We start from the raw sequence: 62,878 nt of genomic DNA on the forward strand, positions 1-62,878 counted from the left end.
GGCTATCTATTTACTTGTGGAGGTACAACTATTTCATGGCGTTCAATAAAACAAACTTTAGCTGCTACATCTTCTAATCATGCAGAGATAATAGATATTCATGAAGCTAGTCGAAAATATGTATGGTTGAGATCAGTGACTCAACATATTCAACGACTGTGTGGTCTTTCTTTAAAGACAAAGATTCCAACAATATTGTATGAAAATAATGCTGCTTACATAGCTCAACCAAAAAGTAGGATATATCAAAGGAGACACACAAAACACATTTCACCAAAGTTCTTTTTCACGCATGATCTTCAACAAAATAGTGAGATAGATGTTCAACAAATTCGCTCAAGTGATAATCTGGCAGATTTATTCACCAATGCATTGCCAACAACAACATTTGAGAAGCTGAGGCATAAGATTAAAATGCACCGTCTTCGAGATATCAAATAAAGTTTTCATCAGGAGGAGTATAATACGCGATGTACTCTTTTTTCCTTAACCAAGGTTTTATCCCAATTGGGTTTTCCTGGTAAGGTTTTTAATGAGGCATCACTCAATGCGTATTACAAGATGTGTGTACACTTTTTCCTTTACTAGGCATTTTTTCACTGAATTTTTTCTAGTAAGGTTTTAACGAAGCACATTATCTTTTAGATAGACATCCAAGGGGGGTGTTATGAATATATTAAAGTGGATGTCCATTGATTACTCCATACATCCCTATTCCATGAACCATTTGAGTTCATGTATTTAGTTAATTCATCACTTAATATTTGTAACATTTAGGTGTATTCTTGTAACCTTTCATGTATCATATATCCTATAAATAGGGTATACTTTATCTTAAGAAGGACACACAAGAAACACACTTGAATAAGATAACTTCTGCATTCTCCTCCTATACATCTTGTCTCTATTACTATATTGTTCTATTTTACTCTCATTCCTTAACACGACCGACTTCGGTCGAAATTTGCGATTTTAAATTTTAAAAATTTTAATAATACCGTCCGATTTCGGTTGGAAATGAATAACTTTAAAAAATATGAATAATTAAGATGCCGACCGTCTGCGGTCGCCTCGCATTAGCGATCATTGTAATTTCGATGAATTAAAATTGGTAGAAAATCGGTTGATTTTTATTGGATTCCGACCAATTTCGGTCGGTTATTCTGGATGTTTTTTGACAGTTTTCTAATAGTGTTAGTGAAGATATATTCATCAATGGTGCAATAAGCAAAATCTCACTGATTTTACATAAATTCGTATAATATTTGCTATACTTTTTTCGAATTACTATCCCTATAAATTTCTTTAAATTTGTTCTTTAATGATGAAATAAAGAAAAAAGCGCTTAGGAGTAGAAGTATATATGAGAAAAGATGAGTTGACTCATTTAGAGAGAGGAAGTTGAAGTCGTGAACTAAGTTTTCTTGAAGGACACGACAATGATTCATTCAGAGAAAATGGATGTAAATATGATAGATTCTGTTTGGGACTTCATATACAGTACCAAAGTCGGGAGAGCAGGTTGTGGCGGTGCTAGGCTTCCTTTTCACCGTCAACATCATCTTTGTTGATGGAGGTGGAGTTATCAACGACAAAGCTCATTATTTTGTAGCAAATAGATAGTTGGTAATTATTTTGTAGGTGTAATTGTGCAATTAATTAGTAGTCACGGGCCGGTAATAGTATTGTACTATCTAGATAGTTTTGAATTTTTCCTAAAATAACATAAACAATGATTTTTTGACGAAATGTATTCAAATAATCACCCTTTAACTACTGTAGCTTTATTCTTGTTGCATATAACTTTCAATTTAAGTTGACACTTGTTTCAGGGCTGAAATGAAATAATACTAAAATTTATAATAAATTAAAGATAGATAAAATAATATGGTATAAAACTTCGTTGTTTTTATTTTTCTTCCTTTCTAGGCTATGCTCAACTCTTTGCTTTTCAATATAACTTCGTCTTACTTCCTTTCTAGGCTATTCTAAAAAGAAGTCACTTTGTGCCCTGCAATGATTTTGTTAATTACTTTTGAAAATTGGAACCTTCCAAATTTTAGTTTTGTTTAATGAATGTATAAGTTTTATGCATCGATAATATTTAAAAACAAAAGTTACATCAGCGGGTAATTTAAAACGTAACTACTGTTAATTTTCAATACAAACATCAGTTGTTAGCCCTAAAAATGGAAAATCAATCTTCTATTGTTGTCCGCACGTAAATCCTTGTTAAGAGGACCCAATACCCAATCGCATAACTGGTGACTTTTTTAAACTAAAGAAGAAAAGAAAAAGGCTAAAAGTGAACAAATACAACTTCAACTTTCAAAAATTATTTTTCAACACAATTTCAAAAATCTATTTTTCAAATTTCAATTAAATCTATGTCTAAATACTAGCTTAGTTTTATGGGTATTTAACCACTCTTTTAACGATTAAAGATATGATGTTGAATAGCACATGATATATGCTTTGAAGCTGATTGAAAGAAGACCATTGGATAGTTGTCAGCCGCTGCTTTGGAGAGAGAGAGATAATTGACTTCTTCGAAGGAATTAGGAATAGTTTAGGCCACTCCTCTAAGTTCACCATCATACAGTGCACGACTTTTTGCTTTATTCCCACATTTCAATTTATGTGGCAAAGCTTAACTATGCATAAAATTTAAGAAATAAATACAAACCTTTTGAAATTTGCAGTTATGTTATAATATTTGTACGGTTAAAAAGCTTTTGAAATTTGTGACGTTAAATATTACATAATAGTTTGTGGTTATTGTAGGGGCATAAAATACCATGTTATATGTGGACCAAGTCGACATAAAGGAAGACTTTGGAGGCTGCCACGTGTCGCCAATAAGTTACTATGACCTGGCTTAATGTCACGATCCCAATTTTTCTCCGCAGGATGTCGTGACCGCACCTAGTCTCTAAGACGAGGTAAGCCTAACATTTATGCAGAGATAACAAAAATAATAACAAAAGGCTCAAAATCCAACAACTAGCATAAGCAAAATCTCCACAACTCAGTATATATACATTTGCCCAAAACCCGACGAAATAAAAGCCACAAGCTCTATGCCAATATCAAAGCCATCCATATACAATTGTATCTAGTAAAGAAGAAAAATATAGAAATGGAAAGAAGGTGACTCCGAGGCCTGCTGACGCGGGCAGGTGTACCTTAAAGTCCCCAAATGCGAACTCAGCTCAATGGTGCCGGGACTGATAGGAATTATCTGGATCTGCAAAAAAAGATGTGCAGAAGCGTAGCATGAGTACACCATAACGGTACCAAGTAAGTCCCAAGCCTAACATCGATAGAGTAGTGACAAGGTTAGGTCAAGGCCCTACTGAAAATAATAAGAAACATGACGAAAGATTTAACAATATAATAATAATGACAAGGAAATGAAACAGTAAGGAGTAACCAAGAGTTAGCTACAGAATCAAGGCAAATAATACATCACGGAAGGAAACAAAACAACCAAAGACAAGTACAACAAATAGAGAAAGATCAAGAAGGGTCACTACCGAGGTACCGCCTCATAAACTTTACTTATATCACCAGGGGAGCCTTTACATTTAGTTTTGAAAATTATTTTCCTGAAATAGCAACCCGCATTTTAGCCCACCTTATCACACCGCATGACTTCTAGTAGTTTCCCTACTAGCCACACGTATCAAATCCACCTTATCTCACCACATGCATTTTAACCCCAAAACCTTATACCACCACATGCGTATCAATATCACAACATATCACAAATCGCACCTCAAGTGCCCAATATCACAACTTGCCAGAGAAACCAAACAAATACAGTATTTTCAAAGTAAAGAGCCCATGGCTCAACCACAATGTACACAAGAGTCTCAACAATAGCAACCGGAATGAACAACTTAATATAATGGTATTTCACAACTTAACACTTTGCCTCAATGTGAATCACGACCTTTATATCTCAATACCAATTTCAACAATAAGATATTCCATGATTTAAAAATTTTAAATAAAGAGTTCAACGATCAAATAGTGAAAATAGAATAAAGGAAACGAACTTCAATTAAACATGTAAGGCAATTAGCATGTAAGAGAATAAGACAAGTAGACATGTGAAAATAGACTAGAGATGATGACTATAACATGTTAAGGTAACTCAATTACGGCATGAAAGGAATCTACATAGCTAATACCGGTAATTTTCACAATTAGCCTGTGTACACACTCGTCACCTTGCGTACACGGCTTTCACATATCACAATTATCACAACCAACACAAATCCTAAGGGGTAATTCTCCCACATAAGGTTAGGCAAGTCACTTACCTCAAATCATGCTAAATCAATCCACTAGTAGGCCTTTTCCTCGATTATCTAACTCCGAACGGCACGAATCTAGCCAAAACAACTTCATACTATAAATATAAACTATAGGAAACTAATTCAATCAATGAAATTACGATCTTTGCAAAGAAATAAAAAGTCAACCCAAAAAGTCAAATCGGGCCCATGCCTCGGAACCCGACCAAAATTATAAAATCCGAACACCCATTCGATAACGAATCCAACCATACAAGAATTACTCAAATCCAACCTCAAATCGCCTTTCAAATCCTCAAATTTTAGCCTAAGAAATTTCTACTATTTTCCCCCAATTTTTCAACTCCAAGCACTAATTAAATGATAAAATTATCAATAGATTCACGTAAATTAACCAAAACCGAGTTAGGATTCCTTACCCCAAAGTTTTCCTTGAAGAACCCTCGAAACATTACCTCCCACCGAGCTCTCTAAGTCCAATAATGGACTATGAAACAAACCCTCGAATATTTCCCTTTTCTACCCAGCGAATTCGCACATGCGAAACCATCTGCCGCATCTGCAGCTCCGCACCTGTGGAATTTCCATCTCAGGTGCGGTCATGACTTAGCCCAACAACCTCCGCTTCTGCGAGAACCAGGAAACATCTATGCATGCGCACCTGCGGTGAATAAGTTGCACCTGTGATCCAGCCCACGCCAGCGCTTCCCTCTATCGCAGAAGCGACCTCGCTTATGCGGAGACCATCCCGCTTCTGCGACAACAGCTGGGCAAGGCTAGCTTTTCTTCTGAGATTCACGGCTTGCTTTTGCGAGTCTGCACATGTGTCCAAATCCTCCGCAGGTGCGATGACACCAGAAGCTAGAAACTTCAGCAATTGTATAAGTCCAAAAATTGATCTGAATTCAATCTGTTTCACTCCCGGGGCCCCCGGGGTCCCGTCCAAATATACCAACAAGTTTCCAAACACATAACCGACCTACTCAAGGTCATAAATCATATAAAAAAAACATCGATTCTACGAATAGCAACCCAAATTCAAGCCTATGAACTATGAATTTCCGAATTCCGAAACCAATGCCGATTTATACCAAAACAACTCCGATTGACTTCAAATTTTGCACACAAGTCATAAACAACATTACGCACCTGATTCAACTTCCAAAATCGAGATCTGGCCCCGATATTAACAAAGTCAACTTCCGATCAAACTTTCCAAATCTTCCTAACTTTAATTTTTCTAACTTTCGCCAATTCACGTCGAAACGACCTACAGACCTCTAAATCAACATCCGGACACGCTCCTAAGTCTAAAATTTCCACACAGAGCTGTTGGAACCGTCAAAATTCTATTTCGCAGTCATATTCATAGAAGTCAAACTACGGTCAACTCTAACAACTTAAAGCTCCAACTTAGAGACTTTGTATCTCATTTCACTCCGAAATTCACTTGAAACTAAAACCAAACACCCCGAAAAGTCACATAATCACAATGTAGCAAAGAGGAGGCAATAAATAAGGGATAGGGGTTAAAACACTCAAAACGACCGACTGGGTCATTATATCCTCCCCATTACAATTAGCTTTTAGCCAGGAGCTAAATGTTTCCCATCTCAGAATATTTAGATGTGAGGTATACGTTCCAATTGCTCCACCACAACGCACAAAGATGGGTCCCCAAAGAAGATTGAGGATATACTGTAATAACCCAACCGATCGTTTTGAGGTCTAGTACGTCGTTTAGCAGTTTGAGGACATGAGCAACTTCACTTCAGGTATTATGACTGGTACGCGTGGTCGGAATTGAAATTTCAGAAGTTCAGAGTTGATTTGAAAAGAAAATTCTCATTTCGGAAGCTTTAAGTTGGAAGAATTGACTAAGGTGGGATTTTTTGAGTAAACGATCTTGTAATCGGGATTTGAAGGCTCCAACAGGTTCATATGATGAATTCGGACTTGGGCGTATGTTCGGATTGGGTTTTGGATGCCCCGGGAGCGTTTCGGCACCTATTGTGGAAGTTAGCATTTTGGAAAAATTCCATAAATTTGGGTTGAAGTGAATTTCAATGTTATCGATGTCCGTTTGAAATTCTGAGTTTGGAAATAGCTCCGTATGGTGATTCTGATATTGGGAGCACGTCCGGAAGTTGATTCGGAGTTCGGTAGGTCATTTTGCAGTCATTTGGCTAAAGCTAGAAATTTTAAGGTTTTTGAGAAATTTGACCAGAAGTGGACTTTTTGATATCGGGGTTGGAATCCGATTTCGGAAGTTAGAGTAGGTTCGTAATGTCAGATTTGACTATTGTGCAAAATTTGAGGACAATCGGACGTGATTTGACAGGTTTTTGCATCGATTGTAGAAGTTGAAGTTTCGAAGTTCATTAAGTTTGAATTAGGGTACGATTCATGATTTTGATGTTGTTTTATGTGATTTGAGGTATCAAGCAACTTCGTGTTATGTTATGGGACTGGTTGGTATGATTAGACGGGGTCCCGGGGGCCCCGGGTGGATTCCGGGTGGTTAAAGGATCGAATTTGGAATTTGAGGAAGAGCTGAAGCAACTGGGCATCTGGTGTAACTGCACCTGCGTGAAGAGGGCCATAGGTGCGAGCCCGTAGGTGCGGGAGATGACTCGCAGAAGAGGAAGGAGCCAAGGTTGCTGAGAACCGCAAAAGCGGAAGGATCCGCAGAAACGGCAAGGGCCGCAGGTTTGGATGGAGTTCCGCAGAAGCGGACGCGCAGAAGCGGCTTAAGAGCCCCAGGTGCAAAAATGTCGCTGGGTAGTGGGGTTTCTTTAAAACGGGACTTGGCCCATTTTTCTCCCATTTTCATTTGGTTTGGGCGATTTTAAGAGATTCAAGGGGAGATTTTCAGCAAGCAACTCAAGGTAAGTGATCCCCACTTATTATAAGTTAAATACATGGTTTGTATAAGAATTTAAACATGAAAATTAGTAGAAATTGTGAGGGTTTTGGTAGAAAAACTAGAATTTGGTATTTTAGATTTTGACCACGAATTTCGGTATGGAATGGGGAATAAATCATATACTTGAGTTCATAAGGTTATGGGTAATGATTATCTTCGAAATTTTTTGGAATCCGGGCACGTGGCCCCGAGGGTGATTTTATCGACTTTTCGATCGAGGTTAGAAATTGTTATAAATTGGATTATATTGAGTATTTGAGTATATATTAATGGGTTTGCATAATCATTGGCTAGTTTTGGAGCGACGGGCATCAATTTTAATTGTTGGAGCGGCCTTGGAGCCGGTTATGGAATTTCGGAGCAAGGTAAGTCTCCTTTCTAATCTTGTAAGAGGGAATTAACCCCATAGGTGAACGAAATTATTGTTTGCTTCTATTTGTGGGGGCTACATACGCACGAGGTGACGAGAGTCCGTACGTAGCTACTAGCTATGCCTATGTCTGGGTAGGTTTAGGCTCACATCATGCCTTGTTGATATTGTTATTGATTTATGTTTATTGTCTGCCTTGAGAGGGAGCGAGATTGAGTTTGCTTATTAAATGTTTTGAAAGGAGCTGAAATTGAAGAACTTAAGATTTAAAAGATTTCATTTGAACTTCGGAATTTCGAAAAGGATTGAGTAATGCTATAATAGCTTAAGAAATTTATGTGTAACCGCGTCGCACGTATTTTTCGCGAGCGTGGTAATTTCCTTAAAAAGTTTCAAGTTGAATTTCCCTTATTTTAAAAAGAATCAAGAAAGAGATATTATTTAAATGTTAAACTTATATTTGGCTGCGTCGCATGTATGATTCGCGAGCGGGGTATTTCCTTAAATTTATATTTGACCACGTCGCATGTATGATTTGCGAGCAGGGTATTTTCTTTAAAATTATATTTGACCGCATCGTATGTATTATTCGCGAGCGGGGACCGCGTCGCATGTATGATTCGCGAGCGGGGAAATTTATAGATGCATCTATGGTTCGCGTTGTTCGACCCTCGGCATTGCACAGTTTACTTTTATGTTGGATAAGGCCGTACGCCTCGGCATTTCCTATATATATTATCCTCATGGAATCGTGCATACTATTGGTAAGAAGCCGGTGTATCTGAGGTTTTTCCCTGATTTAAATTATGACCATCTCTTTGATGAAATCCACCATCTCTATATATGCTCCGGTTACAGAGGGAACTTGCTAATTGAGAGCTCGAGTAAAATTGTAAAGAGGGGAATTATGCCACGTATTTTATACATGCTATTTCATATATTTACTCGGTTTCATGTCTATTCACTTCTTTACTGTACCTGATATTAATTATAGCTCATACTTAGTGTCCGAATCGACCCCTCGTCACTACTTCTTCGAGGTTAGGCGGGATACTTATTGGGTACGTGTTGATTTACGGCATATGTGTACGTAGGTACACATATGTTTAGCGGCCTTGTGGGCGCAGAGGCGCGATTATGGCGGGGACTTAGGTGAGCTGCATTCTATACGACGATTCGCATCCAACAAAGTCTCCCTCAGAGTACTTATATTTTTCCTGTCCAATTTGTATTCCAGACAGCTGTTGTATTTTATTCTACATTCCTAGTTAAGGCTCATGCACTTGTGACACCGGATTTTGGGAGGATTATGGGTTGTGCTGTATTGGAAATTTTAAAGATATTATTATTTGTTTTTGTAAACTTCAACATTTACAATTTAAATTGAAGGAAAACATGATTTCAAAAGTAACAAAATGAGAACCCAATTAAGTATTTATTGTTAGCTTCCCTGACAGTGGAGTCCGGCGCCATCATGACCTTTATGGATTTTGGGTCGTGACAACATGGTATCAGAGCCCTAGGTTCACTTAGCTCTCATGAGTCATGAGCAAGTCTAGTAAAGTCTTGCGGATCGGTACGGAGATGTCTGTATTTATCTTCGAGAGACTACAGGGCTGTTGGGAGCACTTCCCTTCTTGATTCATCATCGTGCGATTTGATTCCTTGAGGCTTATGCCTTTGTTTCCTTCCTATTCAATCTAATGAGACGTGAAGCGCTTGTTATAAATCAAGAATTGAGGAATTGTAATGGTACTATAGATGCGGTGCGGGATGTTACTCCCTGCGTAGTTGATTGGGCTATCGTTGTCGCATTGCGGAAGGATATTCTGTCATTTCAGCTCAGTAGCTGTACTTCTGGGACCTTTAAGGCTATGCGCATGTTATTATGATGCTCAGGAGTTGTTGTCGCATGGTATTGATTTGATGGTAGGATCCTTGCCTATGTGTCGGGGCAGTGAATGACTTAGAAGGAGGTTTACTCAGTGCATGGTTCCGAGATTCAGTATCTTATTTTCGGCGGAGGAAAAACAATTGGCCTATGAATGTCCAAATTTGGGTTGATGGAGTAACGAGGCTTGGTATTTTCGAGCGTAGTAGAGTTCCCAAACTGTGATATGGTGTCATCGTCCTTGTTGAACGCGTTAAGGTTCGCTGATGTTATGTCCTTCTTTAATTTTCCTTTGGGGCAGGGTACTATGAAATGGTGTTTGAGATGCAGTTGTCAGAAATAACGGAGTGTAGCCATTTCAGAATCGAATTGGTGCTTCTAGTATTGATGGCTCAAGGAAGATGAACTTCGGAAAGGTTAAAGTCAGTAGAGATCGATGGATTCAAGTGCTACAGAGGTAGATTTTGATTTAAGGCAACAACTGGGCAGCGAAGGATGAGGAAGAACATGGGGGAAGTGTCTTGTCGTGGTTAAGTTTCTAGAAGGCCAAGTGTGAGAAGCAAAAATCGGGTAGTTGCTTAAAGGAGAGGGTTTGATCAAAGTGGGAGAGTGGCAGAGTAGCATATGGGTTACTGATTTCGTAGGAATTGTACCTAGTGCAGCGGTATTGGATGATGTCAACACGGAGTTTCCACAGGCGGGTTATCTCTTGTGAGCAGGTTAGCGGTCGCGTGGTGTTAATGAAGCTTCTACGAAGAATTTCTACTGACTATTCAGGAAGAGGTCAAATATGTGCATGTGGCTAGTGATTCAGAGTGGCTATGAAAAATTTAACATAAAGTTTTCGAGGAATTTGGTGGGTTAATTGTGCAAGATCATGTCAATGATGATGAAAGAATCTTGGCGGGTTCTAGAGTTATGCAATGGTAGCTTCAAGCTAAGTGGGAGAGTCCCACCGCCTACAGTTAGATTGCATGGTCGTCTATTTGTAAGATTTTTGGTTATCGGCATATTGATGGGTTATTACGACTAAGGAAAGGGAACATCAGGGGTAATTCGAGCAGAGAAATTGATCAATGTGTGCTATATTTGGCCTTATCAATTCATGTTCAGGCTTTATGAAGACTCAGAGTTTATATTTCGTGTAGATGTGATGTACAAGGAAAGTGATTCAGCTGGGTGCTTATTGAGAGAGTGTTCATGTGCTAGCGGAGCCTTGGAGTTGATTGTATTCGGGACTAGGTCGGAATGGGTGACTCTCAACAACGGTCCTAATGCATTCAAAGGTTAAAGTGGGGTGTCTATGGATTTCGAGTCTCTAGTATAGATAAGTATCCAACTGTTGTAGCGGATTATGAAAGGTGGCTTGGAGTGTTCTACATTATCTTCGGTCTGCGGTGTGGCATTTGAGGAATGGGAAGAGGTAACTTCGAATTCGCAAAAGGGCCATGCAGAATGGGGGTACTAGTTGGCGATGCTATTGTGCGCTTAAGGAGAACGTGAAATGGTTTGTGGGATTTGAGACAGCATGGTCTCGTGATTCAAGGCCACTCATGATGAATGCGGATTGAGTTCGTTATATGTTGACTGGAGTTAGTATTATTTCTAAGTCAAGTTAAGGATAAGTTATAAGAAGTCAAATCGGTTAGCCATGGTTGAATTGGTATGATGGTGGCAGTGATCAGTTCCTCCAGCGTGATTAGTTTATGCATGTGGTTTGTGGCGGGACGTGCGAGGCTTGACGGCTGCTATAATTGATTGTATTTGGATGTATTCGAGTATTATAACCTGTTATGTGTAGCCGGATCCCGAAAGGGTTATGGTGGTTTAGACGTTGGTATGGATGTGCAGACTTGTTATCTGGTGCGGAAAGTCGTGAGATCACGTCCCACAGGAAGATTGTATAAGTGTGACATGTAGTCACTTGATTGATCGAAGATTGGAACCAAGTATGGAGATTGTGGTACTATTGTTCAAGTAAGAATTTATGCCTGGAGGGCGCTCGGTTAATTTGGTTGTGGACTGTGGAAGTTTGTTCCAGTTATGATGGTTGTTCTTGTGTGTTATGGGAAAATGGGTTATTATGGATCCTTAAAAGGTTATTAGCCTAGTACGGTGCGATCAGAATTGGCTTGAGGTCTATCGATGGATTTGAATATGAATATGGGCTCTACATCATGTCGGATGTGTTCATTTCAGCATAGTGCTCCTTATGGAGGAGTATTTAGATGTTGGATGTCATTTCGTCGTCGGCTATTTCATGTAATACTATATTTGTGCCGTGTGAGTTGTGAAACGGCTTGGTAAATTTCTTATGTGTTGAAGTTCCGCATAGCGATGGTGTTATGTGAGCAGGATGGCTCTCGAGAATCAAATCATATATCGCACCTTAGTTGTGCTTGAGTTTTGTAGCGTATGGCGCTATCTGTCTCCCCAAGGATGGTATTATGCACTTAGCGTGCTTGTGACCGATATTCGGGTATTTTGTAGTAATGAGCATTCTAGCTCGGTAAGTATCTCTTTATGTAGATTTTATGTGTGGATCGGGTGGCATACAGCCACAGGTATGTTGTTTGGATCGAGTTGCACGCCGTAAAAGTGGGATGTTGATTACAGTCCCCTATATCTATTTTCATGTGTTTTGTTTTCCATTTTTTGGGGAAGGTTCATAACACCTTTTCGGTTGTCTAATTAGTTGTGTGGGTTGAGTAGTCCCTTCCAGAGATTCGTTTTCCTTATGTATCACGTTTGAGTTTGTAGCTTATTGGCGCATTGCGGCATCATATGAAATTTTTGATTGTGTCTGAGGTTGCTTATTGCCTGAGCAGCTTATACTGGGTGAAACAAGATTTTTGGATATAGGATCAGTGCGATCGGATTATATGAGGTATATTAAAGAGCTAATACCATTATTTGTTTCATAATGGGGTGATGATTCTAGTCAAAGGGAGAGATTCAATGATTTGTTGACTCTACAGTTGGTTATGAATTTTTACACATCTCTTCTATCGTGGCGATATCGCAAGAGTTAGAACAAAGTTAGAACAAGACTTATATATGTCATGAGGTGCATTGTGAGCATCAGATTCGTGGAATTTCGACTACTATTATCAGAGGACGTTATTATGGTCATGTGAGTTATGCAGTGCATAGTGTGAATTCAGCAAAGGTATGCAATCATGTATAGGTGCATCGTGTAGTGATTGATACGGCATTCGTATGTTGGAAACAGGCCTGGAAGAAGATTCCGGATGTTGGAATTTGGCTCTAAGGCTAATTTGACTAAACAAAAGGGGAATCTTCAGATTTACTCGAGCCAGTGTGCTCAACGGAGTTGTGGTAGCACGGGTAGGTGCACGAGGTGCTAAATAGTGATTTCAGACAACTCCAGCGCAGTTCTTAGCACGTTTGAGGATGAACTTGTGTTTAAGTGAGAGCGAATGTAATGACCCGACCGGTCGTTTTGAGCTCTAGCGCGTCGTTCAGCAGTTTGAGGCCATGAGCAACTTCACTTCAGGTATTATGACTGGTACGCGTGGTCGGAATTGAAATTTCGGAAGTTCAGAGTTGATTTGAAAAGAAAATTCTCATTTCGGAAGCTTTAAGTTAGAAGAATTGACTAAGGTGGGATTTTTTGAGTAAACAATCTCGGAATCGGGGTTTGAAGGTTCCAACAGGTTCGTATGATGAATTCGGACTGGGGCGTATGTCCGGATCGGGTTTTGGATGCCCCGGGAGCGTTTCGGCACATATTGTTGAAGTTAGCATTTTGGAAAAATTCCATAAATTTGGGTTGAAGTGTATTTCAATGTTATCGATGTCCGTTTGGAATTCCGAGTCTGGAAATAGCTCTGTATAATGATTCAGGTGTTGGGAGCGTGTCCGGAAGTAGATTCAGAGGTCAGTAGGTCATTTGGCTAAAGCTAGAAATTTGAAGGTTTTTGAGAAATTTGACCAGAAGTAGACTTTTTGATATCAGGGTCGGAATCCGATTACGAAAGTTAGAGTAGGTCCGTAATGTCAAATATGACTTGTGTGCAAAATTTGAGGACAATCGGACGTGATTTGATAGGTTTCGGTATCGATTGTAGAAGTTGAAGTTTTGAAGTTCATTAAGTTTGAATTGGGGTGCGATTCATGATTTCGATGTTGTTTGATGTGATTTGAGGTCTCGATCAAGTTTGTGTTATGTTATGGGACTGGTTGGTATGATTGGACGGGGTCCTGGGGGGGCCGGGTGGATTCCGGGTGGTTAACGGATCGAATTTGGAATTTGAGGAAGAGCTGAAGTAGCTGGGCATCTAGTGTAACCGCACCTGCGTGAAGAGGGCCGCAGGTGCGAGCCCGCAGGTTCGGGAGATGACTCGCAGAAGCGGAAGGAGCCAAGGCTGCTGAGAACCTCAAAAGCAGAAGGATTTGCGCACCTGCGATGGCGCAGGTGCGATGTCAGTAGTCGTAGAAGCGGCAAGGGCTGCAGGTGCAGATAGAGTTCCGCATAAGCGGAAGCGCAGAAGCGGCCTAAGAGCCGCAGGTGCAAAAATGTCGCTGGGCAGTGGGGTTTCTTGAAAACAGGACTTGGCCCATTTTTCTCCCATCTTCATTTGGTTTGGGCAATTTTGAAGAGTTTCAAGGGGAGATTTTCAGCAAGCAACTCAAGGTAAGTGATCCCCACTTATTATAAGTTAAATACATGATTTGTATAAGAATTTAAACGTGAAAATTAGTAGAAATTGTGGGGGGTTTGGTAGAAAACCTAGAATTTGGTATTTTGGATTTTATCCACGAATTTGGGTATGAATGGGGAATAAATTATATATTTGAGTTCATAAGGTTATGGGTAATGATTATCTTCAAAACGTTTTGGAATCCGGGCACTTGGTCCCGAGGGTGATTTTATCGACTTTTCGATCGGGGTTAGAAATTGTTATAAATTGGATTATATTGAGTATTTAAGTATATATTAATGGGTTTGCATAATCATTGGCTAGTTTTGGAGCGACAGGCATCAGTTTGAATTGTCGGAGCGGCTTTGGAGCTGGTTATTGAATTTCGGAGCAAGGTAAGTCTCCTTTCTAACCTTGTTAGAGGGAATTAACCCCATAGGTAAACTAAATTATTGTGTGCTTCTATTTGTGGGGGCTACGTACGCATGAGGTGACGAGAGACCGTACGTAGCTACTAGCTATGCCTATGTCCGGGAAGTTTTAGGCTCACAACATGCCTTGTTCATATTGTTATTGATTTATGTTTATTGTCTGCCTTGAGAGGGAGCGAGACTGAGTTTGCTTATTAAATGTTTTGAAAGGAGTTGAAATTGAAGAACTTAATATTTAAAAGGTTTCATTTGAACTTCGGAATTTCGAAAAGGATTGAGTAATGCTATAATAGCTTAAGAAATCTATGCGTAACCGCATCGCACGTATGTTTCGCGAGCGGGGTAATTTTCTTAAAAAGTTTCAAGTTGAATTTCCCTTATTTTAAAAAGAATCAAGAAAGAGATATGATTTAAATGTTAAACTTATATTTGGCCGCGTCGCAGGTATGATTCGCGAGCGAGGTATTTCCTTAAATTTATATTTCACCGCGTCGCATGTATGATTCGCAAGCGGGGTATTTTCCTTAAATTTATATTTGACCACGTCGCATGTATGATTCGCAAGCGGGGACCGCATCGTATTTATGATTCGCGAGTGGGGAAATTTATAGATACATCTATGGTTTGCGCCGTTCGACCCTCGATAGTGCACAGTTTACTTTTATGTTGGATTGGGCCGTACGCCTCGGCATTTCCTCTATATATTATCCTCATGGAATCGTGCATAATATTGGCAAGAAGCCGGTGTATCTGAGGTTTTGCCTGATTTAAATTATGACCATCTCTTTGATGAAATCCACCATCTCTATATATGCTCCGGTTACGGAGGGAACTTGCTAGTTAAGAGCTCGAGTAAAATTGTAAAGAGGGGAATTATGCCACGTATTTTATACATGTTATTTCATATATTTACTCGGTTTCATATCTATTCACTTCTTTATTGTACCTGATATTAATTATAGCACATAGTAAGTGTACGAGTCGACCCCTTGTCACTACTTCTTCGAGGTTAGGCGGGATACTTACTGGGTATGCATTGATTTACATACTCATACTACACTTGCTGTACATTTTTGTGTAGGTACACATATGTTTAGCGGCCTTGTGGGCGCAGAGGCGCGATTATGGCGGAGACTTAGGTGAGCTGCATTCTGTACGGCGATTCGCAGCCAACGGAGTCTCCCTCAGAGTACTTATATTTTTCTTGTCCAAATTGTATTCCAGACAGCTATTGTATTTTATTCTACATTCCTAGTTAAGGCTCATGCACTTGTGACACCGGATTTTGGGAGGATTATGGGTTGTGCTGTATTGGAAATTTTAAAGATATTATTATTTGTTTTTGTAAACTTTATCTTTTACGATTTAAATTGAATGAAAAACATGATTTCAAAAGTAACAAAATGAGAACCTAATTAAGTATTTATTGTTGGCTTGCCTGATAGTGGAGCCCGGCGCCATCACGACCTTTATGGATTTGGGGTCGTGACATATACGTTGGGTATAAATCTCCTTCTATTATAAAATATTTGGAACCTATGACTGGATATTTATTTACGGTAAGATTTACAATATTGCCATATTGATGAATCAGTATACCCAACATTAGGAGGAGAAAATAAATAGTTGGAAAAAGAGATAGATTGGAATGCATTATCACTATCTCATTTAGATCCTAAAATAAATCAATGTAAACACGAGGTTCAAAAGATAATTTATTTACAAAAAATTGTAAATCAACTACCAGATACATTCACTGACCTACCAAGGGTGACTAAATCACATATTTCAGCTGCAAATGAGTCTAAGCCACGCTTGAAACGTGGTAGACCAATTGGTCCAAAGATAAAAATCCCCAAAAGAGAAAAGGAGCAAATGATCTAGGGGATCTTTATATGGAGGTAATTACTCAAAATGAGTCATGTGACATAACAAATTATAAGACCTCAGAGGAGGTCCAGGTACCTTAAAATAATAAGAATGAAGATATCTCAATAAGTTATTCCTCTATGGGAAAAAGGTAGAACCGAAATAATATTATTGTCGACAATGTTTTTGCTTATAATGTTGATGTTGAAATAATGCAACAAGATGAGGATCTTGAACCAAGATCTGTCGATGAATGTAGACAGAAAAATGATTGGCCAAAATAGAAAGATGCTATCTAGGTAGAATTAACTTCACTTGAAAAACGTGAAGTATTCAAACGTATAGTTCGAACACCTGAAGGAATAAAGCCAGTGGGATGTAAATGGGTTTTTGTGCGAAAACGAAATGATAAAAATGAAGTCGTTAGATATAAAGCACGACTTGTGACACAAGAATTTTTGCAAAGGTCTGGCATTGATTATATAGAGACGTATTTTCATGTGGTAGATGCAATCACCGTCAGGTATTTTATAAATCTGGCAGTCCATGAAAAACTTGATATGCGTCTGATGGATGTTGTCACAACCTATTTATATGGCACATTAGACAACGAAATCTATATGAAAATTCTTGAAGGGTTTAAAGTGCTTGAAGCTTATAAAGGTTTACAGAAAACTTGTTCAATAAAGCTTCAAAAATCCTTATATGGATTGAAACAATCAGGGCGAATGTGGTATAATCGCTTGAGTGAGTACTTGCTGAAAAAAGGGTATAAGAACGATCCAATTTGTCCTTATGTCTTTATAAAAAGGTCTAGTTCTGAATTTGTTATAATCGTTGTGTATGTTGATGATCTAAATATCATTGGAACTCTCAGGGAGCTTCCAAAAGCAGTAAACTATTTGAAGAAAGAGTTTGAATTGAAAGATCTTGGAAAGACAAAATTTTATCTTGGTCTACAAATTGAGCATATGAAATATGGAATTTTTGTCCATCAATCAACTTATACCGAAAAGATCCTAAAGAGTTTTTATATGGATAAAGCACATCCATGGAGTACCCCGATAGTTGTAACATCACTTGATATAAATAAAGATCCATTTCGACCTCATGAAAATGATGGAGAACTTCTTGGTGATGAAACTCCATATCTTAGTGCAATTGGGGCTCTAATGTATCTTGCAAATAATACTCGACGAGATATAACTTTTGCAGTAAGTTTATTAGCAAGATTTAGTTCCTTTCCAACAACAAGACACTGGAATGGTGTTAAATATATTTTTAGATACCTCCGTTGGACTATTGATATGGGATTATTTTATTATTATGAATCTGATTCACAAATGATTGGTTATGCAGATGCAGGTTATTTGTCTTACCCACGTAAAGCCCGATCTTAAACATGCTATCTATTTACTTGTGGAGGTACAACTATTTCATGGCGTTCAACAAAACAAACTTTAGCTGCTACATCTTCCAATCATGCAGAGATAATAGCTATTCATGAATCTAGTCAAGAATGTGTATGGTTTAGATCAGTGACTCAACACATTCAACAACTGTGTGGTCTTTCTTTAAAGACGAGGATTCCAACAATATTGTATGAAGATAATGTTGCTTGCATAGCTCAACCAAAAAGGAGGATATATCAAAGGAGACAGAACGAAACACATTTCACCAAAGTTCTTTTTCACGCATGATCTTCAACAAAATGGTGAGATAGATGTTCAACAAATCCGCTCAAGTGATAATCTGGCAAATTTATTCACTAAGGCATTGACAACATCAACATTTGAGAAGCTTAGGCATAAGATTAGAATGCATCATCTTCGAGATATCAAATAAAGTTTTTATCAGGGGGAGTATAATACGCGTTGTACTCTTTTTTCCTTAACCAATGTTTTGTCCCAATTGGGTTTTCCTGGTAAGGTTTTTAATGAGGTAGCACTCAATGCGTATTACAAGATGTGTGTACTCTTTTTCCTTCACTAGACGTTTTTTCACTAAGTTTTTCCAAGTAAGATATTAATGAGGCACATTATCTTTTAGATAGACATCCAAGAGGGAGTGTTATGAATATATTAAAGTGGATGTCTATTGAATACTCCATACATCCCTATTCCATGAACCATTTGAGTTCATGTATTTAGTTAATTCATCACTTAATATTTGTAACCATTAGGTGTATTCTTGTAACCTTTCATGTATCCTATATCCTATAAATAGGGTATACTTTATCTTATGAAGGACAGACAAGAAACACACTTGAATAAGATAACTTCTACATTCTCCTCCTATACAACTTGTCTCTATTACTATATTGTTCTATTTTGCTCTCATTTCTTAACACGGCCGACTTTGGTAGGAATTTTTTATTTTAAATTTTAAATATTTTAATAATACCGTCCGATTTCGGTCGGAAATGAACAATTTTAAAATGAATAATTAAGTTGTAGACCGATATCTGTCGCTAATTTAAAAATAATTAAAAATTATTTTCAAGAATACCGACCGAATTCGGTCAGTAAATTTATTTTTATGTCAGATTATTTTGTCAGAGTGCGTTGAAAATTACCAACCGACTTCGGTCGGAAATATCGACAGTCTGCGGTCGTCTCGCATTAGCGATCATTGTTTTTTCGACGAATTGAAATCAATTGAAAATCGGTCGGTTTTTGTTGGATTCCGACCGAACTGGACGCTTTTGACAGTTTTCTAGAAGATATATTCATCAATGGTGCAATAAGCAAAATCTTACTGATTTTACATAAATTCGTATAATATTTGCTATACCTTTTTCGAATTACCATCCATATAAATTTCTTTATCTTTGTTCTTTAATGATGAAATAAAAAAAATGCTTAGGAGTAGAAGTATATATGAGAAAAATTAAGTTGACTCATTTAGAGAGAGAAAATCGAAGTCCTGAACTAAGTTTTCTTGAAGGACACGGCAATGATTCATTCAGAGAAAATGGATGTAAATATGATAGATTCTGTTTGGGACTTCATATACAGTACCAAAGTCGGGAGAGGAGGTTGTGGCGGTGCTAGGCTTCCTTTTCACCGTCAACATCATCTTTGTTGATGGAGGTGGAGTTATCAACGACAAAGCTCATTATTTTGTAGCAAATAGATAGTCGGTAATTATTTTGTAGGTGCAATTGTGCAATTAATTTTGAATTTTTCCTAAAATAATATAAACAATGATCTTTTGATGAAATGTATTCAAGTAATCACCCTTTAACTACTGTAGCTTTATTCTTGTTGCATATAACTTTCAATTTAAGTTGACACTTGTTTCAGGGCTGAAATAAAATAATACTAAAATTTATAATAAATTAAAGATAGATAAATTAATATGGTATATAACTTCGTTGTTTTTATTTTTCTTCCTTTCTAGGCTATGCTCAACTCTTTGCTTTTCAATATAACTTCGTCTTACTTCCTTTCTAGGCTATTCTAAAAAGAAGTCACTTTGTGCCCTGCAATGATTTTGTTAATTACTTTTGAAAATTGGAACCTTCCAAATTTTAGTTTTGTTTAGTGAATGTATAAGTTTTATGCATCGATAATATTTAAAATCAAAAGTTACATCAGCAGATGTAAAACGCAACTACTGTTACTTTTCAATACAAACATCAGTTGGTAGCCCTAAAAAATGGAAAATAAATCTTCTATTGTTATCCGCACGTAAGTCCTTGTTAAGAGGACCCAATACCCAATCGTATAACTGTTGACTTTTTTAAACCAAAGACGAAAAGAAAAAGGTAAAAAGTGAACAAATACATTTTGAACTTTCAAAAATTATTTTTCAACACAATTTTAAAATATTACTTTTCAAGTTTCAATCAAATCTACTCTTTTAACGATTAAAGATATGATGTTGAATAGCACATGATATATGCTTTGAAGCTGATTGAAAGAAGACCGTTGGATAGTTGTCAGCCGCTGCTCTGGAGAGAGAGAGAGAGATAACGACTTCTTTGAAGGAATTGGGAATAGTTTAGGCCACCTCCCCTAAGTTGACCATCATACACTGCACAACTTTTTGTTTTATTCCCACATTTCAATTTATGTGGCAGAGCTTAACTATGCATACAATTTAAGAAATAAATACAAACTTCTTGAAATTTGCAGTAGTTATGTTATAATATTTGTGTGATTATAAAGCTTTTGAAATTTGTGACGTTAAATATTACATAATAGTTTGTGATTATTGTAGGGGCAAAAAATACCATGTTATATGTGGACCAAGTCGAAATAAAGGAGGCCTCCGGAGGCTGCCACATGTCGTCGATAGAATATAATCACCCGGCTTTATGTCACAACCTCAATTTTTCTCCGTAGGATGTTGTGACGGCACCTAGTCTCTAAGACTAGGTAAGCCTAACATTTATGCAGAGATAACCAAAATAATAATAAAAGGCTCAAAATCCAACAACTAGCATAAGGAAGATCTCCACAACTCAGTATATACACATTTGCCCAAACCCCGGCGAAATACAAACCACAATCTTTATGCCAATATCAAAGTCATCCATATACAACTATATTTAGTAAAGAAGGAAAATATAGAAATGAATAGAAGGTGACTCCGAGGCCTTCGGGCGCGGACAGGTGTACCTTGAAGTCTCCAAATGTGAACTCAGATCACTGATGTCGGGACTGATAGGTACCTAGATCTGTACAAAAAGATGTACAGAATCGTAACATGAGTACACCACAACGATACCTAGTAAGTGTCAAGCCTAACCTCGGTAGAGTAGTGACGAGGTCAGGCCAAGGCCCTACCGAAAATAATAAGAAACATGACGAAAGATTTAAAAATATAATAATAATAATAATAATAATAATAATAATAATAATAATAATAATAATAATTATAATAATTATAATAATAATAACAAGGAAATGAAACAGTAAGGAGTAACCAAGAGTTAGCTACAGAATCAAGGCAAATAATACATCACGGAAGGAAACAAAACAACCAGAGACAAGTACAACAAATAGAGAATGATCAACAAGGGTCACTGGCGAGGTACCACCTCGTAGTCCCAAATGGAATAACTCACAATCTTTCCTTATATCACCGAGGGAGCCTTTACATTTAGTTTTCAAAATTATTTTTCCGAAATAGCATCTCGCGTTTTAGCCCGCCTTATCACACTGTATGAATTCTAGTAGTTCCCTTACTAGCTACACGTATCAAGTCCACCTTATCTCACCGCATGCATTTCAACCCAAAAACCTTATACCACCACAAGCGCATCAATATTACAACGTATCACAAATCGCACCTCAAGTGCCCAATATCACAACTTGCCAGAGAAACCAAACAAATATAATATTTTCACAGTAAAGAGCCCATGGCTCAACCACAATGTATAAAAGAGTCTCAAAAATAACAACCGTAATGAACAACTCAACAAAATGGTATTTCACAACTTAACACTTTGCCTCAATATGAATTACGGCCTTTATATCTCAATACCAATTTCAATAACAAGATATTCCATGATTTAAAAACTTCAAGTAAAGAGTTCAACGATCAAATAGTGAATACGGAATAAAGGAATTAAGAAATTCAATTAAACATGTAAGGCAATTAGCATGTAAGATAATAAGACAAGTAGACATGTGAAAATAGACTAGAGATGATGACTATAACATGTTAAGGTAACTCAATTACGACATGAATGGAATCTACATAGCTAAAACCGGTAATTTCCACATTTAGCCCGTGTACACACTTGTCACCTTGCGTACACAGCTTTCACATATCACAATTATCACAACCAACACAAATCCTAAGGAGTAATTCTCCCACACAAGGTTAGGCAAGTCACTTACCTCAAATCAATCCACTAGTAGGCCTTTCCTTCGATTATCTAACTTCGAACGGCTCGAATATAGCTAAAACAACTTCATACTATAAATATAAACTATAGGAAACTAATTCAAACAATGAAATTACGATCTTTGCAAGAAATTAAAAAGTCAACCCAAAAAGTCAAATCGGACCCACGCCTTGGAACCTGACCAAAATTACAAAATTCGAACACTCATTCAATAACGAGTCCAACCATGCAAGAATTATTCAAATCCAGCCTCAAATCGCCTTTCAAATCCTCAAATTTTAGCATAAGAAGTTTCTACCATTTTTCCCTAATTTTCCAACTCCAAACACTAATTAAATGATGAAATAATCAATAGATTCATGTAAATTAACCAAAACCGAGTTAGGATTCTTTACCCCCAAAGTTTTCCTTGAAGAAACCTCGAAACATCATCTCCCACCAAGCTCTCTAAGTCCAAAAATGGATTATGAAACAAACCCTTGAATTTTCCCCTTTTCTGCCCAACGAATTCGTACCTGCGAAACCATCTGCCGCATCTACGGCTTCGCGCCTGTGGAATTTCCATCGCAGGTGTGGTCAAGACTTAGTCCAGCAACCTATGCTTCTGTGAGAACCAGGCCACATCTGCGCATGCCCACCTGCAGCGAATAAGTTGCTCCTGTGATCCATCCCATGCATGCGCTTCCCTTTATCGCAGAAGCGACCTCGCTTCTGCGGAGACCATCCCGCTTCTGCGACCCAGCTGGGCAAGGCTAGCTTTGCTTCTGAGATCCACATCTCGCTTTTGCGAGTCCTCACCTACGGCCCGACCCTTTGCAGGTGCGATGACACCAGAAGATGGAAACTTCAGCAATTGCATAAGTCCAAAAATTGAACCGAATTCAATCCGTTTCACCCCTGGGTCCCCGGTACCCCGTCCGAATATACCAACATGTTCCAAAACACATAACGGACCTACTCTATGCCAAAAATCACATCAAACAACATCGATTATACGAATCACAACCCAAATTCAAGCCTATGCACCATGAACTTTCGAATTCCAAAACAAATGTTGATTCATACCAAAACAACTCTGATTGACTTCAAATTTGTACACAAGTTATAAACAACATTACGGACCTGTTTCAACTTCCAAAATCAGGATCCGACCCCGATATCAACAAAGTCAACTCCCGGTCAAACTTTTCAAATCTTCCAAACCTTAATTTTTCTAACTTTCGCCAATTCACGCTGAAATGACTTACGGACCTCCAAATCAACATCCGTACACATTCCTTAGTCCAAAATCACCATACTGAGCTTTTGGAACTGTCAAAACTCCATTTCGAAGTCGTCTTCACAAAAGTCAAACTACGGTCAACTCTAACAACTTAAAGCTCTAACTTAGGGACTATGTATCCCATTTCACTCTGAAACTCACCTGAAACCAAAACCAAACACCCCGGCAAGATACATAATCACAATGTAGCATAGAATAGGCAATAAATAGGGGATCAGGGCTAAAACACTCAAAACGACCGGCCGTATCAATACACTTCAAAGGGTCGACATCACGAGAAGACAACACATCGTCGACGAGATCGAAGTGACTCAACAGAGAATGAGGACTAGGACGAGCACTCCTTTTAGGAAAGCAGTAGCGTCTAGTTTTAGGATTACAATTCTTTAGAGAATATTCCAGTGAATATTCTTCCCAATTGTACTATCTAGGATTTTGTGGCCAATGTACCCTTATAAATAGATTGATATGTAGCTATGGGTGGGAATTGGACATTAATTGAAAAGAACAACATATTGACATTCTTTGAAGATTCTTTCTTTATCACATACATACAAAGGTCATATTTTTAGATCTTTATCTATTTTTTCCTCCTCGATCAAAGAAGGATCGGAATATTCAAAGGTTTATCATTGGCTATCATTGTCAGAGGAATTATTGGGGAATTTCACCTTTGTCGGGTGACCTCTATCCACTTATTTTCTTAAATGATATTTATTGTTAATAATTGCTCTCTTTCATATTCTTGAGTCATTCATTACACCATTACTGTCATTATTTATTGCTATCCAACATCACACGTGAGAAATCTTCCATAATACACTTGGTTCATTATTTGAATATTAATAATGACTAAGATTAACCTTTTTTCACATAAATCTAATTGTATAAACCAAGATCTAAATTTTGGGTCATACAGTTTGGTGCCGTTTGTGGGGATTTCTCAGTCAAGTTTTTAGTTTTCATTGGATCTATAACTCACGTGGCCTGCTAATCTAACAAACCACGAGAGATTATTTATTTTCTATGTGTATAAAAAAACACTCCATGGCAGGTAACCAAGAAAATGGAACGAAGGTGACACACAACGTCCCACTCAACCTCATGAGTGCCATCAACGAAGAGTATGACATCCAAAGATGAGGAGGTGACTCCAGCGGCCTCCCCCAGACGAGGGAAGTCTCCTACACCTTTTTGCAGCACAACCAAACCAACTGGGAAAGGATCCTCTACTTCCACAGGAGAAGGGGCACCACCCACTGTAAAAACACTTCTCAAAGTGTGGCTAACCGACATTCTAGTCAGCGTGATAAGTAAACAAGCCTTGTGTGCGACCATAGAAACCACGAGAGTCCATGCCGCACAGCACGGGAATAAACAGGATGACCAACCAAATCATCCAAATTCAGGTAACACTCAGACGATCACTGACAGTGCAGGTGATAGCGTCCTTGCCACCGTGCTGAAAAGAATGGAATAAATGAAAAATGAGAACAAGGCACTCAAGGAACAAATGTAAGAGAACCATGAACGGGTAGACAAAATACCAGGTGCATCTAAATTATTACCAAAACGAGACACTGGGAGGTTTGTGGAACATCTGTACAGCAAAGAAGTAGCCCCATATCTCAGAATCCACGACAGGACGACCAATCCCGAAGATCATCTAACTCACTGCGTTACCGCCGTGAAAGGCAATGACCTCACCAAAGAACGGGTGTCCTCCATCTTGATGAAAAATTTGGTGAAACTCTCACTGAAGGGGCGTTGACATGATATTCACAGTTTCCAGCTCATTTCATAGAAACATTAAAACAAATGGCCGATAAGTTCGTAACGGCGCATGCCGGGGCCAAGAAAGCTAAAAAAAAGGGTAAATGACATCTTCGCCATTAAGAAATCCCCAGAAGAGGGACTGAGGGACTTCCTTGCCCGATTCAACATAGTGAGGATGACCTTACCAAATGTCTCTGAAGGGATGGTCGTGGTAGCCTTTTAAAACGGGTTGAGTCGAGAGGGTTTGAGGGCGACCAGAAAGCTACTAAGTCGGTTAATGAAGTACCCGCTGGCCACTTGGGATAAAATCCACAATGCCTACTTTGCCGAGGTCAGAGCAGACGAAGACAACCTCAACGGGACAACTCAACAACTCACCTCGGTACAAATCAAGCCCAAAAAAGAATGCAGGGACAACATGAGGAAAGATCATCCAGTACCGCGACAAGGCAGGGAAAGACATCAACCCTATCTCAGGGCACCCGTCTATCCCTCCCATTATGAAGATGGTCCCTCTAGGCCTAGGTCAAGCACCCACAGGAAGGATCAAGGATGCCTCCCTGACTATCTTCTCATAACTTTTGTGTATCGCCAACAGAGGTGGTCTATGCTATTTAAAAGCTCAGAACTAAGGTAAAATGGCCACAAACGATGAGGTCTGATCCAAGCTCCAGGAAGTCTGACGCCCTCTGCAATTTCCACCAAGAACGTGGACACAAAACGGAAGATCGCATAGCTCTGAAACTAGAAGTTGCAAACTTGCTGCAGCAAGGACATCTCAAGGAATTACTCAGTGACAAAGGCAGGAACACTTTAGCAAAGGGTCGAGAATGCCCATGTCCACTAACGTTGCCTTTGCCAGCTCGCACCATCAATATGATTATTGGTGGCAGTGACGATGCCTCTATCAATCGCATCAAATTCTCTGCCACCCATAAACTCAAAAGATCAATCACCCACAAACGGTATGATGAACTCAAAGAAAGTATCATCTTCGAAGAGTTAGATGCCGACGGTTTGACTTTCCCTCACAATGATGCACTTGTCATTACTTTACGAAATTTAGATACTGATTTTAGGAGAATTGTGGTAGATGATGTAAGTGGGGTGTGCATCATCCATCCCCTAGTCTTTGCACAGATGAGACTTGAGGATAAGATTGTCGTGTTGCATTACACTAACCAGCTTTAATATTGCAGTTGAACGGACTTCGGGAGAGATTACACTCCTCGTCCTCGCCGGTGGGGTGACTCTTCAAATAACATTCCATATCATGTACCAGGACACTGCATACAACGCAATCATAGAACGACCATAGATACACCCTATGAGAGTCGCCCCCTCCAGCTTGTACCAAGTGATCAAATTCCCAACACCCTAGGGAATATTCAACATACGAGGGGAATAATGTACATCCCTGGAATACTATCGAATCACCATGGACAGTACGGAAACTCAACAAAAGAAAGAAAAGGAAAAAGAATTATAGCAATCAGTAGGGTTGTAGTCGCCACAGGTCGAGGCCAAAGAAGTCAGTATGGACCAAGAGATGGTCAAAGACGCATGATAAACCATAGAAGACCTTGATCCCATCTAGCTAAATCATAGCGACCGCAGCAAAAAGGCCAATATCAGTTGCAAACTCCGAAACCCATGTAAATTTATTTAATTCTTAATAACTAATGCGGATTTATTTTCCATAGCCATGCAGATATGCCATGCATCTCCAAGGAAATTGCCACGCACAGGCTGAACGTCGACCTCTACCACCCCAGTAAGGAAGGTCTGACGGAAGTTCAATCCCATGATCAACGAGGTCGTCCACAAAGAAGTAGAAAAGTAATTGGCTAACGGCTCTATAAGAGAATCAAAGTACCCTAAGTGGATCGCCAACATAGTAATGGTCAAAAATAAAAACGAAAAATGGAGAATATGTGTGGACTTCACCGACTTGAACAAAGAATGCCCAAAGGATTCATTCCCATTGCCACACATCGACAAACTCATCGACGCAATAACATGACATGAGTTGTTATGTTTTTTGGAGGCCTACTCATGATACAAATAAATACTCATGGAGGAAGAAGACTACGTTCATCACCCATAGAGGAACATATTGTTATAGGGCCGTTCCATTTGGGTTGAAGAACGCAGGGGCTATTTATCAAAAGCTGGTCAAGAAGATGTTCAAAGATCAGCTCGGCATAACCATGGAGGTATACATCGACGACATGTTGGTCAAGTCCGTGAAGGACGAGGATCATATCGACCACCTAAAGGAAGCATTCGACATACTGAGAAAGTACGAATGAAACTAAACCCCGAGAAATGCGCGTTTGGCGTAGCCTTAGGGAAATTTTTGGGCTTCTTGGAATCACAGCGAGGAATTGAGGTCAACCTAGATCAAATTAAGGCTATCAATGGGATAGCAGAACATTTGACTACTAGAAGCAAGTCCAGAGACTGACCTGTCAAATTTTTGCCATGTCCAGATTCATCTTGCTGTCGTCCGATAGGCGTCACAGGTTTTACAACGTACTCAAAAAGGTTAACGGCCTCGAGTGGATTCCTGAATACGTACGAGCATTGAAATAACATAAGAAATACCTATCGTCACTACCCTTTCTCTCAAAGCCCGAGCCCAAGGAGTTCCTCCTAGTTTATCTTGCCGTCTCTAAAGTAGAAGTAAGTATAGCCCGAGCCTGAATATGTACGAGCATTGAAATAACATAAGAAATACCTATCGTCACTACCCTTTTTCTCAAAGCCCGAGCCCAAGGATTTCCTCCTAGTTTATCTCACCGTCTCTGAAGTAGCAGTAAGTATAGTTCTGGTTCGAGAAGACAAAGGTACGTAATCTCCAATTTATTATATTAGTAAAAACTTTGTCGACACCAAGACGAGGTACCCTCACCTCGAGAAACTAGCCCCGGCCCTGGTCATAGCTTCACGAAAGCTTAGGCAATACTTTCAGTGCCACCCGATCTCGGTTGTCACCATGTTTCCTTTAAAAAGCATATTACACAAACTCGAGTTGTTGGGGAGGCTGGCCAAGTGGGCAATTGAATTAAATGAGCATGACATCACTTATCATCCTCGCACAACAATAAAGTCGCAAGTGCTCACCCACTTCGTCACAGACTTTAGCGCAAAAGTAATGGTTTAAGCCACTCAAGCTTCTCTCCAAACATAGGACATTTGGGTCCTTCACACTCATGGCACGTCCCATGCCTGCGGGCCTGAACTGGGACTCGTGATCGAGGTTCCCACCAGCAAAATAATTTGCCAATCCATAAGATGCCCAGATATGGCTAACAATGAGGCCGAGTATGAGGCCGTAATTGCAGGATTGAGACTTGCACTCGAGTATGGGGCGAAGTGATTGAAGCTACGCTGCGATTATTAGCTCGTAGTCAACAAAGTTACTGGGACTTTCTAAATGAAGGAGCAGAGATTGCAGAAGTATCAGACCGAGATCTGCTATTTGCTGCCCAATTTTGATGAATGCCAGCTCGACCAAATTTCACAAGCTCAGAACGTCGAAGCAGATGGCCTAGCCAAATTGGTTGCCGCCACCAAAAGTATAACTCCCGAGGATAAGAGCATAGCTCACATCCTCAGCTCAACATTAGACCACATCTAGGTAAAGTCCGTAAACTTAACTTGGGACTAGCGCAATTGTATTATAAATTATCTGCACGATGGCACCCTTCCAAACGACAAAAAGGAAGCCAAAAAACAAAGAATGCAAGTCGTTAGGTACAGCCTCCTTTACAACGACTTGTATAAGAGAACGTATGGTGGCCCCTTAGAAATATTCTTAGGCCCTAACCAAACCCAACACATTCTTAAGGAGATCCATGAAGGTCACTGCGGCAGTCACACCGGTGTGAGCGAGCACTTGTCAGATGCCTCAAACGGGCTGGATATTATTGGCCAACTATGAAGATAGACGCCCTAGAATTCGTGAAGAAATGCGAGTAGTGTCAAAAATATGCCCCAATAATTCACCAAGCATGCGAACACATGCACTCAGTCACTTCTCCATGGCCATTCATCAAATAGGGGATGGATATCGTGGGGCCACTTCTACCAAGACGAGGTAATGTAAAATTTCTTTTAGTTTTAACTGACTATTTCTCTAAGTAGGTGGAAAGAGGAGCTTTCGCCCAAGTTCACGAGCAAGAGGTAATCGCTTTCATATGGAAAACCATCATCAGCCGGTTCGGTATACCTAAAGAGATAAGTTGTGACAACAGGACCCAATTCACGGGAAGAAAAACCACAGAATTTCTCAAAAAAATGGCACATCAAAAAGATACTTTCAACTCCTTACCACCCAACCAGCAATGGGCAGGCTGAGTCCTCCAATAAATCTATCTTAAATATCATGAAGAAGAAACTCGAGGAGGCCAAGGGACTATGGCCAGAAATACTCACGGAAGTATTATGGGTGCACAGAACAACCCCAAAAATGAGCACAGGAGAAACACCTTACTCTCTAGTCTACGGGACAGAGGCAGTCATACCAGTCGAAGTCGTAGAACCCAGCCTAAGGTACTCCCATGAAAGCGGCACTGGCATTGATGAGAATAGGAGACAAGACCTTGACGAGTTCGAAGAGCGACGAGATATGGCATACATAAGAATAGTAGCATAGAAACATCAAGAAATGCTACTATAGCAGAAAGGCAAAGGTACAACTGCTCATGATCGAGGACTACATGCTCAAAGACAAGACCCAAGCAATCAGGGATCCACGAGAGGGCAAATTAGGAACCAACTAGGACAGACCACACAAAATCATAGGCAAATAGGACAAGGGTTCATTCCAACTGGAATCTATGGAAGGGAAGCTCCTACCAAACAATTGGAATATCAACCACCTCAAATACTTCAACTTCTAAAAAACAAGAAATGCCCCGTAAGTCGTACTATTTTTTCCCTCACTTGAGTTTTGTCCCAATAGATTTTCTCAAGAAGGTTTTTAACAAGGTGACAAGCGAGACACTTCGAGTTGGAGTACGTAAGAGCAGACATATTTTTCATTGCCCGACTCCTCAAGAATCTCCAAGTCGAACAATAAAGGGATTAGATATACTGCGACTGGGATGGGACTGGGAAACAACACTCAAAACTTGTAATTTTCTCCAAAAGTTTCCTAAGGGTGAAATGATGTAATCAAAGCAATGATATTGACGTAATAAGATGCACGTTAATTGAAACTGTTCTCCTTAAAGGTAAGTTCGACCAATTCGAACAACTCATATCGGCCCTCGGCCATGACTTAATAGAACGTAAATTCGACCAGCTCGAAAAACTCCTATTGGCCCTCGGCCAAGACTTAATGAAAGGTAAGTTCGACCAGTTCGAACAACTCCTATCGGCCCACGGCCACAACTTAACAAAATGATACATTCAATCCACTCCATCAACACCTATCGGCCCTCGGCCATGACTTAATAGAAGGTAAGTTTGACCAGCTCAAACAACTCTTATTGGCTCCCAGCCACGACTTAATGAAAGGTAAGTTCGACCAACTCGAACAACTCCTATCGGCCCATGGCCATAACTTAATCAATGGTACATTCGACCAGCTCGAACGACTTCTCTTAGCCCTCGGCCATGACTTAAACAAAAAGGTACATTCGACCAGCTCGAACAACACCTATCGTCCCTCGACCACAACTCGATAAAAGGAAACTTCGACCAGCTCAAATAACAGTTATCAACCCTCAGCCTCGACCTAACTCAATGGTATGTTCGATCCATTTGAACAACACTTATCTGACCTCGGCCTAAACTCGAGTAGAAGATAACAATGAAGAAAATACAGAAACAAAACATAAGTACAAAAACAAGAATGCACAAAGACAAAACGGTACGTATGAAACCAAAACAAATTGTTGTATTTCATAGGAAAGTTTTACAAAGACGCCAATAAAAGATACATTACAAACGTTGAACAAAAACAAAAAAGATAAACATTCAATGGTCGTCGCCACCCTGATCTCCACAATCCTCTCCTTCCCCGCCTTGACCATAAGCAATCATACAAAGCGCTATCTGCAAGCTGGTCCACACGTCCCTCATCATCTTCCTCGAAATCGAGTCGAGGTATGGTGGGATCATAGTCACAGGCGAGCCAGACCTTACGAGATTTGACTCGATCCGCCTCAATGGCCGTCTCAAAGACAAATCCCGTCTTTTTCAACCCATGGATCATGTCCAATTGGGCTTCAGCAAGGATCCAGTCCTCGTACCTCTCGGGGAATGTTAGGAAACTCAGAGGCGTGAGACGTAGAGGGCCGCTCGATCAATCGGGCATTTTTTGCCTTAACAGTAGCAACTTGCTCGAACGGCTCAGAGTTCTCTTTACCCAACTCTCCAATTCTCTCCTCGAGCTTGTCTTCCTTAGCTTCAGCCGCTGATATTATCTCGTTCAGAATGAAGAGTTTTGTTCACCAACTCCAAAACAGCACCCCCCCTTCGAGTTTCCATTCGAGAGAACTCCGCCTCCTCAAGAATCCGCTACCTCTCAGCGACTCCCCCCTAAGAGCATCAATCTCAAGCTGGCATCCGTCTAACTGACTTTGCAGTTGAACCACCTAACTCTGGAGGTCACTATATTGGTCCTCCACGTCCTTGCTCAATTCGAGCTCCTCTTCTTTCCTTTTCAACGTTCCATCGAGAATTCTGAACCTCTCCATGACTGCCATCAACTCCTCATATTTCTTCTTCAACTCCTCCCTCAAGGTCGGCATGTCGCCCTTCTCGCGAAGCCGCCTCTGAGAGTCCCAATACTTCCCGCTGAATTCCTTGTACTTAGCTTTCAGCTTCTGGTAAATCGCTTTCTGCTTTTTCTCCCTCCGCATGCTTTCAATATCCAAAATGATAGTCTGTAAACCAAAGAAAAGTAAAAAATTAAGACTTAAAAGCAAGTCAAAGCAAAGAAAAAAGAACAAGAAATGACTACACTTACCCTGAGAGCAAGGTCAGCGATGCTCTTCGACAGGGTGCCGTCACTTAGTTCTTTGTCACATGCTCGACTTCAAAGCAGAGGGGACCGAGGTAATTGACCATGTCCTTGGTATTTTTTAGCAGATCACAATCCATTAGAATCATGATAGTTCTCGAACCCCTCTCTATCCTAACCTCGATCTGAGTAGTCCCCTCGTCGATCATCTTAAGATCCTCGAGGTCGATGTCGGAACCTGACTCATCGCCCTTTTCAATGGAACCCTTACCTTTTTCCCCATCGACAGGAGAAGCATCCCTTGCTGGCCTAGAATAAGAGGCCTCCTCATGCCCGATTGGCACAGAGCTATCACCAATTCCCCCTCCGCGACCGTCCCCTCCTCAGGACACGAAGGTACGACTGCATTGATCTCTTCAAACTGAGGCACCTCAGAGGCCGCCCCAACATCCTCCCCAATAAAAATTGTTGCAATCTCCTACGCCACGATCTTATCCTTTAACGAGTCAACGACTACGGGAAAACCTCCTCCTACATCCACGGCTTTCCTCTTACGGTGTCTCAAGTCTGCATTATGTAGAGAAACATCATCGTCCTCGACGATGAGTACCGAGGAGGGAGCAGACGTGGTAGTTGAGACGGGGGCGGAAATGTAAGGCGTAGCAACCCTTTGTCCTACTAAACAAAGGCATGGGCGTCATGTTCCTTCTTGCAGGCCCCCTGATGAAACTAGGAGGAAACACAAAAAAGTAAGCACGACGATGTAAGCAAGTACAAGTGTGACGCCGACCAGAAGAATGAAAGTACCTGTTGAGGGAAGGTCCTGTGTGAACTTCTGAAAGAAGCTCAGCCAATCATGAATCCACACGATACGGGGGAGAACTTGTCTAACCCATTCGGCAAGATACGTCACCAACTGAAGAGGTCGACCAGTAGCTGCAAAACAAGAAGGATTATTCAACAAGCTCGGAATGAACATATATTTGAAAAGGCAGAAGCAAGAGTATTAGTACATACGAGTACAGTTCCAAGCCTCAGGGAAACCAGTGACATCGGCCATGATGGCCTCAGTCTTGACAAAGCAAAAGTCGAGCCAAAATTGTCGACTACCTTTGTCGTCCATTTTTACCACTAAGGAATTGCCTCCACGATGTCGAAGGTTCAACATTGTACCTCGATAGAAGATGGGCGCAAACAGGTGAATCAAATGTCGTACCATGACCTCGACACCAACCAGTTCATCAAACTTTGACAGCATCTTGATCACCTTATAAACGTAGGGGGCAAGCTGAGCGGGGTAAACTTAATAATAATGACAAAACTCCTCCACTAGCAGACGGAGGGGGAATGAGTAGCCGATGGTGAATGGGTAGGCCTAAATGGCATAGTACCCAGGACGGCGGGTGTGTACTTCATCGTTGTCAATAGGAATTAGTTCCATATGATCAGGAAGGCCATATTTGACTTTGAACTCAGTTAAATGCTTGGTTGTCATTGAAGATTGGAATTTTTCAATCATCACCTCCGGCAGCCGTTGAAGATCTGGTTTAGCATCAGGACTACGGGGGATGATCTCCTCCACTATAGGGAGAGACTCCTCTTCAGCGGCAGGGATTGTGTCTTCCCCATAAACGCGAAACACAATAGCCAACGAAATGGGCTGGTTTTCCTCATTTACACAGGAAGGAATGTTCGACATGACTATGGAAGTTGAGAAAAGTTAGAAGAAGAAATTGAAATTATGAAGAACAGATAAAAGTTAGCAAGAGAAGAAAACTCAAAGATGATTCTAAAGAAGGTAAAACCTGAGTTCTTGTAAAACAATCCCTGTTTATAGAGAAGAGGAACCGAACCCTAAACGACTCATCATGATTACCACTAGAATCGAAATGGCAGAGACAATCAGGAGACGTGCGTGTATCGATGTAATGCGTTAGGAAAAGGCATCATCATGATGGATGACGTCATGCCGTCACATATTTTCCTTGACAAGATAGTTCCATTGATTCAGCCGAGAAGACTAAGATTTTGAAATATGTGGTCCGCGAAATTCCACATCGCCCGTTTTTTCACAACCACCATGACCGCTGTTATCCACTCATTGAACTCGCCCACGAGGATGACCACAATAAGCAGAAGGACTAACTGTATGGGCAAAAATTACCATGTTATATGTGGACCAAGTCGACATAAAGGAAGCCTTCGGAGACTGCCACGTGTTGTCAATAGGATACAATGACCTGGCTTCAAAGGGTTGCCGTCATGAGAAGACAACGCATCATGGACGAGGCCTAAAATTAGATGCTACTGCTTTATCTATCTTTTCCTCCACGATCCAAGAAGGATCGGAATATTCAAAGGTTTATTTGACATTGTTAATACTTGCAGCCCTTCCAAGAAGGATCGGAAGCGAGCCACTGCCCGCATAAGTGGGTGGAGACCGTAGAAGCGAAAAGTTCTAGCTTAATGAGAAGCCGCACATGTGATGAATGTTTCGCATGTGCGGAGCCGCAGATGCGGTTATTGGTCCACAGAAGCGGAACCACTGGGAAGAAAAGGGGGCAGATCGAGGGTTTGTTCCCATTTTTCATCTTTTGAATTTGAGACCTCGGTTTTGGGCGATTTTGAGAGAGAATTTCAAAGAGCTAATCGGGATAAGTAATTTTAACTTGGATTTGATTATTATGCATGAATACATCATTGTTTTTATCATTTAATTAGTGTTTTGAGTTGGAAAAATTTGTGAAAACTTCCTAAGATATATTTTGAGGATTTGAAGGTCGATTTAAGGCCGGAATTGAATAATATTAATATGGTTGGACTTGTTATTGAATGGGTGTTCAGATTTTGTAAGTTTGGTCGAGTTTCGAGATGCGAGTCCGGGGTTGACTTTTTGATTTACTTTGAAGATTGCAACTTTATTTTCCGGAATAGTTTTCTATGGTTTGTATTTATGGTATAAAGTTATTTTGGCTAGATTCGAGCCGTTCGGAGTTGGATATGTACAGAAAAGGCTTACTAGTGGATTGAGTTAGCTTGTTTGATGTAAGTATCTTTCCAATCTTTGTGTGAGGGGAATTACCCCTTAGGATTTGAGTGATTGTGTGCCATTCGTGGTATGTGTATGCAAGGTGACGAGTGGGTACACAGGCTATATATGGTAATTGACCGGTTTAAGCTATGTAAATACTTTTCATGCCTTTAGTCAAATTGTCATAACATGTTATACGCATCATCGTTAATCTATCCCTACATGCCTTATTTGAAATTGTTAATACGTGTCCCATATTTTACTTGTTATTTGCCCTTACATGATTAGTTGAAGTTACTATTTCTTTCTTGCCTTGTTAATTATTTAACTGTTAAGTTACCTTACTTGAAGTTGTTTATTCTTGGGATATCTTATTGTTGAGTTTTGGTGTTGAAGTGGTAAAAGTTGTGATCGCATTGAGGTAAAGTTATAAATTGTTGAAATACCATTCTTGTTGAGCTATTCACTTTCGGTTGCTATTGTTGAGACTTTTGTAAACATTGTGGTTGAGCCATGGGCTAATTGTTGTGGAACCATTGATATTGTTGATTCTTTTGGCAAGTTGTGGCAATTGGGCACTTAGGGTGCGAGTTGTGATATGTTGTGATATTGATACGCATGTGATGGTATAAGGTTAGGGGTTGATACGCATGCAGTGAGATAAGGTGAGCTTGATACGTGTGTTGCTAGTAGGGGAACTACTTGAAGCCATGAGGTGTGATAAGGTGAGGTAAAATGCGGGTAGCTATTTCAGAAAAAATAATTTTCAAAACTAAATGTAAGGATCCCGCGGTGATATAAGGAAAGATTGTGATTGTGATTGTGAAATGAGATTACGAGGCGGTACCTCGGTTGTGATTCTTATTGTTATCTCTCTTTTATCAGACTCGTAATTGTCCGCAATGTTCCTTGACGTTCTTATTATGTCTTCCTTCCTTGTTGCATTTATTGCCTTAAATTCAGTTGTAGTCTATCCTGTGGTATGTCCTTATTTCCTCATTTTCTTGTTTACATTCTTACACTATATTATACTTGTTCAAATTCTTTTTTTGATCCTAGTAGGTGTCTTGACTTGACCTCGTTACTACTCTACTGAGGTTAGGCTTGATACGTACTGGGTACCATTATGGTGTACTTATGATACGCTTCTGCAAATCTTTTTGTGCAGATCCAGGTACCTCATACCAGGCTAGGTTCCAGTGAGTAGAGCTTCCATATCGGAGACTTCAAGGTATACCTGCCGACGTTCGCAGGCCTCGGAGTCACCCTCTTTCCTTATTTTTTGATTGCAAACTCCTTATTTAGACAGTGATGTATTAGGGATGTTTCAGTATATTCGTGTAGAGCGTATGATTCAGTCTCACCAGATTTTGGGAGTTATTGTCAACAGTATTCTTGAGTTCTATTACAGTAGCTAGATGGTTTAATTTGAAGTTATATTGTTATTTCTGTTATTTCATTATGTATGGTAGGCTTACCTAGTCTTAGAGACTAGGTGCCATCACGACATCCTACGGTGAGAGATTTGGGATCGTGACAGGTGACCTCTATCTACTTATTTACTTGAATATCATTTATTATTATTTATTGATCTCTTTTATATTCTTGAGTCATTCATTCAACATTATTGTCATTATTTATTGCTATCCAATAGCACACGTGAGACATCTTTCTTAAATACGCTCGGTTCATTGTTTGGATATTAATATTGACTAAGATTAACCATTGTTTCACTATAAATCTAATTATATAAACCTAGATCTAAATTTTGGGTCATACAGTTGTAACAATTCTTATTAAGGGTAAAATGAGAAGCTTAAGTTAAATTATTTTTAAATTTAAAAAGCTAATTTTTAACAAACTAATTAGATAATGTTATCACGTAAATTGGAATAAAGGGAGTTATTTTTTTATTTAGATTTTATACAATTCGTTAAGTGTTTTGTTTCAGAGAAAATCATAATATTCCATCCATTTGATTTTACATGACCCTGTTTGGTTAAGTACAATATTTAAGAAAAACATAAAAACCTTTTGGAACTTTGCGGTTTTAATTTTCAAACATGTCATAATATTTGTGTGACTATAAAACTTTTAAAACTTGTGATTTTCGACAAGCCATAGCATTTCCGAAGCTATAACAAAAATTCATTAAGAATAAAATAAAATATTTAAAATTAAATTATTTTCAAATTTAGAAAGGAATTAATCTTTTTGAAACTAGAGGGAGTAATATTAAGCTAATAAAACAGCAGAGTCACAGTAAAAGTTACAGGTCTCGCTTAGCAAGCATGCAAGAACTTCAAGTTTCCAAGAGACTCTCATACTAAAGAGATAACAAAACATGTTAGCCAATATATAGTAGAGATACTTAATTTCTTATTTGTTTACCCTTAAAATTGGATAACAATTAAACTTATAATATGGTTCTAAGGACACGTGATTTTACCTAATACCAATTGATAAATGTGAAGATGAGTAATAGAAATTAACAATAAAGTAAAAAAAACCAGTGTTAGAATGAAACTCAGCCCTCGAGTTTGGACACCCTCGAACTGGTTGGTGCAAGAACTATGAAAGTATAACAAGCTAATTAACAATGGTGAGAACAATAAAGAGAATTATATTGCATTTTGTGTCTGTCAACCGTGTGCTACAAATGATTATAACCCCCTTTTATATAGTACAGGATGTTTACTTATGGTACAATTCTAATTACAGAAAGAAATCCCATGATTAGCTAATTAACCATTTCTGATTTGATCCGTTCCGAAATTTATGCCATGATCCTCGACCAGTCACCGAGATTTACGCCATGATCCTCGGTCAGCCACGGATATCTTGTCTTTCTATTATTATGCTATCTCCATGTCTGTCTCATTTGGCTTCGAACGCTACTAGCCTCGATCTCGACAGGTGCCTCGGTTCTGAACTCGGTACTTTATCCTCGTGATATGGCCTATTCCGTTACAAGACTGTCCTCTGATGCAAACTCCCGGTCTCGGTAAAAAAGTAAAATCGGGTGGGCTTGGTTTTAACCATATATAGATAGTCCTCTCATTTTTTTGGAGTGTAATGACAAGAAACGAATTGAGCCTTCCTTTTTCAACCTCGACTTATCATAACGTCATCCTTGTGATGTAAGCGGTGGAAGTGACCGAAACATCCCGTCTGTACAGTTACCAAGGCATTAAATGCACGTCAGTAGATGGTCGGCCACCGCCAATATTGAACTGTCATCGTGAAATTTATAAATAGCCCCTCTCTCCACCATTTCGAATTTTTACTTTTAGATTGCTAATCTCCAAAGCTTTTTATATCTTCTAATTTCTTCATCTTCAAATCTACTATTTTCACTGCTACCATCTTCTCAAAACACCAAATCTTATCATCTCCATCTATTTTTAACTTTAAATCCATACAAAAATGGCAAAAACATCAAAATTTATTCCTCAAAAGGAAAACGCTTCTTCATCGCGGCCGACCGGAGACAAAACACTGGTGGATCCGCGACCTGAGGAGTATGTTCCCCGGGGGTGTATTCTCACTTCTGACTTCAAGACCGATAAAGCCTCATCGATTACTAGTTGATGTGAGCCAGTGTCGAGGTATATATGCTCGATAATTGAAGGGTACCTTAAGCAGGTAAGGAAAGACTGCAACTGGATGGGCAAAGAAGTGGTGATCCTAACCCCATAAGAAGACATTACCACCATGTGGAAGGGTTTTTAAGTGTTTACACTTACCCTTTCACGCTGGGCCCCCTCGACCCCGTCGTCATTGATTTTTGTCGTCAGTATCAAATAACCCTAGGCCAAATCCATCCTTCTTTTTGGAGAATTGTTATTCTGCTCTGATTCTTCGTGAGCAAAATCGAGGGGATGCCTTTTACCCTCGACCACCTCATCAGATTATACAGCCCCCACCTCTATTGAGGCGGGTTAATAAAACTCCAATGTCGGTCCACCAAAGTGTTATTCTCGAGCATATACGAGGACAAGGACCGAGGTTGGATGGGCCGATTTGTTCGAGTGAGGACTTCCGACCTAATCTCGGCCGAGAAGATGCTATTTCTTGATAAATGGAATATGAAGTGTAAGTATAATCCCACCGTTAGTTTTTATTTATTGTTTTGCCCCTTTGCTTCTTCTTATCAATATCCCTTTCCGTGATGTAGCGGTTGCTTGGATGCTCGGTGCAATTCCTAACCTCAAGAGCTGGGTTCGGGACCTTGCCTCGACCTCTACGTACGCTGAGCTCACATGGTGCGATTTATCAAAGGGCCGATGGGAGGCAAAAACTCATGGTATGCCTCTTTTCCATGTCTTTGATGGTTTCGTCAAGGCATTTCTCACTTAATTTCTTTTCATATAGGCCTTAGAAAAGATGTTGTTATGAGGCCCCTATCTGGTGAGGAGGAGACTTCGATCCCGGCATCGAAACCGGCGAAGGACAAAAAGAGGAAAAAGACCTCACCCTCCGAGGATCCAGAACCTAAGAAGGAGGCGGTCCATAAGCCGAGGAAGAACATCATCCTCCTGACCGAAGAGTATGTTCGGCGTCTAAGGGAGGAGGACAAAGAAGTGAAAGAAGACGACTCTGGGCTGGTGGCCCGAGCGGGAATGAGCACCTAGGCCCCAAAGGCCACTGAATCAGTGAAGGCTGCAGAGACTCTGTCTCGAGATGAGGGGGTCTCGGGAAAAGACTTGGGCAAAGTCCCCGAGTCGTTGAGGATCGGAGATGCTTCTGACCACACTGAGCAAATGGTGGGTACGGCTGTCGAGGCCCCTGGAGATGAGGAGAACGCCCCGAGTGATCTACTCGGGGCAATAGAAATTGGAGGCTCCTCGCTGCTCCCCTCATTTTCTGAGGAGATGATTCAAGAGGCTCGGTCCTTGAAGACCCTCTCCATCGAAGGATCCCACGGAAGGGAGGATCCATTCCGCGATTACTTTACTAGGTCGAAGAAGCTACCAGCCTGAGTGACTTGGAAGTCTCAAGAAAGGACTCGGGCGAGGCATCGAGCCTTTTCAATGAAGCGCAGCAAACTCTAAATAGGGTAAGCCTTAACTCCCCTTGTTGGCATTACCTTTGTGTTCATTTTTCTCTTTCTAACTTCTTTTCTTCTTTCGGCGTAGGCCTTAGCGCTTTATCGGGAAGTATTTTCTTGGTCTCGAGCCGAGCTGAGTCAGTACGAGGCCGACATTCAAAGGCTTATCGATGAGAGGAATTTCCTCAACCTTCTCGGCAAGCAAAAACAAGAACAGATCAAGGACCTCTGAGCCAAGTTGGCCATGGCTCACAAAGATCAGACCGACCTGATCGAGCAGGTAATGAAAATCTTAAAATCTCATGGGCTCGATTCGGGAATGGTGGCTAACATTTCAATCTCACAACTACAGCAGAAGCTCGAGAGGATCAAGCAGTTCCACGAGGAGGTAGATACGATAAAGGCGGAGTCTTTGGGGTGGAAATAAGGTATGGACCGCTTTGCTGTAGAAAAGGAGACTGCTCGAGCCCAATTATCATCGGTCGAAAGTCAGCTTCAAGGTATGAAGTAGAAGAGCTTGACTCAAGCAAGAAAAATAGAGGATCTCGAGGCTCGGTTGGCTTCCGAACTTGTCAAGGCCAAATCTGAAGCCGAAAAGGCAAAGGCCGAGGCAGATGCGACCGTGGCCATCTATCAGGCCGATGCTGAAGACGCTCAAGTCCAAGAGAGAGAGGCAGTCAAGACCGCTCAAACTCGAGCATATTAGATTGCCTAACTTTCCAAATGCCAATCTCGGAGGGAAACTCATGAGGAAATCCACGCTTGAGGTTTCGATCTTACCAACGAGATAATAAAGGCTAGATAGCATGAAGCCGAAGCTGGAATGTTGGCCACTTCCAATAATGATGATGATGATGGCAGCAAGAGCGGGTTCAAGAATGGGGAGGACCTTGATAGAGAAGAAGCTTCCCCTAGAGAAGATCAGGAACCTTAGGATTTTTCACTTTTGATCTTTAGTATAGGATCCTGATCGTAACTTGTAAATATTCTCATATATATAAAGATCTCTTTCCTTTTCGACTTGTCTTTATTTCATTTATGCCTTGTGAAAATTTTGTTCATAAGTTCGAGGCTTAGGCAATTTGATCGAAGCCGAACTAGTGTAGTTTTTATAATCGAGTGAGTACTTGTTCGAACTCGGAGTAGGGTGACCCTTAGGTATCAATTGAGTGAGGATGATTTCTTAAAAATAAACTAGCCCTTTAGGCTCTTGAATTAGGCCGATACGGCCATAGCAAAAAAATGGCTTTCTCCCATTTTTTGGCTTGAAACGTTTATTGTTTAATCATATAAATTCTGTTGTGCTTAGCACGAAATAAAGGATTTGCTCGAGAGTTCGAACGGTTTCGTACCCATTAGGATTTTCAAGGGTCGATATTATCAACACCCTTTGTTTCGTAATGCCTTAGCATAAAATAAAGAATTTGTTTGAGAGTTTGAACAACTTTGTACCCATTAGGGTTTCTGAGGGTCAATATTATTGAGACCCTTAGAAATTTAGCCGATGGTATCCTTTTTAACCGGTTTGTGAAAATTTTTGAAGTACTGTTTAATAACGGGAATCGGACGTCTCCGAACCGTGTTAATTTGACCGTAGCCTTTAAATTGGGATTTGCGTTTTGAGGTTGTTCCCCTATTGTACTTTGAACTTGTTCAAAGTATCAGTCCTCGAGTGGGGTGGCCGTGGCCTATAAAATCGAGGATTTCCTTTTTAAGGTCGTACGATTTTGAGGTTTAGTAATTCGATCATGTCAATTTTTTATACGACAGTCCCCGAGTATCGGGTAAATTATTTGAACTTCAGTTGTAATCGGCCCTTAAGCCAGTTTCCACAATAGATAATAAGTATGAAATTGTAAAGTATATATTTTTTTCTGAAGTATGGAACATCTGCTAAGGAAAAATACTTCTTTCAATAGATCATACATGCGTACATGTTTTTCCATTAGGGTTCGAGTAATCTACATGGACACGATTCATTTGACCATTTGGTCCTCTACAAAATTTACCTATCGAGACCCTGTTGACACAAAGTATTTTCCTTGTAACTATCCGAAGGTGATGCCCCCCCAGTATTCGAGGTTGATTGTAAAAGAGCCTCGGATACTGTTGAATTACTCTAATTTCGCACGAACAATGGTTGCCTTGTTAAAAACCTCGCTGGAAAAACCCATTTGGGACAAAAACTGGTCTAAGGGAAAAGGAGTGCAGCGCGTGCTTTCAGACCTAAGGACTCCGTGTTTAAAGAATCCTTTGATGTCTTCGACTAAACACCTGCAAATGGTTAGTATAAAATATAAATGAAAATGGAGAAGGTCATACCTTAGCAATAATATCGTTGGAGGAGTGATATGTTCCAATTGTTTGGTAATTGTTCGCCATTCACCATGCCAAGTTTGTAGGATCCTTTTCCGACAATATCGAGGACCTGGTATGGTCCCACTAAGTTCGGGCCAAGTTTTCCTTCGTTTGGGTCTCGAGTATTGAGGGTGACTTTCCTCAGAACCAAGTCCCTGATTTTGAAGTGTCGAAGAATGGCTCTTCGATTGTAGTACCTTTCGATCTGTTGTTTCTGTGTGGCCATTCGAACAAGGGAGGCTTCCTGTTTTTCATCTAGCAATTCGAGGCTTGTATTCATAGCCTCGTGATTTGACTCTTCCGTTGCATATCAAAACCTGATGCTGGGTTCCCCGACTTCAACTGGGATTAGAGCTTCAGCGCCATATACTAATGAAAATGGTGTTGCCCCCGTACTAGCTTTTGACGTCATTCGATACGCCCAAAGGACTTCAGGCGATATTTCTCTCCATTTTCCCTTATCGTCGTTCAATCTTTTCTTTAGGTTTTGAATGATGGTTTTGTTTGTCGATTCAGCCTGTCCGTTTAAACTAGGATGGTATGGCGTCGATAGGATTCTTTTTATTTTGTGATCTTCGAAAAAAAAATCACTTTGCTGCCAACGAACTACTTTCCATTATAGCATACGATCTCGGCAGGTAACCCGAATCGACATATAATGTGGTCCCAGATGAAGTCTATGATTTCTTTCTCTCTAATTTTCTCGAAAGCCTGTGCTTCAACCCACTTAGAGAAATAGTCAGTCATAAACAAAATAAATTTAGCTTTACCTGGGGCCGATGGCAGAGGGCCGACGATATCCATTCCCCACTTCATGAATGTCCATAGGGATAAGACTGAGTGGAGTTGTTCTCTGGGCTGGTGAATCATCGGCGCATACCTTTGACATTTGTCGCATTTTTGAACAAACTCTTTTGTATCATTTTCCATATCGGCCCAATAGTATCCTGCTTTGATGACTTTGTGAACCAATGATTCGGCACCGGAATGATTTCCGTAGATGACCTCGTGGATTTCTCGTAGGACGTAGTCGGTATCTCCTAGTCCCAAACATATCGCCAATGGTCCATCGAACATCTTTCTATATAATGTTCCATCTTTGGCCAATGTGAATCTTGCGACCTTCATACGTAGAGTCCTCGATTCTTTAGAATCCGATGGAAGCTTCTCGTTCTTTAGGTACTCGATATATTTGTTCCTCCATTCCAAGGTCAAACTTGTGGAGTTGATTTTGGCGTGGCCTTCTTTACTGACCTTGAAAGTTGTACGACAATCCCCGAGTTAATCCCGCCGTCTTCGACTGATGACCCCAAATTTGCAAGGGCATCAGCCTCGCTGTTTTATTCTCGGGGTACATGCTGTAAGGTCCATTATTTAAACTGATGTAGAGTCACTTGTAATTTGTCCAAGTACCTTTGTATTCGATATTCTCGGACCTCAAAAGTTCTGTTGACTTGGTTTACCACGAGCAGGGAGTCACATTTGGCTTTGATAACTTTGCTCCCAAACATTTAGCTAGCTCAAGACCTGCAATCATGGCCTCATACTCGGCCTCATTGTTAGTTAACTTGGAAGTTTTGATAGCTTGTCTAACTGTATTACCCATGGGCGGCTTCAAAATGATGCCTAGACCGGACCCCTTCACGTTCAAAGCATCGTCTGTGAAGAGGGTCCACACCCCCGATGATGTACCTGATTTTAATAACAGTTCCTTTTTGACCTCGGGTACGAGGGCGGGCGTAAAGTCGGCCATGAAGTCTGCTAAGATTTGAGACTTGATGGTTGTTCGGGGTCGAAACTCGATATCGTACCCACTGATCTCAACGGCCCATTTGGCCAGTCGGCCTGAAATTTCAGGTTTATGCAAAATATTGCGAAGGGGATAAGTAGTTACCACACAGATCGGGTGACACTGAAAATATGGTTTTAATTTCCTAGAGGTGCTTATTAGGGCCAGCGCTAATTTTTCTAAGTGTGGGTACCGGGTCTCGGCCTCGCCTAGAGTTCGACTAACATAGTAAATAGGAAATTGTGTACCTTGCTCTTCTCAAAATAGGACTCCACTTACTGCAATTTCCGAGGCTACTAAGTACGAGTATAGTTGCTCGTCTTCTTTCGAAGTATGAAAAAGTGGCGGGCTCGAGAGTTACCGCTTTAATTCTTCTAATGCTTGTTGGCATTCCAGGGTCCATGCAAAATTGTTCTTCTTTTTGAGCAGCGAGAAGAACTTGTGACTTCTATCTGAAGACCTTGAGATGAATCGGCCTAGGGCGGCTATGCGCCCTGTTAATCTTTATACGACCTTAACATTATCCACGACTGTGATATCTTCGATTGCCTTGGTCTTATCGGGGTTGATTTCGATACACCAATTTGGTACCATAAAGCCGACGAACTTGCCCGAGCCGACCCCGAATGCACATTTCTCCGGGTTGAGTTTCATGTTGTATTTTCTTAGTATATCGAAGGTCTCATGTAAATGTGTCAAATGGTCTTCTGCTTGCAGGGACTTAACTAGCATATAGTTAATATAAACTTCCATTGACTTACCTATTATTTCTTCGAACATTCGATTTACTAAGCGTTGATAAGTGGCACCAGCATTTTATAGTCCAAATAGCATTACATTATAATAATAGGTGTCGTACTTAGTGATGAACTAAGTCTTTTCCTGATATTCCGGGTTCATTTGTATTTGATTGTACCCGGAGTAGGCATAGAGAAAATTAAGGATCTCGTGGACGGTCGTGGCATCGATCATGCGATCCATATTCGGCAGAGGAAAAGAGTCTTTCGGACATGCTTTTTTAAATATTTATAATCTACGCACATTCTAAGTTTATTTCCCTTTTTAGGGACTACCACTACGTTTGCTAACCATTCGGGATATTTTACCTCCCGAATGGATCCTATTTTGAGAAGTTTGGTTACCTCGTCCTCGATGAATGCATGTTTTACCTCGGACTGGGATCTTCTCTTTTGTTTTATCGGGCGAAACTTTGGGTCCAAGCTCAGTCGATGCGTAGCGATTTCCGGTGGGATCCCTGTCATATCTAAATGGGACCAAGCAAAACAATCCATATTATTGATAAGGAATGTAATGAGTTTTTTCCTGAGCTCGGGGGTTAACCCCGTACCCAATTATACCTTTCGATTGGGTAGATGCTCGATCAGTACGACTTACTCTAGCTCCTCGACTCTCGATTTAGTGGTGTCGGAATCCTCAGGGATTATGAAGGATCGAGGGATCCAATAGTCTTCATCCTCATCCGTTCCCTGCTTCTTCGATTGAGTCGGGGTTGGCAGATGTGGTTGTTATTTAGCTTCCTGTTTTCCTTTGGACTCCGATCCTTTTGTTGATGAAAGTGCTGATACCGGTATCACTTCTTGGACCGTGAACATCTCTTTGGCAGCATGTTATTCCCCATACACCATTTTTACTCCATCTCGTGTTAGGAACTTCCGCATTTGGTAAAGGATTGAGGGGACCGCCCTCATATTGTGAATCCAGGGCCTTTCGAGCAGTGCGTTGTATCTCATATCGCCTTCGATCACATGGAACTTTGTTTCTTGAATAATTCCGGCTACATTTACTGGTAGGATGATTTCACCTTTAGTTGTTTCACTTGCCATGTTAAAGCTATTGAGAATCTGAGTTGCGGGTACGATCTGATCTTGCGCCCGTATTTGGCACACAGTCTCGAGTTAGTTTTTCTCTGGTGATTGATACTTTAGTGCGATTGAACATGGGCCCTTGTGGAATATCGACCTCACCAACGATCATATGAATCACATGATGTGGTTCTTCCTGCTTGTTCTTCCTGTTTGCATCTCTATCTCTGAAATGGTTTCTAGCTCGGTCGCTCAAGAATTCTCGAAGGTGACCCTCGTTGAATAGACGGGCCACCTCCTCCCTTAGTTGTCTGTAGTCTTCGGTTTTATGACCATGTGTACCATGGTATTTTCATGTTTGATTGGGGTTCCTTTGGGATGGATCGATTTGTAGGGATCTGGGCCATCTAGTATCTTTGATTCTCCCAATGGCTGACACAATACTTGATACGTCGATGCTGAAGTTGTATTCTGACAATCGTGGTGCTTTTGTGGGATTGGCATGTTTATCGAAGCCACTTTTTCTCATGAGCCCTCGAAAGCTCGGTCTTCGATCATTCCTTTGATCATTTCGGATGGGATTGCATCCTAGGCCGATGTTTCTATGACCTGCGTTGTATGGTAGATATCGATCTCTGCTCGACCGGAGTTCTCTGTCGATATCCCTTTAAGTTCTGCTAACAGGCCTGTTTGGATAAGCAGAATCGGAAGGGGTCCCCCAATTGATCATCCCTGACCCTGATCTTCGACTGGTACCGATTATGTACCTCGGCCCAGGTTACCGCTAGATATTCAATTAAATTCTACTTTAGCTATCGTGATGCCACCGAACTTCGTTCGCTCAAACCTTGAGTAAAGGCCTGAACAGCCTAATCGTCTGTGACCGGTGGTAGTTCCATGCGTTCCATATGAAACCGAGATATGAATTCCCTCAACATTTTGTTGTCTTTCTATTTTACCTTGAAGAGATCTGATTTTCTAATCCCAACCTTTATTGCTCCGGCATGTGCCTTTACGAAGGAGTCTGCAAGCATGGCAAAGGAATCGATGGAATTAGGCGGCAAATTGTGGTACCATATCATTGGTCCTTTCGACAAGGTTTCTCCAAATTTCTTCAGTATAACAAATTCAATCTCATCGTCTTCTAAGTCATTTCCCTTTATTGCACATGTATAAGAAGTCACATGCTCATTAGAGTCAGTGGTCCCATTGTACTTAGGAATTTCTAGTATTCGAAATTTCATCGGAATGGGTTTCGGTGCCGCAGTTGGAGGGAAAGGCTTCTGTACAAATTTCTTCGAATCCATACCTTTTAGAATGGGCGGCTCCCCCGGTATTTAGTCAACCCGAGAGTTGTATGTCTCTACATTTTTGTCATTTGCCTCGATTTTCTTTTCTCCCGATTTAATCCATTTAGTGAGCTCCTCGAACATTTTCATAATGGCAGGGTCAGTCCCCGATTCATTGGCATTCGACCATTCCGGCACAGGCTCAGTCCTTTGGACGACTTCTGGTTCAATCCTACTCGGTGTTTGGTGTTGATTTTGTAGTTGTGCAATAGCGGCCTGTTGAGCCTGTAATATTTCGAATATCAATTGGAGGCTAACTCCACCATCTTCTCCGCCATGCGTACCTCGACCACCTGATCGAACTTCCCTGTGTATACTACCTTCAGGCTCAATGCCCAAATTTGCATTTAGGGCCACATGTGAACTGACATCGACGGGATTTGCAATTGGTGCTCCCTCAAGGTCGGCCTGAGGCACCTCGATTCCTGGGGAGGCTATGTTGTCATTTTTCCCGTGAAATCCAAGGTTGTTGTCACCATGTGTATGTGCCACTTGTGAGTTTGACATGTTTGTCCTAAAAATAAAGATCATTACGGGAACAAGTGTAAAGCAGTGTGTGTTATTGAAATAGGTATTAAGCAATTACATACGGTTAAATTCTGGCCCACCCGATTTTTCTATGCTGACCGAGACCAAGAAGTTGCATCGAAGGTCAACCCCGAAGTGGATCGGGTCAAGGCACGAAGACATGGTACTGAGTTCGGAATTCGAGACACCTGCCAAGATCGAGGCCGACAACAATCGAGACCAAACAAGACAGGCATCGAGCAATACAGAAGATAGCGTAATAACAAAAAAGCGAGATATTCGCGACTAGTTGAAGATCATGGCAGAAATCTCGAAACGGATCGAATCAAGAACGGTTGTTTAGTTAATCATGGGATTCCTTCTGTAATTAGAATTGTACCATATATAGAATTCCTCTACTATATAAAGGGGAGTTCTAACCATTTGTAAAGGCACAACTGATACAAAAGAAATATAATTTTATTTCTCGCTCACGCTCTTATTCTTCAGCTTTTTGTATTTTTATTGTCCTTGCATCAACCAGTTCGAGGATACTCTAACTCAAGAAGTTCTAGTCAAACACTGGTTTTGATTTACTTTATTGTACAATTCTATCATTAATCTTCATATTTATCAATTGGTATTAAGTGAAACCACATATCTTTAAATCCACATTATAAGTTTAATTGTTATCCAATTTTAAGGGTAAACAGTTTGGCGCCCACCGTGGGGCTGAGGATAATAGTGATTGCTTAATACTAATTCCAATAACACACACTGCTTTACACTTGTTCTCGTAAGAATCTTTATTTTCAGGATAAACATGTCAAACTCACAAGCAACGCCTACACATGGTGACAACGGCCTTGGATTTCATGGGGAAAATGACAATATAGCTGCCCTAGGGATCGAGGTGCCTCAGGCTGACCTCGAGGAAGCACCAATTGCAAATCCAGTCGATGTCAGTTTTCATGTCGCCCTAAACACAAATTTGGGCATTGATCCTGAAGGTAGGATACGTAGAGAAGTTTGATTAGGTGGTTGAGGTACGCAGGGTGGAGAAGATGGTGGAGTTAGCCTCCAATTGATATTCGAAATGTTACAGGATCAACAAGCCGCTATAGCACAACTACAAAATCAGCACCGAACACCGAGTAGGATCGAACCAGAAGTCGTTCATAGGACTGAGCCTGTGCCAAAAAGGTCGAATGCCAATGATTCGGGGACTGACCCCTCCATTATGAAAATGTTCAAGGAGCTCACTAAACGGGTTGAATCGGGAGAAAAGAAAATCGAGGCAAATGATAAGAAAGTGGAGATATACAACTCCCGGGTTGACCAAATACCAGGGGCACCGCCGATTCTAAAAGGTATGGATTCAAAGAAATTTGTACAGAAGCCTCTCCCTCCAAGTGCAGCACCAAAACCCATTCCGAAGAAGTTCCGAATGCCATAAATTCCTAAGTTCAATGGGACTATGGACCCTAATGAACATGTCACTTCTTATACATGCGCAATAAAGGGAAATGATTTAGAAGACGAAGAGATTGAATCTGTTCTACTGAAGATATTTGGAGAAACCTTGTCGAAAGGAGCAATGATATGGTACCACAATTTGCTGCCTAATTCCATCAATTTCTTTGCCATGCTTGCAGACTCCTTCGTAAAGGCACATGCCGGAGCAATAAAGGTCGTGACTAGAAAATCCTGCCTCTTCAAGGTGAAAGAAAGAGACAACGAAATGTTGAGGGAATTCGTATCTCGGTTTCAGATGGAATGCATAGAACTACCACCGGTCATAGACGATTGGGTTGTTCAGGCCTTTACTCAAAGTTTGAACGAACGAAGTTCGGTGGCATCACGACAACTAAAGTAGAATTTAATTGAATATCCAGCGGTAACCTGGGCCGATGTACGTAATCGGTACTAATCAAAGATTAGGGTAGAGGATGATCAATTGGGGACCCCTTCCTATTCCGCTTATCCAAACAGGCCCGCCGGCAGAACTCAAAGGGATATTGACAGAGAACCCAGGTCGAGCAGAGATCGGTATCTACCATACAACGCGGATCATAGAAACAGCGGCCTAGGACACAATCCCATCCAAAATGATCAAAGGAATGATCGAAGACTGAGCTCTCGAGGGATCATGAGCAAAAGTGGCTTCGATAAACATGCCAATCCCACAGAAGCACCACGATTGTCAGAATACAACTTCAGTATCGACGCATCAGGTATTGTGTCAGCCATTGGAAGAATCAAAGATACTAGATGGCCCAGACCCCTACAAACCGATCCATCCCAAAGGAACCCCAATCAAACATGCAAATACCATGGTACACATTGTCATAAAATCGAAGATTGCAGATAACTAAAGGAGGAGGTGGCCCGTCTATTCAACGAGGTTCACCTTCGAGAATTCTTGAGTGACCGAGCTAAAAACTATTTTAGAGACAGATATGCAAACAGGAAAAATGAGCTGGAAGAACCACAGCACGTGATTCACATGATCGTTGGTGGGGTCGATATTCCACAAGGGTCCGTGTTCAAACACACTAAAGTATCAATCACCAGAGAAAAATGAACTCGAGAATATGTGCCCAAAGTCGCTTTATCATTCAATGATGAGGAAGCAGAAGGGATCTCACAACCCCACAATGATGCTTTGGTAATAATCTCTATCATTATGAATAAAATTTAGGTTAAACATGTTTTAATTGATCCAGGAAGTTCGGCCAATATTATTCAATCGAGGGTCATGGAGCAGCTTGGCCTACAAGATCAGTTGTACCCACAGCTCGGATTCTCAATGGCTTTAACATGGAAAGCGAAACAACTTAAGGTGAAATCATCCTACCAGTAAATGTAGCCGGAACTATTCAAGAAACAAAGTTCCATGTGGTCGAAGGCGATATGAGATACAACGCACCACTCGAAAGACACTGGATTCACAATATGAGGGCGGTCTCCTCAACCCTTCACCAAATGCTGAAATTCCCAACACCGGATGGAGTAAAAATGGTGTATGGGGAACAGCACGCTGCCAAAGAGATGTTCGCGATTGATGAAGTGATACCAGTATCGGCGCCTTCGTCGACAAAAGGATTGGAGTCCAAATTAAAACAGGAAGCTAAATAGCTACCACAGCTACCAGCCTCGACTCAATCGAAGAAGCAGGGAACGTACGAGGACGAAGACTATTGGATCCCTCGATCCTTCATAATCCCCGAGGATTCCGACACCACTAAATCGAGAGTCGAGGAGCTAGAGTAAGTCGTACTGATCGAGCATCAACCCAATCGAAAGGTATAACTGGGTACGGGGTTAACCCCCGAGCTCAGGAAAAAACTCAATACATTCCTTATCAATAATATGGATTGTTTTGCTTGGTCCCATTTAGATATGACAGGGATCCTACCGGAAATCGCTACGCATCGACTGAGCTTGGACCCGAAGTTTCGCCCGATAAAACAAAAGAGAAGATCCCAGTCCGAGGTAAAACATGCATTCATCAAGGACGAGGTAACCAAACTTCTCAAAATAGGATCCATTCGGGAGGTAAAATATCCCGAATGGTTAGCAAACGTAGTGGTAGTCCCTAAAAAGGGAAATAAACTTAGAATGTGCGTAGACTATAAAGATTTTAACAAGGCATATCCTAAAGACTCTTTTCCTCTGCCGAATATTGATCGCATGATCGATGCCACGGCCGGCCACGAGATCCTTAGTTTTCTCGATGCCTACTCCGAGTACAATCAAATACAAATGAACCCGGAGGATCAGGAAAAGACTTCGTTCATCACTAAGTACGGCACCTATTGTTATAATGTAATGTCTTTTGGACCAAAAAATGTTGGTGCCACATATTAACGCTTAGTAAATCGAATGTTCGAAAAACAGATAGGTAAGTCAATGGAAGTTTATATTGATGATATGCTAGTTAAGTCTCTACGAGCAGAGGACCATTTGACACATTTGTAGGAGACCTTCGATATACTAAGTAAATACAACATGAAACTCAACCCAGAGAAATGTGCATTCGGGGTCGGCCCGGGCAAGTTCCTTGGCTTTATGGTATCAAATCGGTGTATCGAAATCAACCCCGATAAGATCAAGGCAATCGACATCACAGTCGTGGATAATGTTAAGGCCGTACAAAGATTAACAGGGCGCATAGCCGCCCTAGGCCGAATCATCTCGAGGTCTTCAAATATAAGTCACAGGTTCTTATCACTACTCAAAAAGAACAACAATTTTGCATGGACCCCGGAAAGCCAACAAGCATTGGAAGAACTAAAGCGGAACCTCTCGATCCCGCCACTGCTTCATACTCTGAAAGTGGACGAACAACTATACATGTAGTTAGCAGTCTTGGAAATTACGGTAAGTGGGGTCCTAGTTTGAGAAGAGCAAGGTACGCAATTTCCTGTTTACTATGTTAGTCGAACTCTAGGTGAGGTCGAGACCCGGTACCCACACTTAGAAAAATTAGCGCTTACCTTAATAAGTGCTTCTAGGAAATTAAAACCATATTTTCAGTGTCACTCGATATGTGTAGTGACTACTTATCCCCTTCGCAATATTTTGCATAAACACGAACCTTTGGGCCGATTGGCCTAATGGGCCGTAGAAATTAGGGGGTACGATATCGAGTATCGACCCCGAACAGCCATCAAGTCTCAAATCTTAGCGGACTTCTTGGCTGACTTTACATCAGCCCTCGTACCCGAGGCCAAAAAGGAACTATTATTAATATTGGGAACATCATCGGGGGTGTGGACCCGCTTTACTGACGGTGTTACGAATGTGAAGGGATCCGGGCTAGGCATCGTTTTGAAGTCGCCCACGAGTAATACAATTCGGTAAGCTATCAAAACTTCCAAGTTAACTAACAATGAGGCCAAGTCTGAGGCCATGATTGTAGGTCTCGAGCTAGCTAAAGGTTTGGGATCAGAAGTCATCGAGGCTAAATGTGACTCCCTGCTCGTGGTAAACCAAGTCAACATAACTTTCGAGGCCCGAGAAGATCGAATGCAGAGGTACTTGGAAACATTACAAGTGACTATACATCGATTTAAAGAATGGACCTTACAGCATGTACCCTGAGAACAAAACAGCGAGGCCAATGCCCTTGCAAATTTGGGGTCATCAGTCGAAGATGGAGAGATTAGCTCGGGGACTGTCGTACAACTTTCAAGGTCAGTAATCGAAGAAGGCCACGCCGAAATCAACTCCATAAGTCTGACTTGGGATTGGAGGAACAAATATATCGAGTACCTAAAGAATAGTAAGCTTCCATCGGATCCTAAAAAATCGAGGACTCTACGTACGAAGGTCGCACGATTCACGTTGGCCGAAGATGGAACCCTATATAGAAGGACGTTTGATGGACCATTGGCAATATATTTGGGACAAGGAGATACCGACTACATCCTACGAGAAATCCACGAAGGCATATGCGAAAATCATTCTGGTGCCGAATCATTGGTTCACAAAGTCATCAAAGCAGGATACTATTGGGCCGATATGGAGAATGATACAAAAGAGTTTGTTCGAAAGTGCGACAAATGTCTAAGATATGAACCGATGATTCACTAGCTCGGAGAGCAACTCCACTCAGTCTTATCCCCATGGCCATTCATGATGTGAGGAATGGATATCGTCGTCCCTCTGCCAATGGCCCCAGGTAAAGCTAAATTTATTTTGTTTATGACTGACTATTTCTCTAAGTGGGTTGAAGTACAGGCTTTCAAGAAAGTTACAGACAACGAAGTCATAGATTTCATCTGGGACCACATTATATACCGATTCGGGATGCCTGCCGAGATCGTATGCGACAATAGAAAGTAATTTTTTGGTGGCAAAGTGACAAAATTTCTCGAAGATCACAAAATAAAGAGGATCATGTCGATGCCATATCATCCTAGTGGGAACGGACATACCGAATCAACAAACAGAATCATCATTCAAAATCTAAAGAAATGATTGAACGACGCCAAGGAAAAATGGAGAGAAATATTGTCCGAAGTCCTTTGGGCATATCGAACGACATCAAAATCCAGTACGGGGGCAACACCATTTTCTTTAGTATACGGCGCCGAAGCTCTGATCCTGGTTGAAGTCGGGGAACCCAGTGTCAGGTTTTGATATGCAATGGAAGAGTCAAATTACGAGGCTATGAATACAAGCCTCGAATTGCTAGATGAAAAATGGGAGGCCGCCCTCGTTCGAATGGCCGCATAGAAATAGTGGATCGAAAGGTACTACAATCAAAGAGTCAATCTTTGACACTTCAAAATCGGGGACTTAGTTCTGAGGAAGGTCACCCCCCAATACTCAAGACCCAAACGAAGGAAAACTTGGTCCAAATTGGGAGGGACCATACCAGGTCCTCGATATCATCGGAAAAGGATCCTACAAACTTGGCATAGAAAACGGCGAACAATTACCAAACAATTGGAATATATCACTCCTCAAACGATATTACTGCTAAGGTACGACCTTCTCCATTTTCATTTATATTTTATACTAACTATTTGCAGGTGTTTAATCGAAGACATCAAAGGATTCTTCAAACGCAATCCTTAGGTCTGAAAGTACGCGTTGCACTCTTTTTCCCTTAGAATAGTTTTTATCCCAAATGAGTTTTTCCGGCGAGGTTTTTAATGAGGCAACCATTGTTCGTGCTAACTTAGAGCAATTCAACAGTATTCGAGGCTCCTTTACAATCAACCTCAAATACTGGGGGGCATCACCCTCGGATAGTTAAAAGGAAAATACTTCGTGTCGACAGGGTCTCGATAGGTAAATTTTGTATATGTCCATGTAGATTATTCGAGCTCTAATGGCAAAACATGTACGTATGTATAATCTATTGGAAGAAGTATTTTTCCTTACCAGATGCTCCATGCTTTAGAAAAATTTATACTTTAAAATTTCATACTTATGATCTATGGTGGAAACTGGCTTAAGGGTCGATCACAACTGAAGTTCAAACAATTTACCCGATACTCGGGGACTGCCATCCAAAAAATCGACACGATCGAATTACTAAACCTCGAGATCGTAAGACCTTAAAAAGGTAATCCTTGATTTTATAGGCCACGACCACCCCACTCGGGGACTTATATGTCAAAAACGTTTGAAGTATAATAAGGGAACAAGCCCAAAAGGCGATTCCCAAGTTAAAGGCTACGGCCAAATCAACATGGTTCGGAGACGTCTGATTTCCGTTATTAAACAGGCCTTCGAATATTTTCACAAATCGGTTAAAAAGGCTACCCTCGGCTAAATTTCTAAGGGACTCGATAATATCGACCCTCAAAAACACTAATGGATATAAAGGTGTTCGAACTCTCGAACAAATTCTTTATTTTATGCTAAGGCATTACGAAACAAAGGGTCTCGATAATATCGACCCTTGAAAATCCTAATGGGTATGGAACTGTTCGAAATCTAGAGCAAATCATTTATTTCGTGTTAAGGCATAACAGAATTTATATGATTAAACGATAAACTTTTCAAGCCGAAAAGGGGGAGAAGGCCATTCTTTTTCCTATGGCTGTATTGGCCTAATTCAAGAGCCTAAAGGTCCAGTTTATTTTCGAGTTCGAAGAAATCATCCTTACTCAATTAAAACCTAAGGGTCACTATACTCCGAGTTCGAGCAAGTACTCACTCGATTATAAAAACTACACTAGTTCGGTTTCGATCAAATTGCCTAAGCCTCAAACTTATGAACAAAACTTTCATAAGGCATAAATAAAACAAAACTTTCACAAGGCATAAATAAAATAAAAACAAGTCAGAAAGGAAAGAGATCTTTATATATATGAGAATATTTACAAGGTCCAATCAGGATCCTATACAAAAGATTAAAAGTGAAAAATCCTAAGGTTCCAGATCTCCTCCGGGGGCATCTTCTTCTCCATCGAGGTCATCCCCATTCTCGGACCTGCTCATGCTTCCATCATCATCATCATCATCGGAAGTGTCCGGCGCTCCAGCTTCCGCTTCATCCTCTCTAGCCTTTACTATCTCGTTGGTAAGATCAAACCTCGAGCGTGGATCTCCTCGAGGGTTTCCCTCCGAGATTGGCATTTGGCGAGCTCGGCAATCCAATATACTCAAGTTTGAGCGATCTCGGCAGCCTCTCTCGCTTGGGCTTGAGAAGCTTCAGCATCAGCCCAGTAGACGGCCACGATCGCCTCAGCCTCGGCCTTTGCTTTTTCGGCTTCAGTTTTGGCCCTCGCAAGTTCGGAAGCCAGCTGAGCCTCAAGCTCCCCTATCGTCTTTGCCAGAGCTGAACTATTCTCCTTCAGGCTTCGGAGCTGACTTTCGGTCGATGACAATTGGGCCCGAACAGTCTCTTTTTCTGCAGCAAGGTGGTCCATACCTTCTTTTCCCCTCAGGACTTTGCCTTTATCGTACTGATCTCCTCGCGGATCTACTCGATCCTCTCAATCTTCTACTGTAGCTGTGAGACTGAAATATTAGTCACCGCTCCTGAATCGAGTCCATGGGTTTTTAAAATTATCATTACCTGACCGATCAAGTCTATCTGATCTTGGTGGGCCTTGGACAACTCGGCTCGAAAATCCTTGATCTCTTCCTCTTTTTGCCCACTAAGAAGTTTGAGGGCATTTCTCTCCTCCTAAAGCCCTCGGAAGTCAGCCTCACATCGGCTCAGCTCTATCCGAGACTTGGAAAATACCTCCTAATAAAGAGTTAAAGCCTATATGAAAAAGAGAAAAAGTTAGGCAGAAAATGAAAGAATATGACATCAACAAAGGGAATCGAGACCTCCCTGATTCAGGGCTCGTTGAGCCTCAAATAAAATGCATCACTCGGGACAGCAACATCCTCGATACCTGTAAACAACTCGCGGAAGGGGTCCTCTCCCTCATGAGCTCTGTCTACCTCGAGGGTTCCCAAAGATCGGGCTTCCCGAATCGCCCCTTTGGAAAAAGCAGATGGGCGAGTCTCCGATTACTATTGCCCCAAGTGAGTCACTTGGGGCATTCTCCTCAGTTAGAAGGGCTTTAGGGCCGGTCCCTTCAGATATACCCACCGTTTGTTCACTTCGGTGGGAGACATCCTCGATCTCCAATGACTCGGGGACTTTGCCCGAGTCCTTCTCCGATATCCCCTCAGTTCGAGGTGGAGCCTCATCAACTGCCATCGATCCAGCTGCCTTTGGGGCACCGATGGTTTTCTTTACTTGGGCCACCAGTACGGAGCCGTCGTTTTCTTCGTCTTCATCCCTTAGACGCCGAACAGATTTGTTGATCAGAGGGATGATGTTCTTTCTCGGATTACAAGCCGTCCTTTTCTTAAGTTCTGGATCCTCGGAGGCCGAGGCCCTTTTTCTCTTGTTGTCCTTCACAGGTTTCGGAAGCGGGGTTGAAGTCTCTTCCTTACCATACGGGGGCCTCATGACCGTATCTTTGCTCAGGCCTACACGCAAGAAAATTGGTTAAGTATAAGAAAGACATTTTGATCAAATCATCAGATATATGAAAAGGAGGCTTACCATGATTTTTGGCCTCCCATCGGCCCTTTGATAAATTATGCCATGAGCGCTCGGCGTACGTAGAGGTCGAGGCCAGGTCCCGAACCCAGCTCTCGAGATTAGGAATTACATGAGGCATCCAGGCAACCGCTACATCACGGAAAAGGATATCGATAAGAAGAAGTAAAGGGGCAAAACAATAAATAAGAACTAACAGTGGGATTATACTTACGCTTCATATTCCATCTATCATGAAATGGCATCTTCTCAGCCGGGATTAGGTCGAAATTCCTCACTCGAACGAACCAGCCCATCCAGCCTCGGTCCTTGTCCTCGTCTATGCTCGAGAACAGCACTTTGGTGGCCCGGCGTTGGAGTTTTATTAACCCGCCTCGATAGAGGCGGGGGCTGTATAACCTAATGAGGTGGTCGAGGGTGAAAGGCATCCCCTCGACTTTGCTCACGAAGAATCGAAGTAGAATAATAATCCGCCAAAAAAGAAGGATGGATTTGGCCTAAGGTTATTTGATACTGACGACAAAAATCAATGACGACGGGGTCGATGGGGCCCAGCATGAAAGGGTAAGTGTAAACACTTAGAAACCCTTCCACATGGGTAGTTATGTCCTCTTCGGTGGTCGGGATCACCACCTCTTTATCCCCCCAGTTACAGTCTTTTTTTACCTGCTCGAGGTATTTCTCTGTTATCGAGCATAAATATCTTGGCACAGGCTCGCATCGACCTAGAACTGACGAAGCCTTATCGGTTTTAAAATCGGAGTGTAACGCGCACCCCCTGGAATACACTCCTCAATACGGGGTTCCATCGGCGTTTTCCCGCCGGCTGGTTGAGAAGATGAAGCAGCTTCTTTTTGTGGTACCATTTTTGATGTTTTTGCCATTTTTCGTATGAGTTTGAAGAATGAAGGAAGTAGTAGGACTTAGTGTTTTAAGAAGGGGTTAAAAACAAAACCTGAGGATTTCGCAAAATGGAGAAAATTAAAAGAGGTAAAGGCTTTGGAGAAGAAAGTGAAAGTAAAATTTGAATCAATGAAGAGAGGGCCTAGTGGCTGACCACCAACTGGCACTTATTAATGACTTGGGGAACTGTATTGACGGGACATTTTTGGTCATTTACGAGGATCACATCATGACAATGATGATGTCATGATAGGTCAAGATAGAGAATCGAAGACTCGGTTCGTTCTTTGTCGTTATACTCCAAACAACGAGGGGACTTCTGTATACGGTTAAAATCGGGCCCACCCGATTTTTCTATGCTGACCGAGACCAAGAAGTTGTATCGAAGGTCAACCCTGAAGTGGATCGGGTCAAGGCACGAAGACAAGGTACCGAGCTCAGGATTCGAGACACCTGCCAAGATCGAGGCTGACAGCAATCGAGACCAAATAAGACATGCATCGAGCAATACCAAAGATAGCGTAATAACGAAAAAGCGAGATATCCGTGACTGGTCGAAGATCATGACGAAAATCTTGGAACGGATCGAATCAAGAACGGTTGTTTAGTTAATCATGGGATTTCCTTCTGTAATTAGAATCCATATATAGAATTCCTCTACTATATAAATGGGAGTTCTAACCATTTGTAAAGGCACAACTGATACAAAAGCAATATAATTTTTTTTTCTCGCTCACGCTCTTGTTGTTCAGCTTATTTTATTTTGATTGTCCTTGCATCAACCAGTTCGAGGATACTCTAACTCAAGGGTTGAATTCTATTCAAATACTAGTTTGATTTATTTTATTGTACAATTCAATCATTAATCTTCATATTTATCAATTGGTATTAAGTGAAATCATGTATCCTTAAATCCACATTATAAGTTTAATTGTTATCCAATTTTAAGGGTAAACAGCAATCACTATTATCCTTAGCCCCACGGTGGGCGCCAAACTGTTTACCCTTAAAATTGGATAACAATTAAACTTATAATATGGTTCTAAGAACACGTGATTTCACCTAATACCAATTGATACATGTGAGGATGAGTAATAAAATTAACAATAAAGTAAAACAAACCAGTGTTAGAATGAAAATCAGCCCTCGAGTTTGGACACCCTCGAACTGGCTGGTGCAAGAATTGTGAAAGTATAACAAGCTGAATAACAATGGTGAGAACAATAAAGAGAATTATATTGTGTTTTGTGTCTGTCAACCGTGTGCTACAAATGATTAGAATCCCCCTTTATATAGTAGAAGAGTTCTACTTATGGTTTAATTTTAATTACAGAAGAAACCCCATGATTAGCTAATTAACCGTTTCTGATTTGATCTGTTCCGAGATTTACGCCATGATCCTCGACCAGTCACCGAGATTTACGCCATGATCTTCGGTCAGCCACGGATATCTTTCCTTTCTGTTATTATGCTATCTCTGATCTTGCTCGATATCTGTCTCATTTGGCTTCGATCGCTATTAGCCTCGATCTCGACAGGTATCTCGGTTCTGAGCTCGGTACCTTATCCTCGTGATATGGCCTATTCAGTTACGAGACCGTCCTCCGATGCAAACTTCCTGTCTCGGTCAAACAGTAAAATCAGGTGGGTCTGATTTTAACCGTATACACTATTGGAGAAAGGAAATACACAGTACACCATAGATCTCTCTTATCAATGTTCCAATTTTTATGAACAACAAACTCTAAGATTTTGGTGAAAGGAAGTGCTTCAGCAGACAAATTTAAAGGCTTCTCGGCACATCAACAATAAAGTTTAAGATTTTGGTGTAAGGAATTGCTTTTCTCGACACATTTAACTGAAAACACATGAAAAGAGTAATTGGTATACCCACCAATGAATTAGTAGAAGTCGAACGAAATAAATAGTCAAACTCCTGTCTATTTATTGATATTGAAGCATTGTCTGTGATGAATATGCTTCTTCTCTTGTAATGTTTAATAATGACTGCTATGCGACCAGTTGCATTTCATGAAAGGAAGAAATTCAAGACATCCTTCTTTATTTCTTAAACTCAATATCTAGTCAAACATCACTAAATAAATTGGGATGGAAAGAGTACAATTATTAGGTTTTACCATTAATTGCATAAACATGAAGTCCAAAAATAAACATAGCAATCGTAAAAACATATGAAATAAAGTTATTAGCATTGATGGGAGGCTGGCATTGATGAGCTCGATAGTCGATGCTATGGTACAAGGAGTAGAAGGATACAATGATGGGACAATTCAACAAATAACTCATTACAGGAAAATAAAAACATGCAAATCACCATTGATAGCAGAGCATGATTATCACGTTGTGTGCATATAGAAAATAAGGTTTTACATTTTCTTTTAAGTGTGAGAATGGGAGAAGGGATCGGAGGCAATCAAACCTTTCATAGGGAGTGGCTTTCATCAAAATTTGTATTGAAAATTATTGGAGTCTTATTAACCCATTGCGTAATTTACAATAGGCTTAAGCATAAGATTTTTTTCTTTTTAAATATTTGTGCGTTTATTTGTTCTTTTCATTGATTTCATATTTTGTGTTGTATTAGTGTTGTTATTCTAGTTCTAGTTAGTTAGTCCCTTTTTAGAGGTTGAATAATAGCTTCAAACTTTTACGGTAGAAAGGGGTAACAGTTTCGCCTCTTTTAGCACCCTCAGATTGATTCTTTTTCATTTATATCCTCTTGATGTTTTAAATATATGAATATTCAAAGCGACAGCACGTTATCAGTCGTAGAACATGTCATTCTAATCTTTTGATTTGGTAGATATGTGTTTCCTTTTCCTTGGAGAAGAAAAATTAATAGAAGGCAGGGAAGAATGTGCCTTTCAAAGAATAAATACGACCTTAAAAAGCTCAAGTACCACGCCCTTGCTGCAAAAAAAAAAAAAAAAAAACATACTCTCTTAGGGAGCACTAAAAGTGCTCCATATATGCAAACTTAAGGAACTACTAGTGCTCTAGGTTATATGAAAGTTATCATTTCAAGTCCACCCCAAGCATAAAGGGACTCTTGGAGCTTAGTCTCGAACATAGTCTCTATTCTCTTGTGATTAGGGGTGTAAATAGATTTTTTTAAAAACCAACTAAACCGACCAAATCAAATCATACTGAACCGACTATTAGATTTCTTTCAATAAAATTATAGGTTTTTACATAAATCTATAACTGCACTGAATACATTTATATATATAAATATATTTTGTATATTAAGTTTAACAATAACAAAGCATCAAATTTTTTTCTTAGATTTTGGAATTATGAAAATGGCTACAAATAAACAAGTTATATTAATTGGCACGACCCAGTTTCCATCATAGGCCGCGTTGGCGCCCAACGATGCCATTAGGCAAGCCAACGATAAACCTCCAAATCCTTATAAATTTTTATACCTTTAAAATTTGAAATTATATTAAGTAAATGGAATTAAATTTAGAAACCATACAAATACACGTCCTTCCTTACCAAAACACAAAGCGAAGTGATAATATCATTAAGTACAACCATGAACATCCACTAGAAATCCCCAAAACCCGGTATCACAAGTGCATGAGTATCTACAAGGAAGTACAATACTAATACAACATTTGTCTAGAATATAAAATAGACAGGATATAGTGAATGAATAAGACCGGGACTCTGTGTGCTGCGGATCATAACATGAAATGCAGCTCACCACAAAGTCTTCTCAGCAGTTGTGCCTATGCACCAAAATGACCACCAAATATACTTGTCTCAGTACCTGCACAGTTAGTGCAAAAGTGTAGTATGAGTACATAAATCAGCGCGTACCCAATAAGTATCTAGCCTAGCCTAGAAGAAGTAGTGACGAGGAGTCGACATCGACGCTTACTAGTGGTCTAATAATCAAAATACAATAAAAATAGACAGGTATGAGGCATAGCAGGTAAAAGTAACGAAACAAATACACGTACATAACACGATCCTCAACAGAAGAGTAAATACGAAGTCTTCAAATACCGGATACTACCTCGAATAGAATACATAATGGTCAACACCAGATAAAATGTCACATCTCAAGTCAGAAGAACTCATAAGTACGCTGACTCCTTATCGAATATTACGCACGATTCTGCTGAGACGAACGGCCCGAT

The 62,878-nt window shown here is 40.6% G+C and overlaps 1 protein-coding gene across 1 annotated transcript; it reads left to right on the forward strand.

Annotated features, from left to right (window-relative positions):
- Window positions 1-26,042: 26,042 nt before the first annotated feature.
- On the forward strand, window positions 26,043-26,582 carry LOC138909950 (uncharacterized). Its single transcript, XM_070201167.1, has one exon. It carries the CDS (start codon window positions 26,043-26,045, stop codon window positions 26,580-26,582), a length of 540 nt encoding a protein of 179 aa, XP_070057268.1.
- The last annotated feature ends 36,296 nt before the right edge of the window (window positions 26,583-62,878 follow it).

This window comes from Nicotiana tomentosiformis, chromosome 4 (assembly GCF_000390325.3).
Source record: "Nicotiana tomentosiformis chromosome 4, ASM39032v3, whole genome shotgun sequence".
Classification (NCBI taxonomy): domain Eukaryota; kingdom Viridiplantae; phylum Streptophyta; class Magnoliopsida; order Solanales; family Solanaceae; genus Nicotiana; species Nicotiana tomentosiformis.

Bases quoted from the DNA above. Each gene is read 5' to 3' on its own strand.
- LOC138909950 (XM_070201167.1), top strand. From the start codon at position 26,043: ATGAGGTCTGATCCAAGCTCCAGGAAGTCTGACGCCCTCTGCAATTTC.